This window comes from Silene latifolia, chromosome 10 (assembly GCF_048544455.1).
Source record: "Silene latifolia isolate original U9 population chromosome 10, ASM4854445v1, whole genome shotgun sequence".
NCBI classification, from domain to species: Eukaryota; Viridiplantae; Streptophyta; class Magnoliopsida; order Caryophyllales; family Caryophyllaceae; genus Silene; species Silene latifolia.
Window position 1 is genome coordinate 146,682,314 of NC_133535.1, and position 72,089 is coordinate 146,754,402.

Below are 72,089 nucleotides of genomic sequence, written 5' to 3' on the forward strand. Positions count from 1 at the left end.
CTCTAAATACAAAGTTTGTCTCCTCCTAGATCAATTCATATATAAATGTCGTGTCCAAACTAATAAGTTGGAAGCTATGCAAATCGAAATTGAGGACATAGCTGAGGAAAATGTAGTCTTAAAGGAAAGTCTAAATGAGAATGATCAACCTAGTTCAATGTTGAGTCTTGAGAAAGAAATCAAAAAACTTCGAAAACAAAATCTGTTTTTAGCCAACAAAATCGATGAAACCAATGCAACAGATCCTTGCACTGTTGCATCCAGTTCTAACAAAGGAAATGTGTCATCACTAACTCAAGAACGTGATCAACTTTTGATTGACTTAGCTACTCGTAACAACGAAAAGGATGATCTTGTTAAGATTGCTGAAATGTTAAATGATGAGTCTAGTCATGTCAAAAGTGCCTTAGAACGAGTTCAAAAATCAAATGACGACCTTCTTGCTCAAGTTGAGATGTTAAAAAGGGCTGAACAGACTCATGCCACAGAGGTCTCTACTGTGGCATCTGAGTCGAGAAAAGAAGTAGATACTCTCACAAAATTAGTGTCTTCTTTGACTAAGAAACGTGACACTCTTCTAGCTGACCTCAAATTATGTCAAAGGGATAATAAACAATTGGAACAAATTGGGATGTTACTTAGTGACGAAGCAAGACTTGCAAAACAAGCTTTCGACAATTTAGGTAAATTGAATCTTAATCATCTCGCTAAAATCGAAACATTGACTAAAGAGCTAGATGAGGCTAAGATGTTCTACTTAAAATGGGAAGGAAGTCAGAATGTTTTGGAGTTTCTCTTGAAACAATCACAAGAATATGAAAAATCTGCAAAGAATGCTGGACTTGGTTTCAAATGCAACAAAGAGCACACACTTTGTTGCACTCGAAACCAGGATCCAAGTCAAACCGACTTCAAGAAGAAAGTATCTTTGGTCTTCCTGAGTACATCATTTGTAACTATTGTGGCAAAACAGGTCATGAGTTTAATGGTTGTGACAAAAGAGTCTGTGACTTAGAAAGAAACACTAAAAATGCTAAACAGGTGTGGATCAAGAAAGAGGAAGTCAAAAAGGAGCCCAAACTTGTTTGGGTTCCTAAACTAAATGTTTGATTTCTTATAGGCATTAGCGAGGGGCAGCAGCAATTGGTACTTAGACAGTGGATGCTATCGTCACATGACGGGAGATGAAAACCAATTCCTCTCGCTAGAAGCCTACGATGGTGGCATGGTGACTTTTGGCTACAACAAGAAAGGTGAAATCATTGGTATTGGAAAAGTTGGTAAGTCAAAGTCATTATGCGTGGACAAAGTGTTGCTTGTCAAAGGTTTGAAACACAATCTCTTGAGCATTTCACAACTATGTGATCGAGGTAATATTGTTGAATTTCTTGCTAGTGAATGTAGAATCATCAATGGAAAAACTAGAGAACTCATACTTGAAGTTAAACGTGTCAAAGATGTCTACATGACTAACTTGTATGCATTGTCGGGTCAATCACTATCATGCATGAGTGTTCAAAAGAACGACCCTTGGCTTTGGCAAAAACGACTTGGTCATGTAAATGCTAAGACACTTAACACCCTCAAGAGACTTGATCTAGTTGACGGCATTCCTAACATTAAATTTGAATTTAAATCACTTTGCGACGATTGTGTTAAAGGAAAACAAGTTAAGTGCTCTTTTAAATCCAAAAAGGTTGTTAGCACTTCCTTACCTCTTGAACTCATTCATATTGATTTATGTGGTCCCATGCGAGTTGTGAGTAGAGGTGGAAGTCGTTTTATTTGTGTCATTGTAGATGACTTCACAAGAGTTGTTTGGCTTCTCTTTTTAAGTTCTAAGGATCAAACATTTGATGAGTTCTTAATTTGGGTAAAAAAGGTTCAAAACAAATTTGGTTATAAACTTGTCTCATTGAGATCCGACCATGGAACCGAGTTTGAGAACTCGTCATTTGAGTCCTATTGTAATGAGTATGGTGTTAGTCATAACTTTTCAAATAAGAAGAACCCCACAACAAAATGGGGTTGTGGAACGAATGAATCGAACTCTTGAAAATATGGCTAGGACCATGCTCATTAGCTCTAAAGTTCCTAAGAATTTTTGGGCCGAAGCCGTAAACACATCTTGTTATATTTACAACCGTGTCATGATTAGAAAAATCATTGAGAAAACTCCCTATGAACTACTACGAGGAAGAAAACCTAATCTTTCACATTTAAAATGCTTTGGTAGTAAATGCTTTGTGCACAATAATGGAAAAGACAACCTTGACAAATTTGATGCTCGTAGTGATGAAGGAGTTTTTGTTGGTTATTCCGATCATAGTAAAGCCTATAAGGTTTATAACAAAAGGACTATGAAAATGGAAGAAAGCGTTCATGTAATATTTGACGAATCTAGTCTTTTCATGTCAAACACACAGGTTGATGATTAGGATGATGAATATGATGATGATTTTGAGATTGGTATGATCCGACATGATATGGATCAAGTGGTGGAAGAGGCTGAGCAACAGTTGGAGCCACTGTTGCATGAGGAGGATGTCCAAAATTCAGGGGGAACTAATCGTCCTCCTACACAAGATGATGCTACCTCATCCAGGGGGAACAAGGATGGTGAAGACGAACAAACCGAATCCTCTGACCCACTTATCCCCAAAAAATGGAAACACCAAAGCTCACATCCTTTATCAAATCTAACCAGTGACTTAACCTCTGGAATAAAAACCAGATCATCGCTTCAAAATTTCTGTGCACACAATGCTTTCATCTCAAAAATCGAACCAAACCATGTCACAGTAGCCTTGACTGATGAATGCTGGGTGATTGCAATGCAAGAGGAATTGGAGCAATTCGAAAGGAACAAGGTATGGCATCTTATCCCTAGGCCCTCCCAACGTACTGTAATTGGTACACGGTGGGTCTTTTGCAATAAGTTAGATGATGTTGGAGAAATCGTAAGGAATAAAGCTAGACTAGTGGTGCAAGGTTTTAACCAACAAGAAGGAATTGATTACGATGAAACCTTTGCACCGGTAGCTAGGCTTGAAGCCATACGAATGCTTGTAGCTTTTGCGTCTTTTCAAGGTATAAAGCTTTTTCAAATGGATGTCAAAACCGCATTTTTAAATGGATACCTTGAAGAAGAAGTGTTTGTTGAACAACCTCCGGGCTTTATAAACAAAGAGTTTCCCAACCACGTTTTTAAACTTGATAAAGCACTTTATGGTTTAAAACAGGCTCCTAGGGCTTGGTATGATAGGCTTTCAAAGTTTCTATTGGAAAATGGTTTTATACGTGGGTCCGTGGATAAAACGTTGTTTATCAAGTCACAAGGAGATGAACTGTTGCTTCTGCAAGTATATGTCGATGACATTATTTTTGGAGCAACTAACAATGTTCTTTATAAGTACTTTTCTGATTTGATGACTTCGGAATTTGAAATGAGTATGATGGGAGAACTTGGATTCTTCCTTGGTCTTCAAATCAAACAATGTGAAAATGGAACGATGATTCACCAACAAAAGTACTTAAAAGAAATGCTAATTAAGTTTGGGTTGACTAACTCTAATCCTATGCCTACACCAATGGTGTCTAAAGTCAAGCTTGACAAAGACGAAAACGGTAAGAGCATTAGTGAAAAGGTATATCGAGGTATGATCGGTTCCTTACTTTACTTAACCGCTAGTCGACCCGACATACAATTTAGTGTGTGTGCTTGTGCCCGTTTTCAAGCAAATCCTAAAGAATCACATTTCAAAGCCGTCAAATGGATTTTTAGGTATTTGATTGGAACACAAGGGCTTTATCTTTGGTACCCAACTCACTACGAACTTGATCTTGTAGGTTTTTCGGATGCGGATTATGTCGGTGATACATTGGATATGAAAAGCACTTCGGGCATTGCTACCTTCCTAGGACCGTGTCTCATTTCATGAGCTTCTAAAAATCAAAACACCGTTGCATTGTCCACGACCGAAAGTGAATATGTGAGTGCCGCTCTATGTTGTGCACAAATTCTTTGGGTACGTCAACAATTGCATGATTATGGCCTTATTTTCGAGACTACCCCTATCTTTTGTGACAATACTAGTGCAATTAACATATCAAAGAATCCTATACAACACTCACGAACTAAACACATCGACATACGACATCATTTTCTACGTGATCAAGTTGAGAAAGGTAATATTTGTCTAAGCTTTTGTAAAACGGAAAATCAAATTGCGGACATTCTTACAAAACCGTTAGAAAGAGAACAATTCGAAAGATTTCGGTCGGAAATTGGTTTATTGGGTGACATATCGCTAAATTAAAATAATTCTTCCAATGATTGATTAGAGGGAGGATTTACATGTAATTAAAATTTAGTTAATGTGGTTAAATGCATGCAAATGTCGAACAAAATGAAATTAACAATTGTCTGTGTGCACTTGAGTTATTTTTGCATTGAGCTTCCCAAATCACTTTATGTCCCATCTTACCTAAAGCCTACACCCTAGCCTCACTCTCTCAACACTCAACCGTCCACTCACCTTGATTAACTACACCAACCCCTCATTTATTTCCATGTTTCCACTAACACTCCCTATTACCCACTAAACAAAAATCAACCCTCGCCTTTTTGGGATTCCCAAAACCGCTGCCAAAACTAATGAGATCAGCCCTGCCACTGCCAAGCCAACCGTTGCACGAAAAAAGACAACCGCCAAAAGAGGCGGTGGTCGTGGCAGAGGAGGTAGAAGTAGGAATCCTCCTATCTCTCTACAATTAGATGATGCGGTGGACTATGACACCGATGAAGAAGACTCTGGTTCTAAGGGAACCAAAAAGGATGAAGACATTCGAAAATCAAGTGATGTTGTCGAAACAAATGAAAAAGGAGATCACTTAAGTGAGATGAAAGAGGGGGAACTTGAAGGTGAGAAATCAAAAGAGGGAAAAGAAAGTAAGGAAAAATCAGAGGGAAACAAAGAAAAATCAAAAGAAAGTGAGGAAAAATCAGAAAAATCAAAAGAAAGTGAGGAAAAATCAGAGGGAGACAAAGAAAAATCAAAAGAAAGTGAGGAAAAATCAAAAGAGAATGAAGGGGATTCAAAAGAAAAGGAAAATAGTGATGATGAAAATGATGTTGTTGGAAAGAATGATGATGATGTGCTTTTAAAAGATTTGGTGTGTGAAAGTTTGGAGAAGGAAGAGATGAGTAAAATTGATGCAACTGTGGCATCCACTGTTGAAAGAGAAATCGGTCCCAATGCTGAAAAAATTAATGAAGATCCAAAAACTGATTCAACGGAGAAGGCGCATGTTGAAGTGGTAGTTGATGTTGAGGATTTTGGTGATGCCACCGTGGTGTTTGATGATGGGCTTGATCCATTATTTTCGAAACCGGCATCAAGAACCCGGTCCAAGCGAAAGTTGCTTCTTCGGTGATGATGATGATGATGTGACACCGGAGGCATCCCCCCCAAAACCCAAAATCACTCAAAAGAAAAGGGGATCCGGATCAAAAGCCAAAGCACCCAAACGGGCTCGTTATCATCGGGATTTGCCAAGCATAGATGAGAATGAGATCATTGAGGAGAAGGTTCCACTCAACACATGCATGGACCTTGTTATTACTCCCTATGCCGAATCATTCAAGAATGACATCCTCAACCATCTTAGTTCTCTCGATCTTCCGGGTGAGATCTTCAAGATATGCCACGGTATGCTGATTTGTTGCTTCCACAGTGGAAGGCGTTATAAGAAATCTTGGTATGACACCTCTCTTGCTTTTAAATACTTCAAAGAGGCTATGTATGCACAGGGTTGGGTGAATTTTTTGGACAAATATAGTCCCATGTACTTGTCTGAAATCATCCAATTCTATGCAACAGTCAAGGTAGATGTTGAATCTGGAACTCTCTCTGCCTTTATAAATCAGAAATCTTTTGTCCTTACAATCAACCAACTTGCTGCCCATCTGGACATATGTGATGTCGGGCTTACCTCCTTTCCCAAACGTGATTGGGGTGAAGTTGACGAGGTTACCTCTACCCAGGTCATGAAGGTTCTTCGACCTCATGATGACGATGGCCCTACCAACATATATGCCTTTGAATTAACCGCACCCATCAGATTCATCTTTAACCTTGTTTTTCGTAACCTAGTCCCTAGCAACAATAGCCGTGGGAGATGTTCTCTCCTTGATATGCTCCTTATTCGCCACATTGTCAAACACAAACCCAGTAACCTTCCTCGCCTTATGTTTCACCGAATTCTTGAGATGTCCACTGAGTTCCAAAGCGGCAACTTTGACAAAAATGCCGTGGTTCCTTATGGTATGTGGCTCTCGATCATCTTTATGAGGGAGGGGTTAGTGTTGAAAGGAAGCCCTGCAATTGAAAAATTGAGTGATGAAATGACACCGGGCCTTCTTTCTCGGATGAGCTTGGAGATTAAGAATGGGAAATTGGAAAGGAAAAATCAGTCAGGTTCTACAGCAGGTTAGTTCTACTGTTGAATTGGGTGTGGTGCTCGCAAACTTGGATGAACTCCTTGGAATTGTGAATCGGTTGGTCAAAGAACAGGGCAAGTTAAGGGATGAGGTGGGTGATCTTCGCACTATGAATGAAGATCTACTTGAACGTCTTCAGATCACCAAGCCGAATGCCTCCTAAGCTCATGCCTCCCTAACCCGTCTATCTCTTTATGAACTTTGGCTCTTTGCTGTTTTTAAGACACTCTCTTGCACTTTCGGATGTTTGTTTTTTATCTTGCTTGAACTATTTGTGTGTGTTTAAATCGTGTTGCTTAACTTTTGGACATGTTTTATTCTCCTTTGACGATGTCAAGAGGGGGAAGTAGTTTAATTATGCTATGTGTGATCTTCTAACTCTTAGGCTAACGTCCACCTTAATTATGTCTTAGCTTCCATGATTAGATGTTGTACTTTGGCCAAGCATGTTGCACCTTTCGACTACCTTGATCATGTTTATAATCATGTTTATGTTGAAATGACCAAAGACCGACTAACCATGGGCTAAGGGGAAATATCACACATGTTTGGACTTGTCATCATCAAAGGGGGAATTTGTTAGAACACATTGGATTGATGATGCCAAGTCCCTTTGTTATTTGATTGTTTGCTCTTAGTTGAAATAATTAGTGAATAAAACAATCAAATGGACTTTCAACAATGATTCAAGATGATCAAGCTAATCAAGGAAGTCAAGACAATGATATTTTCCAAGCCTTAGTCGACATATGTAAGAGTAAGTGTAACATTCTCATTTAAGTCAAGTAATGGCAAAACCATGCAACAGTACGCTGTACTGTGGTTTCTGGTACTATCATACGGAGGAGTAATTTCGACCAAATGTTTTTAAGTGTCAAAACTTTGCAAACTTTAAACCTTAAATGTAACGCCCCGTAAATTTCGGACCGTTAATATGTTTCGAAAATAATTAATTAATCAAGTAAAATTTGACAATAATGTATTTAAAGTAAAAATAATTCAAAGAAATATAATTTTATTATATTTTGAAGAAAAGTATTTATTTTGATAGTTTTGAAATGTTTAAAAATAGTTTGAACCGTGTAAAATCTTTTATTTCGAAATAAGGGCGTATCGGGGGGAAAATGACAATTCGTTTGAACGTTGGGTAAACGAATTTGGAAATGGGTCGTATGAATACTCAATTTTATTGTAATCTCGTGTTTAAAGACTTTGGACTTGACGGAATTTGCGTTTGACTTACGGATTTAATTATTATTGAAACGAGTCAAAACCGACTCGTAAATCCCGACTAAAAATCCCGACTCCCTCCTTCCTTTCTTCTCCCCAGCCGTGACACCCCTTCCCCTTTACTCTTTTTCTGATTTTTTTTCTCTTTCTTTGTTCTTCTTCCTTATCTTACCCAAACTCCATTTTTTACATAAAAACTCAAGCAAAATCGTCACAATTTCTTCGTTACTAGTCCGTTTTTCGCATAATTTACCTTTCCGGAATCCCCTCGCCGAGATCTACGACTTAGTATGTTCTAATTTCAGTTTTCATTAAGTTATTTTAAGACCAAATTTCGGAATTTTCGGTTTATATGCTTATTATTGTGTTTTAATTGTTTATTTAGGTGAAGGATTGGAAGACGAGTTCGGGGACTCGTATATTGTAGAGGATAGCGGCTAGTGTCGTTAGGGTTTGGGTTTTCAAGGTGTTAATTGCTCTTTTTCTAGCTTAAGGTAACATATTTCGAGTTACTCGACGAAAGATCGTCACATGTGTGTTGTTTTTGTATGTTTTATGATTTTTTTGTTTATGTAGTAATTTTCACATGTTTAAAATGGTTGCATGCATGTCAATTGTTAGCTTAAATTATGCCTTTTATAAGTTTAAATTAACAAAGTTGAATTGGGAACGATTAATTAATGTTCAGACGGTCTTATAATGTATAAAAATGAAAAAAAAAAAAAGGGGGAAATGGTGCGGCAGCGGGCCCGGCAGCAGCCGGCAGGCCCACGACAGCCACGGCCGGGCTTGGGGTTGGCCCGGGTTGGTCCGTGCTTGTTTCGCGGGTTTTCGTACAATCTTGGTCTTTTCGGGTTAATTAATATTAGAATAGAATAAATAACAAAAGGGTAGTAATTTGAATTGAAGCATGCTAGTAACTAAAAGTTAGGTTAATGGTAGAAAAATTATGTTATATTGATAGTTATCACATGTTAGGATAGTTTACAAAATGAATTTTATAGCGATAATTGTAATGTTTTGTTGTTTGTGCCGAAACCTGAGCCTTAGTCCCTTTGACTGATGCGATGTCAGTTAATTGAGTGATTGGTCAGCCGCAATTTGACCCGCACTGTCCGTGGTCAGGGTTGCGGGTAAAAATTCGGTTGAATGATTTAGATAATCGGCATTTTTCTTGTTTTAGGCCATTTATTATATCTCTATTTCACATGTGTAATTAGTTGAATTTAAATAGCTTCTTATTTAGTTAGTATTGAATTCTTATTGAGGAACTGTTGGATTGTATGCTGTAAATAGACATTTATATAGCCTTTCACATGATAGAATGCTAGAATTTATATTGATAAGTAGGACTTTTTGCCCTCTTAAGGTTAAATGGGTGTCTTACTTGACTTGTGTGGTGAGTCATGTGTGGTGTGGGCTAAAATATTCAAGCTGGGACTAGCTGGGACTAGGTCCTAGGTGAGTATTTCGGCCTCCATCATAGATAGGTCTTTATAGTCTTTGACGAGTATATGTTCACTGCTTGATAGCCTTTGTGTTCCTGACTAGTGGATGTTTATCCAAGTTGGGGCATGACCTCAGGTACTTATTTTGATAGTATGGGGTCAGCTTAAGTACTAGCCAACCCTTCGGTGGTGTCCTTAGGGTACTCACTTCACTTTGTTTTAAAAAAAAGTTGTGGGTCTTGGGTGCGGTGGTGTGTATCCGCATGTCTAGGTCTGCGCAGATTTTAGGCTAGGGTTGTGTTGTCTCTTGGTCATGTTTTCTTAATAGTAACCGCTGAGCCAAGATACCGGTTCGATTACCTTCCCTACCTCGTGGTATAGACTTGAGTTACAAAGTGACTATTGACCGTACTAAGAACTTATGCCTGTCTTTGATATATTGCCCTTTCTTGTATGGTGATTTTATGAACTGTAATAGGTGAGATGTAAGCCGGTTACAATTGATAAAGTTTGGATTACTATTTGTTATCTGATTCACATGATAGTTTAGTTTGGTCAGTTTAGGGGTCATTTGTTAGAATACATGACAAGTAAATGGTTTATCAAATTGTTTACATGTTACATTACATGTTACATTAATTTTGACGATTCGTGGCTGGGAGGACTCGAAGTTACTCCCCACTGAATTGTGGCTTTCGTGTTTGTATAAAATGCGATTGACAGGTTGTGGATGCTTAGTTGGGGTCACAGACGGGCTAGTGAGCAAGGAACCTTGGACCTAGTTTTGGCTATTCTATTAGTAAACTTTTTATACTTTTGGTTTGTATATAATTTGAAGGGACATATGTCTCCCTTTCTATTTTTGGTTTGTATCCTTATATTTCCGCGTCTTTAGTTATATATGTAAGTTAGTTTATCAGCTGTTGCAGGGTTATGACACTCTTCTTGAGTTGGAATTGGTTGTGAATGGTTTAGTTAGAATTTTTTTTGAAATTGCAGGTTTTTGGACTAGTTGAACCATTTACAAACATATCCTACCAGTTTTTCTGTAGAATTTACGTATATAATTAAGGCTAGATTTAAGGGTGTCACATTAAACATTTGAATTTTCAAAAGCTTGAAAATAATCTGAAATTTTGGAGTCACAAGCCCACTTGACTAAGCCTCTAGATTTGTGCAAACACCTTTTACCAAAATGGCAAAGAAGACTTGTCAAACTTCTAAAGTAAGAAAAGTTTTTTGCCATTTCGGTAAATTGTCACATGTTGAGTGTAGAAGCTTAAGTTTTCTGATTTCTTAAGCCCCAAGCCTATAAGTCTAACATTTACCATCACTCGAAGCTATCATTTTAATATTGGATTTAATTCTTCAAAGTGTACTTACCTAAGACTAAATCCACTATAAATAGAGTGTCTTAGTCACATTTATTTCTCAAGACTTCCAAAGCATTTATTGTAAAAACCTTACAAATCATTTGTGCATTTAAAGCTTTGTTCTTCAAGTATTTGCAAAACGTTTTTCTGATTTTAAGTCTTCAAAATTGTTTTCGAAAAAGTCAGAAAAACCTCCAAGTATCGATTCATTTGTCTTTGTGACATAATGAGTTTGTTCCATGATTCTCGTGTTAGATCTTCATTGTGATCTCCATGTTCATTTAGTGAACTTTTGAGATTCAAGATTCTGTAACACCTTGAGATAGAACCCATAAACTCTTGAAGCGGAGTAGCTTTAAGTTTGAGTGCAACCGGAGTAGGTTGGCGAGTTATTTTCATTGTAAGGGGTTTAGTAAGTTTGAGTAAATTTCTAAACAAGCAATAAAATAACGGTTGGACGTAGGCCTCGGAATAGAGGCTGAACCAATTTTTAAAATGTCGTTTGTTTGTTCATTTACTTTTACGTTCTTCCACTTTGCTATTTCTCGCATGTACCTAATCAAGTTATGTGTCACAGTCACCTATACCGTGACATAGAACTGCTGTACCTTCTTGTGAACTTACATTCAATTAAGTTTCTCAAGTCTTGTACTTCACTATTCTTAGCTTAAAGTATTTAATTAACTAAGTTAAGGATAAAATTTTAAAAGGTACACCTAATTCACCCCCTCCCCCTCTTAGGTGTTAATCGTTCTTAACTCTTCAGAATTCATGGGGAGGAGGTGGGTATAGGATTCCAAGGGGTTAGGGTGAAATTAGAATCTCGATGGATTTTAACTCTATTTCAAAATTTCTCAACCAAACACTAAGGGGACGTTTGGTTGGAGGTCTACAAGAAAGAGAAAGGGAAACAAAGTTATTGATTTCCTTTGTTGCTGTTTGTTTGACACAAACAAAGAGAATGAAATTCCCTTCCTTACCCCTCAATCCATCTAATTCCTTACCCTCACCCTCCCAAGGTATGAGATTTCATTACCCTTGTTACCCTTCAACCACCTTATTTATCTATCACCACACTTCCGACTTCCACCACACCAGTCACCATCAAGACGTCATCGCCGCCACCAAAACCACCACCAGTCCACCACAGCCACCCCAGATAAACCATCACTACAACACCACCGCCACAACCACTATGCCGCCGCCGCCACCACCACCCCACTACCGCCATGACGCCAGTGTCACCACCACGACGCCACCACCACCATCACCATCACCACCACTACCACCCCACCTAAACCACCGCCCGCACCCCAAAACAAACCACAACCCATCACACTTCATTCCAAACTTTCCAACCAAACACCTCCTTAATAGAGACTAGTTTGATAGAAATATACCAAAACTTGTTGAGAATCACAATGGGCGCACTTATTTCAAACGGGATACGAGCTATTTCCCATCTAAGTGGAGTTAAGATCCTCTCCATCTCCTAAAAAGAAATGGAGAGGCCATTTCCTATCAACGGACCGGATTGCATCTTGTTAATATCGAACGATTCACGATTTATGAAAAAAAATAAAGATTTAATAGGGTGTAGAGGGAAAAATATTATTAAATGAGTTTGTGAGAGGAAATGGAGAGAAAGAAATGGAGAGAATCTTAATTGATCTAAGTGTATCTTGTTTGAAGTAATACCCAACAATAAACTTGTTGAGTATTATTTTTGCTAATAAAATATTACCATCAGTTTCAGGGTAAAAAGTGACAACTTTAATTATTATTTTGTCATTAAATGATTACATTTTATTAAAAAAATTGTGACATTTGGTCCGTCTTATTTCAGACCGTCAACCATTGTTGTCAGAATCGCGATTCGATCCAACGATTCTACGATTTTACGATCCAAAAATGCATGACCGATCCTGGATCCTACGATTCTATCATAGTTTTAGAATCTTACGATCCTATTAATTTGAAAATTTCTAGAGGTGGGATCATAATACGATCCTACGATTTTACGATCCTCGATCCGATTCCATAATAAAAAAAATTAATATATATTTTTATATAATAAAACTGTAAAACCCAAAGTTCGTGTAAGTTGTTCATACAATGATACTAAAATCATTAGTTACCAATATTTTATGAATAAATAAGTGTTTTGATTTTCAATTATATGTTTTTACCAAATAAAAAATTATATTTAGTGAGTTTGTAGAATCTTGCGATTCTACGATCCGATTTTACCAATTCGATCCTACCCTCCCCATCGATCCAAAGTAGAATCCTGATCCTGACAACATTGCCGTCAACTTAAGCAAGACTTCTTGAAAAAAATAATGGGATGTGGGAACATTTCAGTTTGGTTCGGTTCAATTCGGCTCGGCTCATTTTTCGAAAAAATTTCCACAACCTAACCAGTCAGCAGAACCTCGAGTCTCGACGCACAACGACTTAAACTTGGTAACTCAGGGCGTGTCTGTGAATATCATCTTCCGGCAACTCTCAGGTTTCTCTCTTCACCCTAATTTTATGCTTAAATTTGCCCACTTCAAATTTATTAACTGTATACTTCACTTTTTTAATCTGCTTAAAGCTTCTTCGTATTGTTAATCACTGCAGAAATCATAGTAATTTTGCTGCAAATTTTATCATATTTCATTCAAAAGAAGATTATCTAGCCATATAATTTTACATGATTATCGTATCAAAATGGTTTATAATGTGAAATGAATGCTGATTAGTGTTTTGGGTCTTGACGATTATGGTGTCTATTTTAGTTTTTTAGGTGTTTGGGGTGTTGATTGAAGAATATATTCAATATTCAATTATTTAGCCATGTAATTTTATATGATTACCGTATCGAAATGGTTTATAATGAAATGAATGTTATTTAGTGTTGTGGGTTTTGACGATTAGTGTCATTTTTAGGTGTTGATTGAAGAATATATTCAGTGATACATAAATGGCAGCTGTTGAGCCTTCGCCGTCGCTGGAGATACTAGGTTTGTCGTTTAGTCAATCACTTCTTGTGCAAATTAATGACCTTTGCTAAGTGAATTTGATGTTATTGTGTAATTGAGGACTTATTATGAGTTGGGTTGTTATTATTTTGATGTTTAGTGAGAGAGCAAGAGGGGTTTTCAATATGGACTGGACCGCCCTTTGAGAAAGGTGAACCCGCGACAAAGTTGCTGAATGTTGCTTGCAAGAGTGCAGTGTTTAGTGAGGATGGGTCTAGGCTTATGGTGATTAAACCTGAGGGTGTTATTAGTGTTTTTGATTGCAAGACGTACAAGGAGATTAAATCGATTCATATTCCTGAACTTCTTGGTGCAAGCTTATCGCCCCGTGGGACTTACGTTCAGACATTTCAGAAAGCCTCGGTACCTCAGGAAAAGAATGTCAATTTGTGGAAGGTGGATACTGCTGTTTCTGTTTATACCCTTTCACTGAAGCACATGAGTAAAAGCACGTGGTATGTATTATGTATAATAAAGCGGAGTTACTTCACTATGTTGATGACTATGTGTTCTTTTGATTTGGAATCTGTATTTTGTCATCCTTGATATTAACTGAAAATCAGATGCGTCTTTAGTTTATGCAGTTTGGCGATTGTCAATGAGTTAACTCCTATGCTATATTTTGCTTCGGAAGGCTCTATATTCAACTTGCATTGTTTTCTTATTCATTGAGAATAATAGGTCTGGGTTTCTGCTGTTTATGTTATACCCTCCTATTTATCCCTTCTTGCCAAATATAATACTACCTCCGATAGTCCGCTTCTTTGGAAATGCTCCATTTGCTTGTTGCACAATGAGTAAGGCTGTGTGGAGTAACGGGTCTCACCAGTCAAGTAGGTTGATTTACTAACAAAGACATACTATAAAATCTAGGGTAATTTACCAACAAAAAAATACTCAAAACTCAAAATGGAAATGGGGCAATTATAGTGAATAGGCCAAAAATTACCGGGAATTTCCTGAGAATCAAAGAGAGTAGAATTAAAGGTCGTGTATCCTTTGTATATCATAATTTTTTTCTACAATAAAGAGTTGGTATCTAATGTAGTTATTTTTCCCTGTTATCATTTCTAATTTTTATGTTGATTGTTGTGTCATGTATAGGCCTGCAGTATCATTCAGCTCTGATGAAACTATTGCTTGTCGGCTTGCCACAAATGAAGTACAATATTTTGATCCTAGTGACTTCTCTAAAGGATTTGTATCTCGCCTCAGAGTTCCTGGTGTAGCAGCTGTTCAACTTTCCAGGCTACCTTGTTCACATATTGCAACCTATGTTCCTGAATCTAAGGTAATGTATTTGTCGTTGGGCCACATTACAGAATCAAAGATTCATGGCGAATATGAATCATTTATTGTCTGAACATTTCTGGGTTTCAGTGTTTATGCTTTAGTTCTATATCCCAATGTTCTTGCACCTTTATTGACCAAAGTCTGGAATTTAGGTCCTGCATCAGGATTGAACTATCCGCATATCTTGGAGCTAATTGTATCATTTACGGAGTACATGTTTTGTCTTCTGGAGCAATCTATTTCTGTTATATTGCTAATGCTACGTTGCGTACATAAAACCAATGAGATTAGAAAAGGCGGTTGTAATGGTCGTTAACCCCTTGTTTTGATGGAGGGGTGCATTTTCCCTTGTTTAAGTAGCAAAGTGGGGTGGAGAGAAATGAAGGGATTTTTGTTTTCTCAGCCAAATCAAAATCCTTCCAACTTAGTAAAGGTCTAATATGTGATGCAACCACGCAATGCAGATAATGCCTAAAGATCAACTCAGTGGTATGCTCGTGGTCTTTGAGTGTCATCAACACAGATGATTTAGAGTATGTATTACTTTGATAGCAGTTAGGTACTTATACTTCGTGTTTATTATTGTGACATGAGCTTCTTCACCCGTATGTGGTAGTGTCAGTAAAAAGCATCAAATCTCTGGAAATCAGTATAATATCTGCCGAGTGCCGTCTCCCATCGAAATTTCCTCATCCGGTCACATAGGTCCTCGCTCCTCGCTCCTCACTGTCAGTGACTAAATCTGCTTATTTTGTTTTGCAATTTCTTATTAGGGAGTCCCTGCAAGTATCCAGATATATGCATGTGGAAAGGATGCCTCTAATCAGCCTCTTGCTCGACGTAGCTTTTTCCGCTGTTCTACAGTACAATTTTATTGGAACCATGGTTCTACTGGAGTTCTTGCCGTGGCACAGTCAGAAGTTGATAAAACTAACCAGAGTTACTATGGAGAGTCAAAGCTAAACTACTTGACGACAGATGGCACTCACGAAGGCCTTGTTCCTCTCCGTACGTTACATTGATATTTCCCGTTTCAGTTATGAATTGAGAGTATTTATAAGAAACTAATTCCTTCTAATCGTGTGCAGGAAAGGATGGACCAATTCATGATGTTCAGTGGTCTAATTCTGGTTTAGAGTTTGCTGTTGTTTATGGCTGTATCCTTTTTTTATTTGAGGTCATGAGTTGATGAATAAATATTAGTGAAGTAGATTTTCTGGCACGAAACTGTCGTAATATGAATTGAAATGGGAGGCAACCAAAGCAGGTTATCAACTTATAGCTTAGAATTTGTTGCTATTGCGTTCGTGCTCTTACATGCTATATTACTCCGACACTTGAAGTGTCCGACACGACACGACACTTCGACACTTCATTTTAGACAAAAAATTGAAAACTTTGCGGAATGCAACCATATCCGACACTGCGACACCGTGTCGTGTCCGACACTCGCAGTTGAGTCAGAGTAACATAGCTAAGATGTAAATGCGCACATCTATTGATGGAAGTTGTTTTTTACTCTTTAAGACAATTAGAGTATTTATTTTGCGGAGTATATTAACTGAAACTGACATCGCTGGTTCACTTTTTCCATTGTTCTATTGATACTCCTTGATGTAATATTAGTTATGCCTGCAAAAGCCACAGTATTTGACAAGAAGTGCAAGCCAATTTTTGAGCTTGGAGAAGGCCCTTACAACACTGTCAAATGGAACCCTAAAGGAAGATGTATACTACACTGATTTTCTTCCCTTATATTCTCGTCTTTATTGTTGAACGTCTTATCTTTCTTTTCCTTTTCCAATTTTAAACTAACAAATGTTAAAAGTCTCTGTTAATATCCTTGATATACTCCTTTGCAGTTTTGTGCTTGGCTGGTTTTGGAAATTTACCTGGTGACATGGTACGTAGAACAATCTCTCTCAATATGATTGCTACCTTAGATGCGTCCATCTTAAGTCTCAGCACCTGCTATATGTTGGCATTATTGCTTGTCATTGTTATGCAGTTTCATTTAAAACCTGGGAGTGTAATACATGTGTTCATCTTGTTACTGCCTTTTGGTAAACCTGAGATTGTAATATATATACTCTCTGTTTCTGTGATTCTTTCCAACAAAGAATTTCAGAAACGTAATCTTGGAAAAAATAATATGAACTTCCACTTTTTCCTCACTCCCCTTCTAATCCTACTTGAAGGCATTTTCTTAAAAACATGTTGCCCAAATGATATATCCAAGTAACCTTTTGAAAGAGGTAAAAAAAGCAAAGGAAATGTTTATTTACCTTGCAAAATTCTTATTAGGTCTATGTCCTTTTCAATGTCTTGTATTAGCAGTTAATATTTTTTTAAAAAGCTCTCATTGCCGCATCTACTCTTTGTTTTCTAAAGCCGGTGTAAGATGGTCATTTAAATATAAATGTTTGAACCATTCTGGTAAATATGTCTTGTAATTCGTGGAGTTGCGACACTGCCTTATCATATGTGTAGATTAGTTTCGTAGGTTTACTTTCTCTTTGACCGGTCATCACAAATCAGGTGTGGGTAGGTGCTATCTATCTGTTGGATCTCCCTTAACCCTACTTCTACTGATGCGATATGAATACGTAACATCCAATTCTTTGTATACTCAAGTCTTAACAAAATGTCTGATATGTAGATTTTAGGGAAAGAGTCATGATAGAATACACTGGAATAAATTAGCAATTCACTTGGCTAGAGTGATTCCAATAGCCCAGGAGCATAGACCTTTTGTAGAAGAGGTAAGAAAAGAAACTTTTAAAATATGGGTAGGGGGCCGGGGGGCTGAATTCTGTAACTCTGATGGCTCTAATATGGCTCTCCTTTGGGTGAGTGTAGATGATATTTAGTGAAGGGATATCTAGCTATTGTGTTCCATACGGTCCAAAGCTTTGGATAGATCAATCAAGGAGAGATATCTACGACCAATTAGCCCGCTCTTCAGTACTTTTAAGTTTTAACGCACTCTACCTAGGTGATCCTTCATCGCCATACTAGTATACTACATGACACTAGTTTTTCACATACTCAGAAGAATATAGGATACAGTGGCAATATTGGTATTGTAGGTTAGAGTAGTTAGGGTGCATATTATAAATTCGTTGATGTTACCGTCTTGCTCCTCTTATCTTGCTCACATCACAATGACAGCTCAGAGACAAAAAATCTACAATGTTTGGGTGTATGATACTTACTATCCTGTTTTGTATCCGACTCCCCTTATCCTTTCATAGGCAGGAAGCTTTTTAAGATAGGAAAACTCAAACTCACATCCAGTATGTTTGCATGCACGATTCGTACAATCCTGTTTGCTATATGAAACTCCTCTTAGCTATATTCATACCCTTTTCTTTCATTTCTTGTGTTGCTATGTCAAAATAGTGGAATTGTTGCCTCACACATTTGCACCATTGAGTGTATCAGACCTTTTGGGACTGTAAAGAAAAGAAGCTGCTGGGAACTACTAAGGCTGAGTGGTCTGTTACATATGAGTGGTCTCCCAATGGTTGCTATTTTATGACTGCATCAACAGCACCTAGACGTCAAGTTGATAATGGGTATGCATTTGCTTCTCTTGTTTTTGTTCTTCTTCTATTCTGTAGTACCGTTCCTCGATAAAGTAGGGGGTCATTTACAGTGATTTTATGTCATGTGATTGGCTACCTTTTTTTATGTCATTCTTAACTAGGCAGCATAGAACACTATCTTTCTTTGCTGATCGCAACAAATTTTAATTTGACGGGCAAAGATATCAGAAAATGTTTCTGTAAATCTAACTTTGTATTTGATTAATGTCTATAAGTGACACTTGCAATCTACCAAATGAAATACACGATGTGTTGGCAATTCTCTTCTGCTATGTTTAGCCTGTGTCTGCCTGAGGTGATAGCTCTCTTAGAACATTGGCAGAAACTATTAGTAACCAAGTGTCTTATGTAGTCATACACTTTCCAGGCTAGTTTTAACAATTACCACTTATGGCCCATTACCATCTCAAAGACTCAAACTACCACCTTACCACCATATTTACCACTGTTTTTCCCATGATTACCACTGCTATAAATAAGAATCAACAAACAAGTTATTTGATGCTGGGAATAAGCATCGGTGATTGTGTCCTTGTGGGATCACGTGTATTTCTTAATCAATCGGGTAAGTACACAACTACTTACTACTGTAACTGTAATACTTATCTTTGACAACAATTCTCATATTTTATACACGTAAACGACTTGAAACATGAAATCCATTTTTTTATATCAAAGAAAATCGAGGTACGCTGGTTTCAAATTAACTATTTGGAAACCAACTATTTGAGGTGAAGGAACAATAGTTAGGTTCTTTCTTACTTAGAAAAATATAAGTGTAAGAATAAGTCTAAGTATAGGTTTATCTGTTAGATGTGATGTGGTACTATGCCTGTCAACTCCGCAGTCTCTGAAATTTCCGGATGCCTTCAGCGTAATTAGAAGTTGAATGGTCATTTTTTTACTTTAAATAACATTAAAAGTTGAATCTGATTGTTCAAGTGTTTTGAAAATGATTTTTTTTTGAAAGGGATCGGATTAATCATACATGCTATCTATAATGATAGGATGAAGATATTCCACCACAATGGGTCGTTGCTCTTCCAGAAGACGTTTGACAAACTGTTTCAGGTATGTAGTCCTCAAATATCTTCATGTTGACAGTTAATTCAGTATTCGCGTATTTATTGCAATTGCTATCTGCATCAGGCTGAATGGAAACCAGAATCAGCGGATAGGTTTGGTGACATTGCTGAACTTGGGGAGTCTGTTGCCTCTTTGAAAATCGAAGATGCCAAATCACAAGGTTCTTTATTTCTGCCATTGCTTAAGTGCTTATCTATGACTTTTCTTTCAATTGTCTTATCGAGGGCATTGTTCTGTTTAGGACAAGGGTCGAAGTCTTCCAAGGCTGCTCCCAAAGCCACTTCTGTAAACGTACCTCAAAAACCTGCTGCATATAGACCTCCCCATGCCAAGCAGGCTGCAGTAGCTAAAGTAGAGGTACATTCGTTTTTATTTATTATCTTACTAATTTGATCTATTGTTAATTTGTTATCTTTCAAATTGATTGTTTGGTCATCATAGGGAATCGCTCTTCCGGCTTGTTAGAAGACTTGTTGATGCTCCAAATACTTTTTGAATCAAAATATTTTTGAAAGAAAATTGGTCGTTTAATTGTTTGCATTTCTTATATTATGAAGTAGCACTTATTTGACACAATTCTCAGTGTAGTTTTCTTTACGGGTCATTTGGAAACAGAAACAATCTCTGTGCATTCAGTAAACGGAATAATTTGCATATATCAATTCCCCCAAGTTCCCAACTAATAGAGCCTTTGAGGCCGTGGGTTAATGTAGCTGTAATATCGCATTATCACGGCAAAGATGGACTGTCTTCCTTCTGAAGATAAGGATGTCATTTCGACCTGTGACGGTCCTGTGACTCCTGTCAATTTTGAAATCCAACTGCTTATTTTAAACCTTGTATTGCACAAATGTCCTCCAAAATTTCAAGTTTCTAACATTTTTTCTGGTTTCTATGTTGGCAGCTATTTGGTGGAATGCCTTCGCAGTAAGTTTGCTGAAATACATCTTTTGTGTTTGGGTTTTTACTCGCGCCCCTTTTCTTTCTTTTTCGATCTTTGATATGGTTTCCTTGAGGCTAATCTGGCATGTAATTCAGGGAATTGAGCAAGAATGCTTTGAAGAACAAGAAGAAGAGGGAGAAACAACGGGAGAAGAAAGCATCTGAGGGATCTTCTGCTGATTCATAATTGAGTATTATGTCAATGTGTGGCGCATAGATTAGAGAGAGAAAAACTAATGCACCGGCGACAACACAAATTTGAAGGTAACACTAAGGAGTTTCTTCTATGGAGTACTCACTTCAGGATTGGGCATGCCGTTGTTTTGGCTTTGCCGTAGGCTGCCAGCCATAGGAGATTTGCCATGGAATATTTGGTATTTTTACATATGCGGTTTGCCACAATTTGTTCACGGTGACAGTGTTATCGTGGCTTCAATTATCGTTAATTGAATGGACGATTGTCTCGCTGATGTCCATCAGGTGACATGAACTTTGTCAACGAGATCACTCTGATGTCTTGCATTTTTCCGTGTGTTGAATGTTGCTATTCTAAGTGTGTTCAATGTTGTTTGATCTGAGTCGTTCTAACTGCTGTTTTTACGGTACAGTAGCTATCTTGACATGTTTTATACATTCGCATTGTTCGTATATTGTTTGACAAGATCCTACAGGCTTAACACACTCTTCTTCGCATGATGTCCTTTCATCACTGAGAGGACGCATCTTAGAACATTCAATCTTTTGTATTCGAAACTGAGCATGTTCAATGATAAAAACAAGGTAATGTACTAATGTGTTTATATCTGAAAATTCCAAAGTTTCGACAAAAAAGTGACGATGAAGGCACCAAAGTCTAGCACTTGTCTAGTTGTCTATATATACGACAGATACCGTAATTTGGTGATATACAGGAGTGATGTTCAATCATAAAAATCATTGTTTTTACGGTAGGAATTATGAACGACAGTGATACATGGTCGACCAAACCCGAGTTTGATAATGACTTACAAATATCGTCATTAACGCCCGCCTTAATCACCATATACGAACGAGTAGCTTCTAAACCTGTTTTCATTTTATCCTGTTCCCATAATGTTTTTAAGAATTGCAAGAACACTACAAGCAGAACCACGCTTGTATAAGAAAGAGTTGAAACGTCATGCTAGCAACCAGAGATACATAATCAATCCTTTGGTACTTAAGTACTTAACCGACGATAACTTTTAGATTAATTAACACGAAACCTTTGATAAGTTATAGAAGATGACTTTAATGATGACATTGAAAAGAAAGTTCGAAGATGACAATGTAATAGACGTTGTATTTTTCATGCAAGTACGAAATGTTATTTTCCAAGACATTGCAGCCCTAACCGGCAATCTGATCCAGAGCTCTGTAATTGAGTTGTTCAATAGCAGCGTTGTCATGTTTTCCGCTTGGACATTGATAATATTGACAGTCGTCAGCAAGTTCTTCCAAACTTGCTTGCCCTTCTTCACATCATCTTCCCGAGAAGCCAAGATCCAACAAGCAACAGCAACAGCCGAATACCAATCCCAATCCTAATCCTAATCCTAATCCTAATCCTAATCCTAATCCTATCAACCGTTCAAATGACGACCTGATGAAAGACGTTGAGGAAATTTTAAACAAGGAATCCTTCAAGGAAACCCTCAGGTCGGCCGTGAATGTCTGGAATTGTGGGGTTACAAACGTGTTGAAGGAATTTTAAACAAGGAATCCTTTAATACCCCACGTCTGGAATTATAATCCCAGACGTGTTGCATTTTTCGCAAGGGATTGATTGGATACACAAGGATACCTCATCACAAGTTTACCACATTCTCCATAAACAAGCAAGGTAGATATCAGATCGGTGTGTTTCGCGTAACCATCTACGACACATTCTTGTGATACCTTCATGTTCAAAGGATGCATTTGTAGTAAATGTCTTTCTCAATTTGCTTTCCTCGTTGATTTTCTCTCCGTAGAGTTCCAACTGAGATGTTATTCGGCATAAGGCGCAATTATATTCGCTAACAGATCCATAATCCTGAAACCTCAGATTCCTCCAGTCATCAAAGGCCTTGGAAAACAAGAAACTTAGTTTGTGAGACTATCCCAAAGATCCTTTGGATCGTCGAGGAAAAGGAATTCGTATTTTAGACTTTCATGGATGTGACGACGAAGAAATATGATGCCTTTGCTTCCTCTTCAGGAGATGTGGTGTTACCTTCTACTAAGGTATCTTGAAGTCTCCAAGAAAATCGAGAATCGGTATATCACTCATCATTCAACTAAAACAGAAGAAAATTAAGAAAAGCCGAATCACATATCACTAACAAGCATATAATTAACCCTCCCTCCATCCCACTCATTTTTACCGTTGATTAAAATACCCGTCGCAAAGAATAAAAAAGGTAAGCAAATGATCGGAACGAAGGGACTAGTTGAATGCAAGTATCTGCATACCAAGATGAAGAGATGTTGAGTTTACCTCAGATGTGTAGTAGGAGGAGAATAATTCTTTGAAAGTGTTATTCCTGAATGTTGACTACAATAATATACAGACTTACTGCAATAATTATTTCTACTGTACCTGTAAATTATTGGAGACAAGATTTCAACTATCCTATACTTGTGAGATCTGCTACTGATACTTCCAATATGATCTCTCGGACGTGTATTGCACGCAGTAGATACTCCGTGTTTAACAGCTACTTTTATACGAGACCGAAGTCATGCCTATTTCAGTAAATTTGCACTTCGAGTCTACGATCTTTAGGTTTATAATTTATATCATCGTTTCAAGGGTATATGAAAGTAAAATGAGGAAAATAGTTTGTGGTGCGAAATTTATTGCAAAAACCGAAGGGACAACCAAGTTGAACATTCAATATTATGGTTCTGTTGAAGGCCATAAGTCATTCGTCTCCAAGATAGTACTGTAAAAAGTATGCAGACTACAAAATAGCAACATTACAACCCAGCCTAAATAAAAAAAACTGAAATCGGACAAACATATTTTATGAAATGAGGTCTAAAATAGAATTTCTGCTAATTGTCACACCATTGCAGGAATGATTATCAAGCTGATCATACTATTGAAACATTGTTCAAGATCCATATCGAGTCTCAAACAAGAGCGAGATCCACTTAAACCTCGTATCACGAGCATCCGATTAAGCCAAACTGCAATACTATCTGATTAGGGTAATATAGCCCTCTTTACAATTTGAGAGCTGTTGTCCATGTGCCTTGTACACTTGGGTTCTTCGTGACATGTCTAGTCTTCAATTTCACCACCTTCCTTCCCATGGCATTTCGTAGCCTGGTTGCGTGTTGGAGTACGTCTTCCGAGGTCATATTCTTCACACAAACCACGCGTTCATTCTTGTTACCTAGTAGTAAAACAGAAAGAATTGGACTCACAAAGTTAAAACATGTGCGTGACTTTCCAAACCTTAATAACTTGGTTGTGATGAGATGTTTCCAACCACGCCGACAATAGTGTGCTAGGAGAAGGCAATCTAGCAGCCATCTTCACTTATTAGATCAACCACACAACAATTACTATAGTCTTTCGGCTAATGGGAATTGAAAGTCATATAGAAGGAATTCAATATAAAATTATAAACTATTGAGGTAGGAATATTTTTTCAGAACCCAGATAGACCTCCAAAATGAATGAACAAATGACAAAGTATTTGCCCAAAATGGATAAATAACCCAGATCCACATTTACACGAAGTTGTCATTTTCTACAAAAGTACTTGCCCAAAAAAGGAAATGAGAAGAACAAACGAAACTTCCCAATAAAGGATATGGGAAGGAAGATATGGACGTGGAGAAAGTAGATGATTAGTATGCTAAGTCTGGAAAGCTTAATCTCAACTAATTATTTCATGAAACAGCACAGACGAGATAACCACCCAGCAAGTTTTCTCTCAACTTCTTTCTTTAAATGCATTTCTCAGTCAGACAGAATAAATGCATTTCTCAGTCAGCAGAAATAACATGAGGTAAAAGGTCAAAGCAATACACAGTCGGCTTAATTACCCACAAGTCCCCCAGTCAAGCACTCTCAGAAGGAATTCACCTTCCAATCCTCCACACCTCTGCTACAGTGCAGACGTGCAGTCCCTTCATTAGACAATGATTCTAGAATAGTCACATCACCCATCATAGCTATCAATCAAAACATAACGAACCAAGAGCCTTCGAGTGTTTTTATGTTGTCCCCTATATAGGTAGGAGTGAAAATCAGTGATTGGTAGGTACTATGCATAGAAATCAGTCTAACTTTTTGATAAGTAAATCAGTTTAACAACTAACGAGCACTATGAGTGAAAATCGGTGATTAACAAGCACACTTGAGTGAAAATCAGTGAATTAGAAGTTACAAGTACTACTTGGGAAAATCGGTGAGAAACAAGTACTAGGAGTGAAAGCCGGTGATTAACATGTACTCCCAAATTAAAATTAAGAAGCTCCATCATAAAAAATTGTATTCAACTTAAAGTTAAAGTTGTACAGATGGAAGCAACATTAACATATTTATTCCAATACTGGAAGCAAAGAACACTGTAAAGACTTAGAATTTGAGGGAAAAGTCGGAAAACACTCACGGTAAAAAGCCTTCAGATGTGGATGCTGTCCACGTATGAGCTCTGTAACAACCTCTAGCTGTGGATTAGTCTCCTTAAATGATGGTAACTGAGATTCCATGAATGCCCTGCCATATGCAACAAGATATGTTTTCAGAAACTTGCAAATCCGCATTATGCAACAGCTTCTGGTTTTTGTGATTACTTCTAAGTTATAATGCATTGAAGATAGATGATCAAAGAAACCAATTGTTGATTATTTGGATATCAAAGGGGAAGGAATTCAAGAGACGGAGCAGTGGTGACGCAGATGGAAGATTAGGAAAGATTAGCACTTTCCCTCTAATCTCTCTACTTCTTGAGAGATTAAAGTGGCTTCCATTATAATATTAGTAATTTGTTTCACTTGAACTAAAAGCATTTATGTTTCCAACCCTGACAAACCTAAAACAAAGCTTATAAGAAGCATAGTTTACATCCGAGGACAAACGTCATCGTAACTAGCTTAGTTCGGAGAATGTCCTACACAATCAGTATATATTTTCCTTCACGTGATACACGCAGATGTGCGGAGTTCCTATTCATGATGTCTAAACTGTCTAACAGAGAGAAAGGAGCCTCGATTACAGATATTATTCTGTCCAGAAAATTATTGAATAGTCTTCACAGTAGCTCAAAAACATCAGGACTACTGCACTTACACTAGACAAGCCCAACAAAATCACTAAGATAAGCTTATAGTTGATAAAATTGAAGGTCAATTTTGTAAGGTCAGCAATGTGAGCGACTCAGGCTACGAATTCAGGAACAATATAAAAGGGAAAACTTAGGATCTATTATGATATAAATGAAAGGCTTTTATCGTCATAAATACACCACAGAAAGCACACAAAACAATCACAAAGAACCATCAGGGGGGCACCTTTTTAGTTTCATGATTGCTACTAGCCTGCTACAATATCCCAGGTAAGGGTACCAAATACTCTTCCTACAAGGCACCAAATGCGCGGATAATCTATCAAAAAGAACTAGTTGGCCTCAGCTAGCATCGAACACATTATTTACAAACAAGCAAACACATGGACATGCGGTGCCCTTCTCAACGCTGTTTGTCCTATATCCCGCACAATCAAAGGATCGGGATAAGTGATCACTGAAATCTCTGCTGCTGAACCCGCAAGTTGACTAAAGAACGAATGTCACAAGCCACTATGAGGAGGGTAGGAAAAGGAAGGGATAGATATCTGTTGTTCAGAAAACACAAGGGTAGGGAAGAGAGGGAACTGGGAGGAAATAATTCCTATCCATTTTTTTACAGATCAAATTCTCCCCTAGTTGCAATTACATTTTGAAGTGAGCTACTTGAGTCATCTTATGAGTTTTGTATATAGTTTGGGGCCTTGCTTATAGTATTTCGTATGTGAAGAAAATAATAAGAAGGAGAAATCCCTACACAAATCCAGTAACACTATAGTCCTGGTCTCCTGGCACCAACCCACACACCATTCCACATATTCCTCCCAAATGGTGGAAATGTTCTCACTTTAAAGATAATGAAACGGGAAAGCAAGTTATAAAACCGCTCTTTACCATTCCTCTAGTCTAAATAGATAATTTGGCTGCATCAAACACTACAAACCTAGCTAAGCAAATAATCAAAAGTTACCAAGAAACACTTCAATGTCATTTACCTTTCTCAGATTGAGCCCATAAAGAGAAGCAATTTAAACCAGCTAACCATACTCTTCGACACTCAAGCAGAACAATAAGCATTATAACAGTGTGGCTACGCGAAAGTCTATCCGCGCTAATCTACTATGAGAAATATGATTAGCTTGCTCGACTTTTCAATAAATTTAGTATGAACATTAGTATATAAATAGATTACACTTCTCTCAAACTCTCTACTTACTTAGCAACTGAATACTTGATTACACATCCCAACTCTAAGGAAATACACAAGTATGTTGGTAAACGGGTTCTTTTGGTAACTACTTTTTAACATCCATAATGTCCCGATTTAGAACGAAGTAATTTTAGTTTTATCCATTTGTCTTTGACAGGGTTCGATAATGTATGAGCCCTAAATACTAATACACCAACTATGAAGGTTACTATGCAGCTTTAAGCTTTGGTTGGGTACCAACTTCCAGGAGGATGGGAGGTGAGGGAGAAAGAAGAAACAGAAAAGAAAATCACGGAGATGGACTCAAAGTAGAACAGGAAAAAATTTATTTCAAAATCCATTGCAACTAGCGGAGAATTTGATTTGTAAAATGGAGGAAGTATTTCCTCCCAGATCTCTCCCCTACCCCTCCATTTTCCGAACTGATATTTATATCCTTTCCTTTTTTTCTCCCCTCCCCTTCAATCGATCTCCAACCATCCAAACAAATGGTTAACGAGGAGAAACCCCCCACAAAAACCCAGTATGTCCTGGTCTCCTGGTACCAACCCACGCGCCATTCCAAAACGTGACTTGATCCCAAATGGTGCAAGTGTTCTTACTTTAGAGATTAATACTAAAGTCCAAAACATGAAAGCAAGCTATAAAATAATTATTCAGTGATTCACCATTTCTCTAGTCTAAGTAGATAATTTGGCAGCATCAATCACTCCCAAACCTAGCTAGGCAAAGAATCAAAAGTTACCAAGAATCGCTCCAATGTCAATTACCTTCTTTTCCCAATTTGAGCCACTAAACCGAAGTGACCTCAAACCACCTAACCATAAATATCGACTTCCAGGCAGAAAAACAAGCATTATAAAAGTGTGAGTACACACAAGACTATAATTTCTAGTCTACTACGAGAAATATGATTAACTTTCTCAACTTTGCCACAAGGTTAATAGCAACAGCAATCACTGAACATTTTTTAGCGAACAAATGATCTAAATTTAGCACGAAATGTTAGTACACCCATAAATTACCCTTTACCCAAACTCTCCACTTACTTCGCAATTGAATACCAAGTACTTGATTACACATCCGATCTCTACAGAAATATACACACTTGTACAACGCAGCCTTACAGGAGTATACTGTAAAACGGATCCTTTTAGTAACTACGAGTACTTGTTAACATCCATGGGCCATATTCTAGGTACTCAGTACTTGGGAACGGTTTACGCAATATTAGCATAAAACCGCCTAACAGAAGAACAATAGTAACGTAATGAAATCCATCAATTGAGTGAACTTTCACAACAGAAAGCACTACCAAATTGGGTATTTCAAATGAATGAACAACAGAAACATAAACACATAAATAAAATCGGGTTCGATACGTTTTTATTTCATTGCGAGGAGTATTTTAATCAAACGTAACGAATCTGATGAGTCGGAAGAAGCACCACCCAAATATGACAATTATAAGAGAAAAAGAGGGGATTTATAATTGCAAAAATGTAAGATGAAGAGAAAGGAAAATACCTAATTCCACGGCTACTGCCACCCCAATCGCAGTAGCTTACGATCAATTTTTGAAGCTGCCATACTCCTCTCAATGCCATTTTCTTCAATTGGGTTTCGATGGAATTGCGAGTTTTGGTACAATGCTGCTTATTAGGGTTTTGTTTTAGGGGTTTGGGTTCACAAATTCTTACTAGTGAGTTTTGAGGTGCGACGGTCACAGGATACGACTACACTCAGCGACCGATTTAAAATGATAAAATAGGAAACCGGTCGTGGTTTAGGTAGCACGGACACTCCTCTTAATTAGTCATCCAGTGTTCAATACTGTGTCGGACACAAACACTCGTTGGACACGCGTCTAAACGTATCTTCACATAAGATGGTTACGACTCACTTAAGAGTCACGAGTCACGACCGATTTAAAATGGTAAAAGAAAGTAAAAAGGCTTGTGAGATGTCTTCACATAAGATGGTTACAAAGAATCTTTTTTATTTTAGTATAAACGTGTAAGATTTAGTAAAACCGTGTTGGAATAGAAACTACTACTCTTATTTTATGTACCTTATTTTTGCGTCACAAAGTCTCTCTCAATAAATTATTAAGAAACTATTTATCCGTACCCCTTTTATTTTTCGTACCCTTTTTATTGTTAATTATTTGGTGCTACGTACTTGTTATCATAAAAACAAGACTAAATTAAAAATAACTCCCTTTTAAAATTCAGTTTTTTAAAATTATTTCCTTGCATAATTTTTTTCTAAAATTACTCCATTAAAATACACTTTTATTAAACATTGCTTCAAAACTCCAATTAAGATGACTTTTTTAGTATGTTTTCGAACTTATTCTCCATTGTTATACAATTGAAAGTATAAATTGTCTAAGTTACAAACGGAATACGTTCATAAACATACGGAATAAGTCACCAAAGTTGGAGTTTTGAAACAATCCCCTATCTATAAAAGCTGAAGCCTTTAAAAGCTTCCTATTGGCTGCAACATTTTAGGGATAAAAAATCCCACGTTTTAGCATAACTCTTTTGTTCCGGGTGTAAATCCAGAGCAGATGTTTGATACCACTCGTAGCTAGTAGAATGATGTCCTTGCTAGAATCCTTCCTGCGGTCTCCTGAAACGATGAACAAACTGAACGCTCGGCTTTGGCCGAGCGTACTCACTCCGACGCTCAAGTCAGTAAACTTAGAGAGGTAAGTTGTTGTTACTTGGCTAAGAGTGTATTGTAGAGAGATAAGGAAGGTATTACCAGATGAATAGTGGTTATTAGGTCAATTTGTGGATCCTTTCCTCAATGAAGGTTGAGGAGTATTTATAGGCATTCACCTTTTGTCACGTAGTGGCCAAGTGGCCAAGTGACTCATTAGGTGGAAAGACCGTTGTACCCTCGGCCGATGGACCTGTGGTAGGCTCGCCGAGGGTCTTGGATATGAGTACGCGGATCTGTGTCCCGGCTGGCTAGTTGTCTGGCCGAGACTCAGGTGACAGGCCGGTGGGCTCCATCGGCTAGGCTGTCTGAGTTGTTGACTTTGCTATGGATACCCTTGACCTTGCTCAATATGTTGACTTGGTCAGCGGTGCAGAATATGACCCATCAATTTGCCCCCAGCGTAGTCTATGCCGTGGCATGGGCTCCGATGTATGTTGAGCGTATATTCTGCGCAAGTATTTTGCAAAAATTTTCTGCGTCGGCTTCTTCTGATGCATCGGCTTGATCATTCGTAGGCCTACCATATCCCCCCTCCACATGGATGCGTAAAGGGTATCCGATGTGGGAAAGAATGATGATGCCGGCCGAGACCAGGGCCGTGAGTGCTTTATTTCGATTGCCCCGGCCGTGCTTCATGGCTTGGTCGATCATGTGGCCGGCGGAGAGCGGGTGCTTAGGAATTTGCTGAGGGAGATGAACAGGCGAATAGATGTGAACGGGCGTGTTGAATACGCTTGGTCACTGTAGTATTGATTGACATTCAACTGTTGCAACGATTGACCTTCCATGGTTGCATGTTCGACACGTGTTTGCTTGCTGATTGGTTGACGCTTCATGGGCTGTGCCCTGATTGGTCCTTCTTCATGGGCTTTTTCCTATAAATAGGGCAGTTATTCCGTGATTTTGGCCATTATTTTCATTTCCTCAAATTTTCGAAAATTTTCTCCCAAAATCTTCATCTCTCTAAACTCTCAAGGGCTTTCTATTCTTCAAATCTTCGGTCTTCGATCCGGCGAGTGTATTTCTTCAAGGTAATCAAACAACTTTTCTTTTATTTCGTTGGTAATTCGTTGTGAACATGTCTTCACGATCTTTGGACCTAGCATACCTGCGTCGGGGGGCCCTAGGTCTCCTTCTCCTGAAGTTGATCCTCAAATTCTTGAGGAATGGGAGGACTCTGACTCCTATGGTGATTTTGGTGATGATTTTGGTGATGAAGTGGAAAGGCCTCGTCGTAATGAAGGGAGGCAGTACGTTATGGATCACGGCGACGCCTGTAAGGCTCGTCTTGACCGTGCTTGGACTCATAAGCTCGCCAGTTGTTCAGGCGACAAATTTTTCGAGGGCCATTTTTTCTTCGGTAGGGGATACGAAATAGTTATCCCCGAGGAGGGTCAGGCCGTCTGTTGCCCTCCACCGGGCCACACCGGCGTATATATGCACCATCTGGAGTATGGGCTCCGGTTTCATGAATGGGTATGTTATGGCCATTGTTAGAGCCATGAACGTTGCCGTTGCACAACTGCACCCGTTGGCTATGAGGACCATAATCGGCTTTGTCTGGCTCTGTCTCTTCAAAGGGGAGGCTCCAACGGTAAATTTATTCCGCCGGCTTCACCATCTCAAACCATTTTCTGGCCGCGTCGGATGGTACAGTGTGGAGATGGAGCCGGGTTATGTCTCTCACAACAAACTTCCTTCTTGTAAGGATCGGCGGGGCGGTGGGTGTACGTTAAGGTGCCGGATGACTATCCGCCGCCCGCTTCTTCCAAAGACCGAGTTAACTTGCGGTGTGAGACTCGGGCGAGCACGATAGATGGGTTTCCGGAAGAAGCTCAAAATGGATGCTAGCAAAGTGTCTACCTCCAATTGAATGAGAGGTCGGCAATGAGGCTCTTTGAGACGGACAAGAGTGGGGTACCGAAAAAATGGATTCCCCCGACGCAGATCATCCTTCGGGATGAGCCGCTCACCACGTGGGCCTCATACCGGCCCTAGCACAGGGTGAGTGGGGTCGGTGTGAGGCCCATCGCCGCTCTTAATGCTCTTGCTCCTTGGATTTTGGTTTATTTCCTCCACCTAACTCTTGCTTTGTTTCTTTTGCAGACCACTTTGGAAAAGACTTGTCTGAGGATCTTCTTCGGAGAATGGGGCTGCACAAAGATGGGACCGTTGCTAACTTGCATCCGAAAGCCGTAGCCCACGACCGTAGGAAGTCGGTGAATGACCTCATGGAACAACGGCTGAAGAGCTTGAGCGTGGAGGAGGCTCAGGCGAGGGTCGTTAGCGGTGTAGTGCGTCGGACGCGAAAAACACCATTGACCCCGGCTCCATCTCCTATCCCTCCCCCCAAGAAAGTGGAGATTGTTGATATTCCTTCTGAGGGGGACTCTGATGGGGAGGGATCTCCTCTCATCCGTAAGAGGAAGAAGACAGCCCCTACTGCTGGCGAGGAGTTGCCTCCTCCGGTCAAGAAGGCCAAGCATGGTAACTATCTATCCCGTGACTCAAATTCAGCCGGGCTTTCTGATATGTCGATACAGTTGACACCGATGTCTTTATTAAATTTTTGCGACCAACCGCATCGGCTCTTGGTCTCGTTGGGCGCGGGTGGGGGTCCTCTGCGCAGGTCGGTGATCAAGGCGTCACCGTCAACCCTTCATCCCAAAAGGCTTCCTCCTCTCGGCCGCGGGCCGTGGTCAAATGTCACCACCGTCCCTTCATCCCGCAGGGCTTCGTCTCCCGCTTATAGAGGAAGGCACGAAGTTGATTAGGGAGCTGGCAAGGTGGAACGTGATTACCGGTGCTCGTCTCATGGAGCAAGAGAAGGCCGTGGCTCGAGCTGTTCATGAGCGTAATGCCACTAAGCGGGTGGCTGCGTCGGCGAAGCTGGATCTCCTCAATGAGCGGAAGCTTCGGGAAGATGCTGAGAAGGCGCTCTTGGGCGAGAGAAAACTCGGGGAGGACGCCGAAAAGGACGTCCCGGCCGAGAGAGCCAAGGCCGAGGCTGCGGCACCTTGGAAGGCGCGAAGTTGTTGGAGAAGTGTAACTTTGTACGGGGCGTGCGACCTCTATCTCCAGCGGAGGAACGAATCCGAGGGCCTGTTTAAGGCCCGGCGGGGGTGATTCGGGGCAAAGAGGCCGTCATCAAGCGAAGGAGGAGGACATTGAGATGCTTGACACCGTCATGCTCCCCAATCTGTGCGCCGAATTCCGAGATCTGGCTGAAGGAGCCGCCAGGGAAGTGATCGAGGAGCTTTTTCCTCTTGAGGATTCCTTTCCGTGGGACAGATATAACGAGCTGCTTGATGATAAGCTTGCGGCTAAGGAGAAAGCCATGGCGGAGAAGGCCCAGGAGGCGGTGAGGGCGAAAATTGAGGAGGAGGCGGCCGCGGAGAGAGCTGCTCTTGCTGAGAAGGCTAAGGCGGCCAAGGAGGAAGCTGACAGAATGAGGGCGGCTGATGACGCCGAGGCCAGAGCCGAGGCCGCTAAGAAAGCTCTTTGGGTTGCCCATTGAAGAAGATGTGGCTACCGCTGCTGATGGTAAGCAGCAACAGGCATAGGGCTGCTTGATGAGAACAAGTTTACAGCAGATCTGCCTCAGCTCCTCACATACTACCAAGTGCTGCTTGATGAGAACAAGTTTACTGACAGATCCGCTTTAGCCGCTGGGAGTCAATTGCTAAACCCTTCTTCCCTGTCATCCTTTGGCGCTTCAAATGATGCTTGTAATTTTTGTTTTTCTTTCCTTGTATTTTGTACAACCTTGGTAGGTTATGTTTCGGCTTACCCCAATGGGGACGGCCGTTGTCTGCATTCTTTCCACCTGTAAGCTGTTATTATTAATAAGAGTTTGCTTCCTTTGCCTTCGGCATGCCGAGGTCTTTTCTCGTTTTTGCCTGAGTTGCCTTCTGACGTCTTAAATTGAGCGTCTCTTTTTGTTTTCGACTTAGCTTGGCCGAGGCGGTTTAGAGTGTTTATCTCAACTTAACGTTTTCAAGGTATTTTGATTTGTTTATCAAATGCGCTGGCCGCGTCTGTCGCGGTGTCTGCTTTCTGATGGAGACTGCCGCTCTTGTCGGTACGACAGTAAGAGTCGGCGTCCGGATAGCGTATTACGCGGCGTCTACCACTTTACGTGACTGCCGGAGTGTCTACTATTTGGGGTGACTGCCCCAGCACTACATTTCTTCATGGTGTCCACCGCTCTTGTCCAATCGACAGTAAGAGTCGGCGTCGGCCTCATTCTTTATAACGACTGCCGCTCTTGTCCAATCGACAGTGTGAGCAGGCGTCGTCGTTTTCACAACGAACGCCGCTCTTATCCAATCGACAGTATGAGACGGCGTCGGCTTCATTCTTTATAACGATCGCCGCTCTTGTCCAATCGACGATGTGAGCGGCGTCGTCGTTTTCAACGAACGCCGCTCTTATCCAATCGACAGATGAGACGGCGTCGGCTTCATTCTTTATAACGATCGCCGCTCTTGTCCAATCGACAAGTGTGAAAGGTCGTCGTTTTCTACAACGAACGCCGCTCTTATCCAATCGACAGATGAGACGGCGTCGGCTTCATTCTTTTTATAACGATCGCCGCTCTTGTCCAATCGACAAGGTGAGCGGCGTCGTCGTTTTCTCAACGAACGCCGCTCTTATCCAATCGACAGTATGAGACGGCGTCGGCTTCATTCTTTATAACGACTGCCGCTCTTGTCCAATCGACAGTGTGAGCAGGCGTCGTCGTTTTCACAACGAACGCCGCTCTTATCCAATCGACAGTATGAGACGGCGTCGGCTTCATTCTTTATAACGACTGCCGCTCTTGTCCAATCGACAGTGTGAGCAGGCGTCGTCGTTTTCACAACGAACGCCGCTCTTATCCAATCGACAAGATGAGAGACGGCGTCGGCTTCATGATGGCGCCTAGCTCGAAAAAATCGAACATTTTGATGAAACACTTGGTCCCTTTTTACATTCGATATTAACATGCGTCGGGGTGCCCACAGCTGTTTTGGGCACCTCCGGCGCTAAACAAAGTCTATTAGTTTCCTAATGCCTTATTAGAGGGATTGCATGCTCTTATTTCGTCAGCCGTCGGTTGCATCCATAAGGTCGCCCTTTGGTTGTGAGGATGAGCCTTTCCCTTTCTCCGACTGCTTCGCCACTTTGAGGGATTGCATGTTGCATCCTCCGGCGCGATATCCGGATGTTGACCACCTCGTCCTTCTCGTCTTTGGAGACGAGCTTATGTGCTTCCCCCGGTCCGAGACATACATTAGTGTCGTGGCCGGATGGACATCACTGCGTCGGCATCGCTCAGAGTAACACGGCCTATCAGGGCGTTGTAGGCGGATGAGCCGTTGATGACGACGAACTCGGCTAAGACATTCTTGGCCGCATTCCCCTCGCCGAACATCACCGGGAGTCTGATTGAACCCAGGGGTACCAGGCCAGCCCCGGAGAAGCTGTACAGTGGATGGGTGCAGGGGCTCAAATCCTTGAGTCTAAGGCCGAGGCTGTTAAAGCACTCCCTAAACATGATGTTCGTGTAGGCGCCGTGTCAATCGACACCTCTTTACCAGGTGGTTGGAAATGTCCAAGTTGACTACGAGCGGGTCGCTGTGAGGGGCGATGACTCCCTCGTAGTCCTTCCCTCCAATTGTCATATCGGGAATGCTGGAGGCGGGGGTCGCTGTGTTGGGCACAAAGTTGATGGCCCGATACATGCTCGTTCGTGTGCCTTTTGTGCCCATGAGCCGACCCACCGTTCTCGTTACCTCCGATGACTACGTGGATAACTCCTATCCGTTGAAAAACGGATTTCTTATCCGAGCCGCCGGCGTCGCCTTGGCCTTTGGCCACATACTTGTCGAGGCACCCCTTTCGGATTAGCTCTTCAATGGCATTCTTCAGTGCCGGCCGTTGTCCATGAGGTGGCCGGCGCAACCGTGGTACTCGCAGGTCGGTTCGCGTCACCGTCTCTCCTTTTGGCTTGGGAGGCCGTTCCACTTCCGGCCCTCGCTTCGCTCGGGCGAAACCCAGGCGGCCGATGCGACCAGAGGGGTTTTGTCATGGTAATGCCTTTGGTAAAACATCCCCGAACTCCCCCCGGCGCCCGTCGAATCCTGCTTCTTGGTAGATCTATCGGACCGTGACCTGTTCTTGTCACGGCGTTTCTCATCAGATCGCGACCTGTTAGTGTCGCGGCGTCTCTCATCCGGACTGTCATCCCGGCGGCTTTTCTTCTCTGAGGGCTTGACCTCGCTGGGGCCTACCCAGGTCTTGTGGTAATCTTCCACCTTGATGGCCTGATCGGCCATCTTCCTTGCGGCGTCCAGGCCCAGGCCCCCGTGCTTGATGAGCTCGTCCTTTAAGCTTCCCTTTGGGAGGCCCTTCATTAGTGCGAACGCCGCCAGTTTGGGGTTGATCTCCCGAATCTGCTGGACTTTGCCGTCGAACCTCTTCACATAGGCACGTAGAGACTCGCCCTCCTCCTGTTTGATAGTCAGGAGGTCCGATGTTTCCACGGCCCTCCTTTTGTTACAAGAGTACTGGGCCAAGAAAGCGTCCTTTAGGTCGGCGAAACAATATATCGAGCCGTCAGGAAGCCCCTTGTACCAACTCTGAGCCATCCCATGCAGAGTCGTTGGGAAGACCCGGCACCAGACTTCATCGGGCTGCTCCCATACCGACATGTGAGACTCAAAGGCCTCGGAGTGGTCGGTTGGGTCGCTATCTCCTTTGTATGTGAGCGCCGGCAACTTCAGCTTGGGTGGCACGGCGGTGTCTAGGACATAGTCGCTTAGGGGCTGCTTGACCACGTGTCGGATGACACGCGGCGATCGACTCCTTGCATTTCTGGTCCGGCTCCTCTCCTCGTAGCGAGAAGGACTCCTTCTTTGATTTGGACTTCTTCTCCGACTCTCCTGAGTCGGACTTCGCTGTTCCCCCGGGTGTACCTCGTCGGTGTTGCGGCGACGCTGTCCTCTCCCGAGTGCGAGATGGACTTATGTTTACCACGACCACCTTGGGCTCCTCCGGCGTCTTGATATGGTCTGCTTCTCCCGGTGCTCCGTTCAAGTTTCTTGGAGTCACGTTAAGGCCCCGTTCTCTGGGACGGCCGCCGCTTGTGTTAGCGTACCGTGTGAGCTGGTGTACTCCCAATCGAGTCTAGGAGTGTCTTCGGTTTCGCTATGTCAACCACCCGTCCCATGATGGTGACCTGGTTGACGGCGGCGGTGTGTCCCGTAATGTTGGCATTCGAATTCCGGTTGGATTACTCCGCCGGTGGAGGGTTGCACTACTCCAGAATGGTGAAATGTATCATCTTGGTGTAGCTCGGTTTCGTCGGTCACGACTACTTGTTGCTTTGACATCTTAGCTTTTGGGGTGGGTTTTTCTTGTGTTTTTGTTTTTGTTGTTTGGGAATGAATGTGACTAGCTTTTAGTGACTACTCCCCACGAGACGGCGCCAATTGTTCCGGTGTAAATCCGAGAGCGTTTGTTTGATACCACTCGTAGCTAGTAGAATGATGTCCTTGCTAGAATCCTTCCTGCGGTCTCCTGAAACGATGAACAAACTGAGGGCTCGGCTTTGGCCGAGCGTACTCACTCCGACGCTCAAGTCAGTAAACTTAGAGAGGTAAGTTGTTGTTACTTGGCTAAGAGTGTATTGTAGAGAGATAAGGAAGGTATTACCAGATGAATAGTGGTTATTAGGTCAATTTGTGGATCCTTTCCTCAATGAAGGTTGAGGAGTATTTATAGGCATTCACCTTTTGTCACGTAGTGGCCAAGTGGCCAAGTGACTCATTAGGTGGAAAGACCGTTGTACCCTCGGCCGATGGACCTGTGGTAGGCTCGCCGAGGGTCTTGGATATGAGTACGCGGATCTGTGTCCCGGCTGGCTAGTTGTCTGGCCGAGACTCAGGTGACAGGCCGGTGGGCTCCATCGGCTAGGCTGTCTGAGTTGTTGACTTTGCTATGGATACCCTTGACCTTGCTCAATATGTTGACTTGGTCAGCGGTGCAGAATATGACCCATCATCTTTATTTACCCTCTCTCCTCATTTGGTAATTAATTCCCCTCTCTCCTCTATTAACATGTTTTCAGATTTATTTTAAGAGACTATATAGTATATGATGGTGATATATGATATGAAATGGATATATGATTATATGTCGCCTAAAAATAAAATTAAATACATCCTACATACAAAAAATTACATACCCAGAAAACCGAGTTAATATTGAAATTAATTACAGTCCAAATATCAATAAATTACATATCCAAAAAATATAAATTACAGTCCACTATTAAATACCCAAAATTGAAATTTTAGCAACCAAATAACCAAACTAAATAAAATATAAACGAAAAATAACATAAAAAACGAAAAAAAAAAATAACAAAAATATTTTCTTAAAAAAAAAATTCATGGATGCCAATTTCAATAAACCGATCATTAGATCTACAAAGTTCAATAGTTAATTATTAAACATTCACATAAATAATTTTTCAAAGAAGGTTTATAATAATTTTTTTTTAATCTCAAAAAAATCATTAATTTTTTTTTAAAAAAAAAGCAAAAAAACTAATTTTCTCCTATAACAATAAAAATAATTGAAGAAACGTGTTGGCGAAAAAATGTAAAAGCTAGAAATCATTTGCAAAAAGATCCATACATATTTTTTTTCTTGAAATCCTTATAATCTACCCAATATATAAATTTGATTGAAGCTGATCTCGAATAAAGGAGGAAGGGGCGTTTAGCATTTTCACATATTTCGACCGAGTGAGAAAGACGGCGGAGGAGGGTAAGTAAGAAAGAGTGATATTAGTGATGAAACAAGAATTAAAATTGAGGAATACATTATGCGTATTATGGGCAAATTTGGTAAATGTTGGGTGGATTAGATGTTTCATTAAAGTGGGAGGACTGAGCTGCGCATTTGTTGAGGAGTGAAGGGCGAGGGTAGGGTTTTTTAATGGTAGTTGTGTTATATTTATATGGTTCAAATTTGTAAACTAATATATATAATAATATTTATATTTATATCTCTATTTTAGATGACTTATTAATTACTTCCTCTCCAATGTATCAATCTCCTAAGTATAAAAGCTAAGTCTTTTAAAAATTTCTGATAGGTTCCCTATTTTAAGGGAAAATAAATTATATTATGTAAAAGGATGGAATTTGGAGAAAATCAATTTCAATATAAAAGTCTGATGGTATAATAGTGGTAGGAGCTAGAACACAATTGAAGAAACAATTAATTTCTATTTCTACAATTTCTCCCATTTCTACCATTACAACTTACATTACATTAATTATACAACACATGCTATATATACAAAAAAAACTGAACATATGGATATTGTATAAATTATCCAAAAATCATGAAAAATAATCAAATAAAGAGTTTTTAGAAATAAATTGAACATTTGCTATATATAATTATGAAAAGAAAAAAATACGATCCCGAATTCTTGCAAAACAGAATAATTCAAACCCCAATTTACCCGTTTTCAAAATCTTAATTATTTGTAGATATAATCAAATTGTTGGATATTTAATCCCGTGCAATATTTTGCACGAGTATAAAACTAGTTTTTGATAAAAGTCCATCTTAAGGGAGTAATTTTAGAAAAAAATTATATAAGAGAGTAATTTTAAAAACTGAATTTTAAAAGGAGGTTATTTTTAATTTACTCTAAAAACAATTACTCATTTTAGGGTAGATAATAAACCTTTATATTAGTACCACCGTTTTATGTTATATGTACCCATTTTATGAAATTAGGGCCTTCCGCAGTTCCGTGACCGCTATGTACCACTCTTATTGGATTTAACGAAATCAATAAAATAAAATAAAATAAGAAATCGATCAATTTAAGAAAAATATTTTACATAATTAAATATATAAGTTTAATGCAATTAGGTTATCAATTGATGTAAAATATAGATTTGACAAAATTAAGTGAAGTTGGGAATTTGGGATACCAAGAGATGTCATGCCTTGAATCGGAATTCAATGCGAAGTTTTGGTTAAACACAAATGGTGGCGGCCTGGTAGGTGAAGTTGGGGAATGTTTATACCGAGACTGAGGCTAATAGAGCCAGTTTCGACTTGCTAATCAAGGAGTGTCCGAGTAGCAGTTGTTTCAGTACTGCAATGCTTTAGGAGTATACGCCTGAAAAACGCAAGGAGATCAAATACTCCGTTGTATCAACACTTAACGAACCAATTCTTGGTGACTAGCAAGGACAACAATCGCCTCCTGAAAATTTTGAATTTCTAGTTCAATTTTCCAACAAAATTCCATGACCTACCTTGTTTCATTTTGTACCAGTTGCAGCCTGCAGGTGTTGCAATAACGAAGAACTTCGTACTAATGAAGTCGTAAGCCAATATTAGGACACATTTCCTATTCATCATTGTGTACTTGCAACACTTAGAAGTTACACCCATAGTAAACCAGAGAAGAACCGAAAAGAGAGTTGTAGCGGAAAAAAAAACACAGTACAGATGAGTTTAAGATGAAGGTAGTAGTAATACATACTCTCAACCATCACAAGGGAGAGAACACACACACTAAATGTAAATTAACCGGGCAAACATGTTAAACCCCACAGTTGCGTTGCTCGATGCAAGCTTGCACACATTTCCTATGTAGAGAGATCATACTACTAAATCTATATAATCTAGAGGCTGCATAATGCAGACCAGTCTAGATAGCCATGCCGCTTGGACTGCAAAAAAACCATCCCAAGAGCCGCTCACACTAATGAACTTCTAAACAAAGCGAAGAATAAACCGCTGTACAAGTATTTAGCTTCATTTCGCTGTGAAAACCCTAAAGCATCATCTCTCGGCTGTGACCAATGTTCTCTCCTCGCTGTCTCGAGGAGACATCACAGTGGTTGACGGAGAAGGAAGGGTCGTCTTGGAAGGAGTTGGTTCTGCCTCAGCTAGGACTTCTTGATGCATGGGTGTGGGTTCGGGTTGGACGGGTTTGGGGGTGTATGTGAATGAAAGATCTTTGTTGGCAGCCAGAGCAAGAAGCTCCTTCTCCTCCAGCCCCTTTGGTGGCCCCAAGCTGCACCGTGGTGGGCTATACTTGGCTAGAGCATCCTTGAACTTTTTAATCTGCGATAATAAGAAACATCAGAATTGTTGATCGAAATGACAAATCCCAATAATTAACGAGTCATTTGCATGAGTTTCCATTTTTAATTCAATGATGAAGCTTAAAATCAAATTTTGGAAACATAACGAGGTGGACAGGTTCGAGTGATAGAACTCACTGTTGCATTAGTACAGCTGAAGCTACAGACGCGACCTTCCGACCCTCTATAAAATCGAAAGAAGGGAAGGACATGAACATTCAGGCTATAGCACATTGACTTATGCTCCTCATAATTGACCTGAAGAAACTGGACATCAGGATTCATCTCTGCCAGCTGACATATCTGCGAAACACGACAAAAATCAATATACATACAAATTTAAGTACTCCTGTCCAGGTCATTTATTGTCCTTTAGTTTTGACACAAAGATCAAGAAAAAAGGAGAGAGCCAATTACTAAATGACTTGTGTACCAAATTGAGTGTGAAAGACCAAATTGTTCATCAAATGCATTCCTAAAATAGAAAGGACAACAAATGACTCAGCCATCAAAATGGAAAAAGACAACAAATGACCGGGACAGAGGGAGTATTAAGTACGGAGTATTAAGGATTCAACTCATATATCTGAGAAAACAGAAGGTATCATAAGGAATATGATACCTTAGGATGAAGAGCTTTGCAACCTCCACAACCAGGAGAGAAAAAGTCGACCACGACTAACTGATCTCCTGCTTTTTGCAATGAATTCACTAAATCTTCTGCAGAAGCTATCTCTTTCATGTTTGGTTGAAGTCCTTTATCCCACCATCTCATTGCTTTAGCAATGCTAAGACCCATCTGTATCACACAGAAATAGTTTTAATACAGCTGCCAAAAGAGATAGTAATTGAAATGCCTAAATTTCATCCATTAGACAAACAAACTTCAGGATATCTATACACCAAAGTCCCAAACCCTACTTCAAAGCAGAAAGCTAGCATATTCTACTAAGGATAAACAAAAAGTCTCATGCAAGACGGTTTTACAATAAGTTAGCCTTCTGTAAGACGGTTTTACAACAAGTTAGTGACTTAGGGTGTGTTTGGATTGAGGGATTTGGAGGGAAAAGAAAGGGAGGAAGAGTAGGGGATTAAATCCCTTGTTTGGATAGCAAATGAGGGTGGAGGGAAAAGGAGGGGAGAGATTTGGAGGGATTCAATTTCCCTCCTCCAAGACAAATCAAAATCTCTCCACAGTAGGTAAGATTTGGAGGGAAATTATATCCAAACACCCATGCTCCATTCCCCCTCCCTTCCCTTACCTCCCTTTCTCTTCTCTCATTCCCCCTCCCCTCCTTTTCCCTCCACTTTTGCGATCCAAACACACCCTTAGTGTAAGATTATTCTACAACTGACCACAAAAATAGACCAATATCCAAAAAAGCAATCATCATCAATAATTGAAGTTACCAAAAGTGGCTAGTGACTAAAAATTGCTGGCTTTTTTCGAGTTTATCTTATAATCCGTATATTAACGGCAAATCCTGATTCCGCCACTGACTAGATGATAAAAAAATATAATTTACAAAAAAATATGAAGAACAAAAATATGATGAAGAAAATTTCACAAACCTTGGCTTCGATTGATTGAGATTTCCCCTTTTTAGAAGACCACAAACGATTATCATCTTGATTAACAGCTAATCTCAATCCACCAAAATCACTCTTCAAAGAACACCCCACAAATTTCCCTTCATTTTTAACAGAAACAGAACACGTAACAGGAAAGATCCCACCTTTATTATGATCACAACTATGAGAAATCGGAGAAAAAACAGCTGATTTACTTAGAATTCCAGCCATATTATGAACAAAATCAAAATCCCCAAATTATTTGCAGAAATCAAGAAAGGGACTAATTGAGTAAACTAAGAAAAGGGCTTTGAATTGCTTTAGAGAGAAGAAATGGGTAGAAATTAGATTTGAAAATAATCAACAAAGTTATGAGCTTTTTTTAATTGAATTGGGAAATTATGCGATTTTTCAATGATTTTTATTTATTTATAGAAATTAAATAAGAATTGTTCACTTTGCTTCTGTAATGTGTCAACGATGAGGGGCCGTTAGTTTAGTGGATAAGGGACACCTGTCCAGCTGTCTAGGTTTTTGTGATTCAGATTTTACTTTTTTTTTTTTGTTTAAATTATGGATGAGATTTTTTATCTTTTACGATAATTATTTTAGGATGGATAAGGTTTTTGTTAGTATTATTCCTTGTCTCGGTTATTTGTTGTCCTATTTTTTTTTTTTTTGTCTCAGTCATTTGTTGTCCTTTCTATTTTAATAATGAACTTAATGAGCAATTTATCATTCACACTTAATTTGTTCCACTTCTCATTTATTAATTAATTCACCCCCTTTTTCGTAGTATTTGTGGGAAAATTAAAAGACAATAATTGACCATGGAGTATTTTTCATGGAAAATTTCTGACATGAAATTGGTAAAAATCGTGAATGGATGAAGTTTGTTGGTGTATAAATCGAAAAATTTATCAGTTAGTTTTGCTGAACACGGGTCGGAATAAGTGATGGATAATGTTACTCACAAAACGGATAGGGAGGACAAGGTGGGGGCACCCCCATGTGCTTCTCTTTCTCCTCTGTTTGGGTCATTTATAAGAGAAAATTAATAGTATTCGTCACTCCAAAGTAACGAATATGTGCCGTTTTCCCTGAGATTTTGTGAAAATCCATATACGAGAAATGTGAGGTGACCGGATGGTGTACGTGTATGAGCTCCATCACCATTTTGCATGATTGCACTTTCAGGATAATGTACTTTTTTCTTTTTTATTAAAGTTTTCAATCAAATTGTGGCCGACTTCATCAACAATTTACTGCAAAAGAGATAGCTGGTCCAGTGGTCCTAGATCGCGCAGCCTCACATAATCTAATAACAAAATCACAAAATCTCTCTCCGTAAATATTAAGAGATTATTTTTATCGTACCTTTTTATATATTTCTTCCGTTTAGAATTCTTTACGTTTATTTTAAACACATACTCCCTTCTAGTTTGAGTATTGGTTCCCTTTTCCATTTTCATGTTAGTCGAGTGATGGTTCCTCTTTCCTTTTTTGGTTAGTTTTTTTTTGTCCAAATTCAATTCCAAGTGGTGTATGATATTTTGTGTGGTCCAAATTCATTTCGTTAATTTTAGTGCCCAAAAGAAAGGGAACCATCACTCAGGGTAGGAGGGAGTATATTATTAAATGCACGTTTTCTTTTGTTTATATACTTTTTTCGATCCATAAATGGTAACACTTACCTAAAACGGACAATCCACACCAATGGTAACATGTCTTATTTGACCTAAAAAAATGACTAAGTTATCATTATACCCCACTATCTATTTACATGTTTGCCATCAAATGATCCATTCACCCACCTAGTCAATGTTTAACTACACAATACATTACTCTTGTGGTCTCATTCAAAGCTTCCAACTTTACTCCTCACTTTTTCAACTTTTCTTAAATAACTCATTTTTCCTTATGTATCATTTGTCTAGATCGGAGGGAGTATTTAGTTAAATACACTGGTGGAGCTAAGGGGCTAGCAAAGGCAGTCCCCCCCGGGCTGATGAAATTTTCGAAGTTTTTAGTTAAATTATTCGAAAAAATTTCGAGTATACCTTATGAAATTAGTCGTTCGCCTCCTAAATTAACATTTTAATTGAATGTTTTGTAATAAAACATGTTAATGAATTGATTAAAGTGTTTCAAAAAAAAAAAATTATTTTCATATGATGAAATATTGATTGAAAATGTTGTATATTTTTTTTTGGTAAAAAGTTAAACTTAACTTTCCTGAATTGTACCACTTAAAATTTACACCTACATCTACTTATTTAAGATCGTTATACAAACTCTTTTAATTAAAAATAAAATAATTGTGAAGTTTAATAATATTCTTAAAAGTAAAGGTATGACATTTTATTTCAACCACTATTTAAGATCAATAATAATAATAATAATAATAATTTTCATTAACATTTTTTCCTATTTTGTTTTACCTCTTGAGCTCCTCACTAATGAATTATCTTAATTAATAATACTCATAACTCAAAAATAAATGAAAAGACAAATTAAAAGATGGGAATCAATAGTTTATAATTGTTATTAAAGCTACAATAGTTTCCATTCACTAATCCTCCATTTAATAATTATCCCCACTAAACTAAAAGAATAAGAAAACTCAATATTTTTCCCGCCTAAATGCATTCTCCTATAAGTGGGCGTGTTTTTTTTTTTTTTTTTGTCATCTTAATTCACTATCATTCAATACATTAGTGGGCCAACGAAAAATTCAATGTATAAGTATAGTTTTTTCTGCAAAACAAGAAACCCGGTGGGCCCCAAACATTGATATTTTATATTGGTATCACCTTATTTAATACTAATAGAATTTCCATAACTATATGCGCAATCTTTGCCACAAATAGAATATTCAGTATCTTATATTTCTATACATAGAAAATTTCTAGTTTCAAACATTATAGTGTATGTATAAAGTATAATATAGATTATAGAGTATAATTAATACAAATAAAATCCAAAATCTTATGATGTATAAATAAATTTTGATGTATAAATAAATTTTGCCTTTTTAAATAACGTACATACTATTATAACTACAACCCATTTATGTAAAAATTAAAGCTCAATTAATTTAACCCTCACAAATATCGTGCTTTAGCACGAGATCTCAACTAGTTACTCATGAACTTCCAAATTACAAACTATATTTCATGGTTGAATTAAAAAAATTGCAAAAAAAAAAAAAAAAAAAAAAAGATGTAACTTACCAAAATTCACATCAAAATTTCTTAATTTATAATTAAAACTCCCATTTTACGATAAATATTTTTTTATTGAATCGATTAACATTTTTCATAGTAATATAGCTCATAAAAGTTATACATTTATTTATTTATTTAAAACTACACAAACTTGAAAAGAAAAATGAATGAGTAGCTTAATAATATTCTTACACGTAAAATTATGGCATTTTATATTCAATCATTATTTAAGTTCAACCCACGATAATTTTCACATAAGTCCAATGATTTTCTTAAAGACATCGTCGAATTTTCTCACAAGTCTCTTCTAAATCCCTACCCTAGCCTAACCGTTACTCCATTTAACTCTCATACTAATTTTACAATAATTCCTACCATCATAAAGATTATATAAATCAACCCATTATATACAACCCTTTGAATGCTTTTGTTTTTTTTCTAATTAATATTTATGTCATTTAAAATTTGTGAACACTAATTTTAGTGTACATCATTTAACTTCCAAATTAGCATTATTTAGCCTCTCCTATTTAAGATCATCTCATTTGTTTTCCTCCAAAACATCATTTGGGGGTGGTAAAAATTTGCAGTATTTTCTTTAACTTGAATTTGAAATGACGAATTACTAATGGGTTTTTCTAACATGTGCCCTTATGGCACATGATAATAAGTTAAGTAGGAAAAAAATTTCAAGATTATTACACTAATTATGGTAAATATGAGTTTTAACTCTAATTTATCATGAAATATTTTCAACAAAATTTCCCTAATTAGATTATTATCATGTGCCCTTAGGGCACATGTTAGAAAATCCGATTACTAATTTGTGTATTGTTTTTTGTTGTACTTTTGTTTTGTAGGCGGTACGAAAGGAAGACCTTGTGGTGAACTCGTATGGTTAGCGGCTAACTCTTGATATTATGCACACTCCACAGGTAAATTCACTTTTTATACAACTAACAACTTCAATATTTCAATTTGGTTTCAAAGTTTTCTAATTCGTACATAATCAAATTCTAAAATTTATGATTTTTTATTAGATGATGATCAAAATTAAAGAATAGGAATATGTATCAATGATGAAATAAATTCCGATTTCATTTGATATTCACACAAAAAAAGTATCTATAAATTTTTAATTTTCCTAGAGATAACCCGTGATTTTCACGTGTAACAAAACTAGTTGATATTGATAATGCACTCGGTGAGGCGATTTGAAGAATATCTCACATGACTAATTTTTATGTTATAGTATAATACTAGAAGTTGTATTGAAAATTTTCCTTACTAATTAATAGTGCCGAAAAAGGAAACGTAAAATAATCATAAGAACGGAGGAACTATCCCATGTGCTTCCCACTCACCTCTCAATGGGTATTTTGTGAGAGGAAACGGTATCCGTCACAAGCTTGTGACAGATATCGTCCGTCTTCAATGAGATTTTGTGTTATTTTATACCCCTTTTTATAATTGATTATGACTTAAAATGTCTATTTTATTTGATACATATTTTCATAGCAATCGTACCTAATTTATTATGTATAATAACAATTTTTATTACTACGTCATTATGTAGTATACGTAGACCTCAAAAACGGACAATCAGATCTGGTTCGGGTCGGACCAGTTCGAGTCGAGTAAGTTCGAATTAGAGGTGGCAATTGGGTCAGACATGTCGGGTTTGGGTCGGATCGGGTCATATCGGGTCAATATACCCTTTCAGGTCGAGTCAGGTTCGGGTCGGGTCAAATGATGTATCAGGTCGGGTCTATCTATTGTATCGCACTACATCAATTTTTGACTATTAAAAATAGTTTTTCAGCCATTATTTCGTTTAATTACTTTATTATTAAGTCAAAGGTATCAAACTATACACTAAATCGCTTTCATACACTAAATCGCTTTCAGTTTGATCATTATTAAGCTTAACAATTGTCGGGTCAATATCGAGTCGGGTCAGTTTCGGGTCACAAAATTCTCAGATTCTATTGGGCCGGGTTTGCTCGGATTCGGGTCGGGTCAAACTTGTCATGTCTAGTTCGAGTCTCTCATTGTTTTCGGGTTAATTCTGGTGGGGTCGGGTCATTTCGGTGTTTTGGATTTGTTTTCATAAGTTGGTCGGGTCATTTCCGGGTTAAGCGGAGCGGGTTATTTCGGGTCGGGTTATTTTCAGGCCAATGAATAAGAGAGAAAATGTTATTTCAATCCTTTTCGGTTCAATTAGAGTTATGTTTGATCGGGTCATTTTCGGGTTGCTTGGTATCGGATCGGGTCATTTTCGGATCGGAATAGTTACAGGTCGAGAAAGTTTGGGTCATGTTCGGGAAATTTCGCTGTTTAGAGTACCATTTTATTACTTTTTATCAACAATATTATTAATACACACTGGATTACGAATAATCAGGTCAGGTCAATCACAAATAATTTCACCGTTTTATCAACAGTTTTATTAATAAGCATCTTTTAATCAATGGCATGAATGTTTTTTTTATTTAAAAAAGGACATTTCCATGATTTAGCACATCCCTTAAAAGTATTTCGTTAACCAATTTGATGCTTAGGCTTCGTTTGGTAAGACACTTCAAGTAGCTTATTTGACCAAAATTTTAACTACCTGATTTTTTTGCAAGTGTTTGGTAAGTAGCTTATTTGATCAAATAAGCTATCTAGCATTTGAGAAATAAGGTACCTGAAATGAGATATTTTTAATATTTTACCCCTTTAATTTATAATTAAATAATTATCATATTTGTTTACATTATTTTACCAAAATCAGTTACATTTTCAGCTAATTTGCCAAACACATTTTTATATAATCAATTACCTTACTAGTTACTTTTTAGATTTCAGTTATCTTTTCAGTTAGTTTACCAAATAGAGCTTTATATCAATTTCATGAATTTAAAGTCTTAAAACAAAATATTGTGGTTGTTAGGTGGTATTTCCCTCTAACTACATTTACAATTTATGGATGAGATTTTACGTTTTATTTATGGTATGGATGAGATTTTACTTTTTATTTTATGGATGAGATTTTAAATTTTAGGTTGGAAAAGGTGATAATTCCTTTTATTTTCACGGGTTTGTGTTTGGAAATTTTCGATACGAAATTGGTAAATCATGCATGAATGGATGAAGTCGTTGGTGAACAAACCGAAAATCCAAAAACTACTCCCTCTCATCCAAATCAAAGGTTATATTTGACTTTTTGACACTATTTATGATTGTGGAAAATCTTTGGTAATATTAGTAATGCATAAGAGAAAACATAGTAATGCGAGATCTTGTTTGATTCATCGTCATGAATGCTATAAGAATATCAATTTTTTATAATTTTTAATAGTGTGTAACTAAAGATATTCATGTTACAAAACACGTCTCGACAAGCGTAATAAAGTCAAATGTAACCTTTGGTTTGGATGGGAGGGAGTATTATCCACAAGATGTGGTGACCGGATGGTGTACGTGTATGAGCTCCAATGCTCCATACCACCATTTGTACTATGGCAAATGCATGATAATTTTGTTTGGGTTGATGAAGAGTATTTCCTATCGATAGTTGAGATAATTTTTATTTAAGTATTGAAAGTAATTTAATGGGTTGATCGGTCTTTTTTAAGTTTGATTTTTTCATTCATAAGAATCAAGAATCGAACCTTTAACTATTTATTTAAGACATTAAAGTCATTACCACTCACAACAACCAACTTTGGTAGCAAATACATGATGATGGGGTAGGATTTTCTCCATTTTTAGAAAAAAAGGGTATGAGAAATGGAGGTCTATTACCATTTTAATGGTCCGAATTAAATCAAATCCGATCGAATGGTTGTAAATTTACTTGAGAAAGAAAAAGTTAACGAGTGAAATTGAAATCCGATATATAATATACTCTTTCCAATCAAACTCCAAATACAACATTTTTTTACACTATTCATAAATAAAGAGAATCTTTACAATTCCTTGCGATCTATAAGAAAAAATATGGTAATTTGGGATCTTGTTTGATTCATCTTTAAGAGTATAATAAGAACACAAAATTTTTATATTTTATCATAATGTAAAACTAAAGATATTTACGTTACAAATCGTGCATTGACAAACGTGTAAAGAAAAAATATTGTGTTTCAAATTGAATTGAAGGAGTAATTTACTTCTTTGTGATAGATGACAGCTCCTAAAAATGTTACAAATCCCATTTGCCATCTCACAAGGCTCTGCCTCTTCCACTTATCTCTTTTGTCTCATGTCACAAGCTTATTACTTCCTCCATTCAACTCCACTCTACCACTTTGCTTTTTCACGTTCGTCAACGCGTGTTTTACGCGGTAAATATCGTTAGCTACGTATTTACAAAAATTATAAAAGTTAGATATTTTTAATGTACTCGTAAAGACGAATCAAACAAGATCCCACATGAATATATTTTCGCTTATGTATTAAGAGAAAATCGAGATTGAATGTGCATTTGTGAATAGTGTAAAAAATAGAAATAGGTAGAGTGGAGTTGAATGGAGGAATTACTTATTTTGTCCGTCATAAATGAAATTTGGGAAGAAAATAAAGATATTTTCCCATGTTGCTCTCTTCTTTTTTATTGAATTTTTCAATCAAATTGTGGCCGACCCATCTCATCGCCCAAGTTCTACAAAAAGACCACATATGTGGTCCATAGATCATTAGGTCCTACTCCCTCTGTGGCTCTTGGGCTGTGGCCGACCTGATGGTCAATTTTATTTTTTAAAATTTGATTAAAATTCTTTCATAAAAAAAAAGTAAATAAATAAATGAGACGTGTAAAGTAGTGTGATTATTTAAATTTTTGAGATTAAAACTCGATAATCAGAGACATCGAAAATTAAAATTTATACTTTCTACATTCAACTTCACTCTACCATACTCTTACACTATTCATTAAAACTCGCTAATTAGAGACTTCGTAATTGATTCTTTAGGGAGAAAAATTAACTTTCTCGAAGTTTTTATCTCATTCAAAAGTTGATAGAATTGAGCAAAATGTTTATCTAATCCAAGCTCATGCTCATTAATCTTCAATAGTCATGGTTATGTTAGAAGATTACGGTATATTGTGATATACCGTGATCGGAATAATATCGATATTATTATATTTACCATTATTATTGATGGGGCATATTCTGCACCGCTGACCAAGTCAACATATTGAGCAAGGTCAAAGATATCCACAACAAGTCAACGACTTAGACAGTCCAGCCGATGCATCTCATCGGCCTGTCTCCTGGGGTCTCGGCCTGACAACCAGCCAGCCGGGACACATATCCGCGTACTCATATCCAAGACCCCTCGGTCGGCCTGCCATAGGTCCATCGGCCGAGGGTAGAACGGTCTTTCTACCTGCTAACCACTTGGCCACTTGGCCACTACGTGACAAAAGGTGAAAGTCTATAAATACTCCTCAACCCTCATCGAGGAAAGGATCCACAAATTAACCTAAGAATCACTATTCATCTGGTAATATCTTCCTTATCTCTCTACAATATATCCCTAGTCAGGTAATAGCAACTTATCCTACTAAGTTCACTGACTTGAGCGTCGGAGTGAGTACGCTTGGCACAAAGCCAAGCCCTCAGTTCGTTCATTGTTGCAGGAGAGGCCGAGAGGAACGATAGAGACGTGAGGAATCCAACTCAAGATATCATTCTACAAGCCACGGGTGGTAACAATACTTGCTCTGGAATTACACCCGGAATAATTGGCGCCGTCTGTGGGGAAAGACACTAGAAGCTAGTCACATTCATTCCCAAACAAAAATACACACAAAAAACCCACCCCAAAAGCCAAGAAGATGTCGAAAGAACAAGAGGCATTCGTGACCGACGAAACCGAATTCTACCAAGATGATACCGTCCACAAATCTGGAGTTGTGCAACCCTCCGCCGGTCAAGTGATTCAACCGGAGTACGGGATGCCAATAATACCAGACACTCCGCTGCCTGCCGACCAGGTCACCATCATGGGACATGTGGTTGACGTAGCAAAACTGAAGATGCTCCTGGACCTAATTGAGAGTACGCCGGCTCACACTGTCACGCCGACAAGAGCGACGGAAACCGTCCAGGAGACCAGGGCCCAAAATGTGACCCCCAGAAACTTAAACGGAGCATTAGGAGAAGCTGACCCTGTCAAGACACCGGGGGAGCCCAAAGTGGTCGTGGTAGACCTAAGTCCTTCTCGCACTCGTGAGAAGACTGCGTCGCCGCGGCACGAACGAGGCACGCCCCGGAGGAGCGAGAGAAGCCCAACTCGTCAGAGTTGGAGAAGAAGCCCGACTCGCCAGAGTCGGCGGAGAAGTCCTTCTCGCTACGAGGAGAGAAGCCGGACTAGGAATATGAGGAGCCGATCGCCGCGTGTCGTCCGACATGTGGTCAGGCAACCCCTCAGCGCCTACGTCCTAGATACCCCGGTGCCGACTAAGCTGAAGTTACCACCTATAGCATACAAAGGGGAAGGTGACCCGACTGACCACGTCGAGGCTTACGAGTCTCACATGTCAGTATGGGAGCAACTTTGATGAGGTCTCAGTGCCGAATCTTCCCAACGACACCGCATGGGATGGCACGGGGTTGGTACAAGGGGTGCCCGACGGGTCGGTATCTTTTCGCCGACCTAAAGGACGCATTCCTAGCCCGTATTCCCGCAACAAGAGGAGGGCCGTGGAGACATCGGACCTCCCGACTATCGACGGGAGGGAGGCGAGTCTCTCCGGTTATGTGAAGAGGTTCGACGCCAAGGTCCAAAAATTCGTGAGCCGAACAATGAACCGGCGACCTTCGCGCTAATGAAAGGCCTCCCAAGGGGGACCTAAAAACGAGCTTATCAAATGCGGCGGCCGACCTTCGACGCCGCCGGACGGTTGGGCGATCAAGCCATTAAAGTGGAGGACTATCACAAAACCTGGGTAGGCCCTAGCGAGGTCAAACCCTCGAAAAGAGGAGCCGCCGGGAGGACAACCCGGATGAAGGACGCCGTGACAATGATCGGTCACGGTCTGGTGAAAGACGCCGTGACAATAACAGGTCACGGTCTGATAAATATGCCAGGAAACAGGACTCGACGGGCGCCGGATGGAGTTCGGGATCGCACCGCCAGAGGCGGTATAGCGATAAGACCCCCCTCGTTGTATCGGCCGCCGAGGTCTTCACCCTGAGCAAAAGCGAGGGCCAGAAGTGGGAAAGGCCCCCCAAGCCGAAGGGAGACGGTGACACGAGCCAAGATCTTTGAGTACCACGGCCACACCGGTCACCTTATCGACAACCGCCGCATCGAAGAATGCCATTGAAGAGCTGATCCGGAAGGGGAGCCTCGGCAAGTACGTTGCCAAAAGCCAAAAGGCTGAGGCCGGCAGTTCAGATAAGAAATCCGTCTTCGAACGGATAGGAGTGATTCACGTTGTCATCGGGGGCAACGAGAACGGAGGGTCCGCTCATGGGCACAAACGGCACCTGAACGAGCTATATCAGGCCATCAACTTTGTGCCCAACGCAGCGATCCCCGTTTCCAACATCCCCGATATGACTATCGGAAGGAAGGACTACGAAGGAGTCATCGCTCCTCACAGCGACCCACTCGTAGTCAATTTGGACATATCCAACCACCTGGTCAAGAGGTGTCGATTGACACGGCGCCTACACGAACATCATGTTCGGGAGTGCTTCCTCGGCCTCGGTCGAAAGTCAAGGATTTAAGCCCCGCACCAATCCACTATACAAGCTTTTCCGGGGCCGGCGGTACCACCGGGTCGGTCGGGACCGCCTATGATGTTCGGCGAAGGGAATGCGGCCAAGAATGTCCTAGCCGAGTTCGTGGTCATTGACGGCTCGTCCGCCTACAACGTTCTCATAGGCCGCGTCACTCTGAGCGAGGCTGATGCGGTAATGTCAATCCGGGCCCTGACACTGATGTATGTCTCGGACCGGGGGGAAGCGCATAAGCTCATCTCCAAGGACGATAAGGACGAGGTGGTCAACGTCCAGATAGCTGCCAGAGGATGCAACATGCAATCCCTCAAAGTGGCAAAGAAGTCAGAGAAAGGAAAAAGTCCGTCCTTACAACAGGAAGGTGACCTCATGGATGCAACTAGCGGCTGACTGGGAAGGTGTGCCTGTGATGAGCCATTAGGACGTTGGTAATCTCGGGAAAAATTTATGTAGCGGCGGAGGTGTCCAAAATAACTGTGGGCACCCCAACGCATGTTTATACCTAATGAAAAATCGTCCAAGTCTTCCATCAAAGTGTCCATTTTTTCCCATCAGTTATTAAGAGGAAGAAGACACCAGCTCACACTGTCACACCGACAAGAGCGGCAGTCTCCATGAAGAAGCAGGCGCCGTCGCAGTCACCCCAAGTAGTAGACGCCACAACAGTCACCCCAAGAGGTTTGACGCCGTCGCAGTCACTCCAAGTGGTAGACGCCACGACCGTCATCAAGAAATAGACGCCGGCTCACACTGTCACACCGACAAGAGCGGTAGTCTCCATAAAGAAGCAGGCACCGTCGCAGTCACCCCAAGTAGTAGACGCCACGGCAGTCACCCCAAGAGGTAGACGCCGTCGCAGTCACTCCAAGTGGTAGACGCCACGGCCGTCATCAAGAGATACGACGCCAGCTCACACTGTCACACCGACAAGAGCGGCCGTCTCCATGAAGACGCTGGCGCCGTCGCAGTCACCCCAAGTAGTAGACGCCACGGTAGTCACCCCAAGAGGTAGACGCCGTCGCAGTCACTCCAAGTGGTAGACGTCACGGCCGTCATCAAGAGATAAGACGCCAGCTCACACTGTCACACCGACAAGAGCAGCAGTCTCCATGAAGAAGCAGGTGCCGTCGCAGTCACCCCAAGTAGTAGACGCCACGGCAGTCACCCCAAGAGATTTGACGCCGTCGCAGTCACTCCAAGTGGTAGAGGCCACGGCCGTCATCAAGAGATAAGACGCCAGCTCACACTGTCACACCGACAAGAGCGACAGTCTCCATGAAGAAGCAGACGCCAGCTCACACTGTCACACCGACAAGAGCGACAGTCTCCATGAAGAAGCAGACGCCAGCTCACACTGTCACACCGACAAGAGCGGCCGCCATTACCAATAAGCAGACGCTGGCTCACACTGTCACACCGACAAGAGCGGCCGTCATTACCAATAAGCAGACGCCAGCTCACACTGTCACACCGACAAGAGCGGCAGTCTCCGTGAAGAAGCAGACGCCAGCTCACACTGTCACACCGACAAGAGCGGCCGTCATTACCAATAAGCGACGCTCTCACACTTTGTCACACCGACAAGAGCGGCCGTCATTACCAATAAGCGACGCCGCTCACACCGTCACACCGACAAGAGCGGTAATCACCCTCGGGAAGCGACGCTGCGCGATTCTGACCCATAAACAGCGTTGGGTACTCGCAGAAACGATCAAAACGCCTTAAAAGCATTTAAACACAGTTGGGATGCGCACTCTAGACTGCCTCGGCCAAGCCGGAGGCAAAATGAAGACGCTAAGTACAGTTGATACGCTCAACTATTAGCGCAAGGAGACTCAAAGTGAAGTAAAGACCTCGGCCAAGCCAGAGGCAAAGTGAAGACGCTAAGTACAGTTGATACGCTCAACTATTAGCGCAAGGAAACTCAAAGTGAGGTAAAGACCTCGGCCAAGCCGAAGACAAAGAAACCCTCGAAAGTTTAGAGAAGAAAATTTTGGGAGAATGAAATTGGTGGCCAATTTCGCGGAACAACTGCCCTATTTATAGGAAAAAGCCCATAATAAAGGACCAATCAGGGAACAGCCCATGAAGCGTCAGCCAATCAGCGAGCAGACACGTGTCGGACATGCAACCACGGAATGTCAATCGTCGCAACAGTTAAACGTCAATCAACGCAACAGTGATCAAGCGTCTTCAACACGCCCCTTCATATCTCTGCCTATTCATTTTCCTCAACAAATTCCTAGGTATCTGTTCTCCGCCGGCCACAAGATCAACCATGCTAGGGAGCACCGGCCTGGGGGCAATCAAAAACAACCGGCACTCTCAACCCTGGTCTCGGCCAGCGTCACTTTCTCTTCCACATCGGATGCCCTTTACGCATACATGCGGAGGGGGGATAATATATGGTACGGCCTAATAAGAACCAGGCCGAGATAGAAGAAGCCGATACAGAAAAATTTCAGAAATCACTTTCGCAGAATATACGCTCAGCATACATCGGAGCCCATACCACGGCATAGACTACGCTGGGGGCAAATTGATGGGGCATATTCTGCACCGCTGACCAAGTCAACATATTGAGCAAGGTCAAAGATATCCACAACAAGTCAACGACTTAGACAGTCCAGCCGATGCATCCCATCGGCCTGTCTCCTGGGGTCTCGGCCTGACAACCAGCCAGCCGGGACACATATCCGCGTACTCATATCCAAGACCCCTCGGTCGGCCTGCCATAGGTCCATCGGCCGAGGGTAGAACGGTCTTTCCACCTGCTAACCACTTGGCCACTTGGCCACTACGTGACAAAAGGTGAAAGTCTATAAATACTCCTCAACCCTCATCGAGGAAAGGATCCACAAATTAACCTAAGAATCACTATTCATCTGGTAATATCTTCCTTATCTCTCTACAATATATCCCTAGTCAGGTAATAGCAACTTATCCTACTAAGTTCACTGACTTGAGCGTCGGAGTGAGTACGCTTGGCACAAAGCCAAGCCCTCAGTTCGTTCATTGTTGCAGGAGAGGCCTGGTACCACTGGGGTCGGTCAGACTGCCTATGATGTTCGGCGAAGGGAATGCGGCCAAGAATGTCCTAGCCGAGTTCGTGGTCATTGACGGCTCGTCCGCCTACAACGTTCTCATAGGCCGCGTCACTCTGAGCGAGGCTGATGCGGTAATGTCAATCCGGGCCCTGACACTGATGTATGTCTCGGACCGGGGGGAAGCGCATAAGCTCATCTCCAAGGACGAGAAGGACGAGGTGGTCAACGTCCGGATAGGCGCCGAGGGATGCAACATGCAATCCCTCAAAGTGGCAAAGAAGTCAGAGAAAGGAAAAAGTCCGTCCTTACAACAGGAAGGTGACCTCATGGATGCAACTAGCGGCTGACTAGGAAGGTGTGCCTGTGATGAGCCATTAGGACGTTGGTAATTTCGGGAAAAATTTATGTAGCGGCGGAGGTGTCCAAAATAACTGTGGGCACCCCAACGCATGTTTATACCTAATGAAAAATCGTCCAAGTCTTCCATCAAAGTGTCCATTTTTTCCCATCAGTTATTAAGAGGAAGAAGACGCCAGCTCACACTGTCACACCGACAAGAGCGGCGATCTCCATGAAGAAGCGGCGCCGTCGCGATCACCCCAGTAGTAGACGCCACGGCGATCAGCACCCCAAGAGGTTTGACGCCGTCGCAGTCACTCCAAGTGGTAGACGCCACGACCGTCATCAAGAAATAGACGCCGGCTCACACTGTCACACCGACAAGAGCGGTAGTCTCCATAAAGAAGCAGGCACCGTCGCAGTCACCCCAAGTAGTAGACGCCACGGCAGTCACCCCAAGAGGTAGACGCCGTCGCAGTCACTCCAAGTGGTAGACGCCACGGCCGTCATTAAGAGATAAGACGCCAGCTCACAATGTCACACCGACAAGAGCGGTAGTCTCCATAAAGAAGCAGGCACCGTCACAGTCACCCCAAGTAGTAGACGCCACGGCAGTCACCCCAAGAGGTAGACGCCGTCGCAGTCACTCCAAGTGGTAGACGCCACGGCCGTCATCAAGAGATAAGACGCCAGCTCACACTGTCACACCGACAAGAGCGGCAGTCTCCATGAAGACGCTGGCGCCGTCGCAGTCACCCCAAGTAGTAGACGCCACGACAGTCACCCCAAGAGGTAGACGCCGTCGCAGTCACTCCAAGTGGTAGACGTCACGGCCGTCATCAAGAGATAAGACGCCAGCTCACACTGTCACACCGACAAGAGCAAATAGCCTCCATGAAGAAGCAAAAGCCGTCGCAGCACCCCAAGTAGTAGACGCCACTAGCAGCACCCCAAGAGGTTTGACGCCGTCGCAGCCACTCCAAGTGGTAGACGCCACGGCCGTCATCAAGAGATAAGACGCCACTCACACCGTCACACCGACAAGAGCGACAGTCTCCATGAAGAAGCGTACGCTCACCACATCACACCGACAAGAGCGGCAGTCTCCATGAAGAAGCAGACGCCAGCTCACACTGTCACACCGACAAGAGCGGCCGTCATTACCAATAAGCAGATGCTGGCTCACACTGTCACACCGACAAGAGCGGCCGTCATTACCAATAAGCAGACGCCAGCTCACACTGTCACACCGACAAGAGCGGCAGTCTCCATGAAGAAGCAGACGCCAGCTCACACTGTCACACCGACAAGAGCGGCCGTCATTACCAATAAGCAGACGCTGGCTCACACTGTCACACCGACAAGAGCGGCCGTCATTACCAATAAGCAGACGCTGACTCACACCGTCACACCGACAAGAGCGGCAATCACCCTCAGGAAGCAGACGCCGCGGCAGTTACAGCCAGCGCAATTGGTACTCGCAGAAACGATCAAAACGCCTTAAAAGCGTTTAAACACAGTTGGGATGCGCACTCTAGACTGCCTCGGCCAAGCCGGAGGCAAAATGAAGACGCTAAGTACAGTTGATACGCTCAACTATTAGCGCAAGGAGACTCAAAGTGAAGTAAAGACCTCGGCCAAGCCAGAGGCAAAGTGAAGACGCTAAGTACAGTTGATACGCTCAACTATTAGCGCAAGGAAACTCAAAGTGAGGTAAAGACCTCGGCCAAGCCGAAGACAAAGAAACCCTCGAAAGTTTAGAGAAGAAAATTTTGGGAGACTGAAATTGGTGGCCAATTTCGCGGAACAACTGCCCTATTTATAGGAAAAAGCCCATAATAAAGGACCAATCAGGGAACAGCCCATGAAGCGTCAGCCAATCAGCGAGCAGACACGTGTCGGACATGCAACCACGGAATGTCAATCGTCGCAACAGTTAAACGTCAATCAACGCAACAGTGATCAAGCGTCTTCAACACGCCCCTTCATATCTCTGCCTATTCATTTTCCTCAACAAATTCCTAGGTATCCGTTCTCCGCCGCCACAAGATCAACCATGCTAGGGAGCACCGGCACGGGGCAATCAAAAACAACCGGCACTCTCAACCCTGGTCTCGGCCAGCGTCACTTTCTCTTCCACATCGGATGCCCTTTACGCATCCATGCGGAGGGGGGATATATATGGTACGGCCTAATAAGAACCAGGCCGAGATAGAAGAAGCCGATACAGAAAAATTTCAGAAATCACTTTCGCAGAATATACGCTCAGCATACATCGGAGCCCATACCACGGCATAGACTACGCTGGGGGCAAATTGATGGGGCATATTCTGCACCGCTGACCAAGTCAACATATTGAGCAAGGTCAAAGATATCCACAACAAGTCAACGACTTAGACAGTCCAGCCGATGCATCCCATCGGCCTGTCTCCTGGGGTCTCGGCCTGACAACCAGCCAGCCGGGACACATATCCGCGTACTCATATCCAAGACCCCTCGGTCGGCCTGCCATAGGTCCATCGGCCGAGGGTAGAACGGTCTTTCCACCTGCTAACCACTTGGCCACTTGGCCACTACGTGACAAAAGGTGAAAGTCTATAAATACTCCTCAACCCTCATCGAGGAAAGGATCCACAAATTAACCTAAGAATCACTATTCATCTGGTAATATCTTCCTTATCTCTCTACAATATATCCCTAGTCAGGTAATAGCAACTTATCCTACTAAGTTCACTGACTTGAGCGTCGGAGTGAGTACGCTTGGCACAAAGCCAAGCCCTCAGTTCGTTCATTGTTGCAGGAGAGGCCGAGAGGAACGATAGAGACGTGAGGAATCCAACTCAAGACATCATTCTACAAGCCACGGGTGGTAACAATACTTGCTCTGGAATTACACCCGGAACAATTATGTCTAAACATAATACTAATATCTCATAATAATGGTAAATATAATAATATCGATATTATTCCGATCACGGTATATCACAATATACCGTAATCTTCTAACAGGTTATGAATTGGGGGTAGTTGTATAAATTGGTTATTTGATTAGTGTTATTGACGATAAAGTTTTATTTAAATTTTGAAGGAATCTCCATCGTAAGGCCCTGTTCTTTTGGACTTAAAGTCACTTAATTTAAGTTAACTTCAGATCTTATAAGTTCGATTCGATTCGATTCGAGATCCTATAAGTTCGATTCGATCATATAAGTTCGATTCGATTCGAATCCTATAATTTCGATTCGATTCGATCCTATAAGTTCGATTCGAGATCCTATAAGTTCGATTCGATTCGATTCGAGATCCTATAAGTTCGATTCGAGATCCTATACTCACTTAATTTAAGTTCGATTCAAATCCTATAAGTTCGATTCGATTCGATTCGATTCTATAAGTTTAGTTCAGATCCTATAAGTTCAGTTAAGTTCAGATCCTATAAGTTCAGTTAAGTTCAGATCCTATAAGTTCAGTTCAGATCTTATAAGTTCAGTTCAGTTCAGTTCAGATCTTATAAGTTCAGTTCAGTTCAGATCCTATAAGTTTCAGTCCAAAAGAACAGGGCCTAAGTCCAACATATAAATTGGTTATTTGAAATTGCAGTTGCAGGGTGGTTGTGTTGTTTTGTTTGGTTATGTCAGCGGTGTTTTTGGCAAGGGGAATGAGGACTATTTTAATTTTTTTTTTTGACAAAGGTGTACTATTTTATATAGACTATAAAAGGAGTATACATAGAGTTCGAAACAACGAAACACAAAGCAAATTACAAAACAAACATAGGGGAATTAGATACCCCTAAGCAAGTAGAAATCGAACTAACTGAACGAAAATTACAAGCGACACTAACTGAAACTGAACTACGATACTTCTTAAACGGTGTATGATAATAGTCCTCGAACGGAAGCAAGTCGGCTTCCTTACGCTTAGTCCTCCTTTTACCTGCAACAACCAAATCTGTGTACCTGCAAAAAAAAGGTAAGCGATTGACAGAAACTGATGATCTCTTCTCCAAATTAGCAGTAGACCTAACCATTCGACCCTTACGAATGTAATGCTCCACCTTGCGACAACACTTCATGCTCGAGTTCATGCTCGAATTCTCTTTGACTTTGACGGCCACAAATTGAAACTGAACCGTGGATACCTTGCTAACCAAAGAGGAATCAGATGAAAGCCGCTTCTTTTTGGCAATATGTGAAACAACCTCCTCATGACCCAACTCAACACTCTCAGATCCCAAATGCGAAAGCTGATGGTTCTCTTCATGAAAAGGATAAGGAATGGGAACTGCTGCTTCCCTTGAAAAATCTTCATGGGGAGTTCCCGTCGAAATAACATTTGTAGAGATGAGGGGACGAACCCTCAAGGACGACAATGATCTTGGATGGAAAAAAAGAACATCCCTCCCGAGTAACAAATTCTCATTGATGGGGCATATTCTGCACCCGCTGACCAAGTCAACATATTGACCAAGGTCAAAGCTAAAAGACAACAAGTCAAAAGAAAAACGGCCTAACCGACAAAGCCAAGCCATCGGCTGTCACTGGGTCTCGGCTAGGCAACTAGCCGGCCGAGAGGCATATCCGTGTACTCACATCCAGTCCCCTCGGCATGGAGTCAACCAGGCCTGCCGGCCTGTCATGGGTCCCTCGGCCGAGGGTAAGACAGTCTTTCCACCTGCTACGCCACTTGGCCACTACGTGACAAAAGGTGAAAGTCTATAAATACTCCACATCTCTCATTAAGAAACTGGCTGGAAAATCTGATATAAAACTCCCTTATCTCTCTACAATATACTTTGCCAAGTTAAACATACAACTTATCTCTCTAAGTTTACTGACTTGAGCGTCGGAGTGAGTACGCTCGGCCCCAAGCCGAGCCCTCAGTTTGTTCATCTTTACAGGAAAGAGTGAAAGGAAGAGACGAGCAACGACATCGTTCTACAAGCTCAAGTGGTCATAATCCTGCTCCGGAATTACACCCGGAACAATTGGCGCCGTCTGTGGGGACACGTACTAAAAGCTAGTCACCTACATTACCAAAAAAAAAAAAAAAAAAAACCATTCAGCGAGCTAAGAAGATGTCAAAGCAACAAGAAACTGTGAGTGAAGGAGCTGCATTCTTCTAGGATGACACGTTCCGTAATTCTGAGATCGGGCAGTCCCCCACCGGCCGAATCACTGACACCGCGTTCGGGATGCCGAAAGAGCCAGAAACACCGCTGCCTACCGACCAAGTCACTGTCATGGGACATGTGGTCGATGCGGCCAAATTAAAGCTATTCCTGGACCTGATGGGTAGTACGCCGATTACCCCTGTCACGACGACGGGGACGGCAGCACATCCACATGTGACCAGGGCCCATAGAGTGATCCCGAACAACTTGTCCGGAGCGATACAAGGAGCTGGGCGTGCTAGAACACCAGCAGAGCCCGTGGTGCCAGTGGCAGACCTGAGTCCTTCCCCCACTCGCGGGAGGACAGCGTCACCGTGGCAACAACGAGGCCAGCCCCGAAGGAATGAAAGAGGTCCGACTCACCAAAGTCGGACAAGAAGCCCTTCCCGCCAGAGGGAGATAAGCCGGACTAAGGTTGCGAGGAGCCGATCGTCGCGTGTCATTCGACACGTGGTCAGACAACCCCTCAGTACTTATGTCCTCGAGATCCCTGTGCCGACTAAGCTGAAGCTGCCGCCCTTATCATACAAAGGGGATAACGACCCGACCGACCATGCCGAGACTTTCGAGGCGTACATGTCGGTATGAGAGCAGCCTGATGAGGTGTGGTGCCGAGTCTTCCCAACGACCCTGCATGGGATGGCTCAGAGTTGGTACAAGGGGCTACCTAATGGCTCGGTATCTTTGTTATGCGGCTACGAGAGACAATTTCATAGCCCAATATGCTTGCAACAAGAGAAGGGCCGTGGAAACATCGGATCTCCTAACTATCCGACGGGGGAGGACGAGTCCCTCCGGCTACGTGAAAAGATTCGACGCTAAGGTTCAGCAGATCCGTGAGCTGAACACCGAACTGGCGGCCTTCGCACTGATGAAAGGCCTCCCGAAAGGCGAGTTCAAAAACGAGTTGATCAAGTGCGAAGACCTCAACTTAGACTCCGCCAGAAAGATGGCCGACCGAGCCGTAAAGGTGGAGGATTACCACAAGACCTGGGTAGGCCACAGTGAAGCTGGGCACCCAGAGAGGAAGAGCCGCCGGGACAATATAGATGAAGGTCGCCGTGACGGGAATAGGTCACGGCCTGAGAGATCTAATAGGAAACAGTACTTGGCGGGCGCCGGGAGGAGTTCAAGACCATACTACCAGAAGCGGTATAGTAGTCTCACCCCTCTGGTCGCATCTCCAGCCGAGGTCTTTACCCTAAGCAAGAATGATGGACAGAAGTGGGCAAGACCCTCAAGGCGAGGGGGGACGGTGACACAAGCCAGTTTTGCGAGTACCACGGCCACACCGACCATAAAGCTGACAACTGTCGACATCTAAGGAACGCCATCGAAGAGCTAATCCGAAAGGGGGGCCTCAGCAAGTATGTAGCTGGAGGCCCAGGAACAAGCGCCGACGGGGCGAATAGAAAATCAGTTTTCCAACGGATGGGAGTAATCCAGGTTGTCATCGGGGGAAACGAGAACGGTGGGTCAGCTAATGGGCACAAACGGCACCTAAATGAGTTATACCAAGCCATCAACTTTGTGCCTAAAACAGCGATCCCCGCTTCCGCCATCCCCGATATAACCATTGGAAAGAAGGACTACGAGGGAGTCGTCGCCCCGACAAATGACGACCGCTTGTAGTCCACCTGGATATAGCCAACCACTTGGTCAAAAGGTGCCTGATTGACACAGGCGCCTACACGAACATCATGTTCAGGGAGTGTTTTCTTAATCTCGGTCTGAAGATTGGAGACCTGAGCCCCTGCATTAACCCGCTATATAGCTTCTCTGGGGCCGGCCTGGTACCCCAGGGTCAATCGATCTGGGTGATGTTCGGCCAAGCGGATGCGGTTAAAAATGTTTTATCTGAGTTCGTGGTTATCGATGGTTTGTCTGCCTACAATGTTCTCATAGGCCGGGTCACTTTGAGCGAGGCCGATGCAGTGATGTCCATCCGGGCCCTGACATTGATGTACGTCTCGGACCGGGGGGAAGCACAAAAGCTCGTCTCAAAGGACGAGAAAGATGAAATAGTCAATATCCAAGTGTCTACCAGGGGGTGCAACATGCAATCCCTCAAAGTGGCGAAGAGATCGGAGAAAGGGAAGAGCCCATCCTTGCAGTAGGAGGGCGAACCGATGAATACTAATGTCGGCATGGTCGAAGGAGCCGAGACCGAGGAAGTGGAAATTGACCCAGGGCGCACCGTAACTGTCGGTGTCAACCTGGAGCCAAAATTCAGGGCTGATCTCCTAGACCTGCGAGGAAGAACAAAGATGTCTTCGCATACTCACCGCCGAGATGCCGGGCGTGAGCGGGAGATGATCGTTCACAAGCTGAACGTACTCTCCACCGCTCGGCCGGTCAAGCAGAAGATGAGGAACACCTCGGCCGAGAAGGATGAGGCCATCAAAGCTGAAATAGACAAATTATTAGCGGCGGGCTTTATCATGCCTTGTACTTACCCTGAGTGGCTAGCAAATGTTGTAATGGTGAGGAAATCGTCAGGGGCGTGGAGGATGTGTGTTGATTTTACCAATCTTAATAAAGCGTGCCCTAAAGATTGCTATCCCTTGCCTCGAATAGATGGTTTAATTGACGCCACGGCAGGCTACACTATGCTAAGCCTGCTAGACGCCTTCTCAGGGTATCATCAGGTATTTATGGCCGAGGAAGATATGCCTAAATGCGCATTCATCACCAGTCACGGCACATTCATGTATAAAATGATGCCGTTCGGTTTGAAGAACGCTGGCGCAACTTACACTAGGTTGGTGGACAGAGTGTTCCAAAATAAAAAAGGGCGAAACATCGAGGCTTACGTCGATGATGCTATTGTAAAAAGCAAGTCTGACAGCGAGCACTTAGCCGATTTGAGCGAGGCCTTTTGTTCAGTAAGGAAATATAAAATGAAGCTTAACCCAAAGAAATGTAACTTCGGTGTCCGGGCCGGCAAGTTCCTCGGCGTGCTTGTCAGCGCCAGGGGAATTGATGCCAATCCGGACAAAGTCAAAGCAATACTAGACCTACCGGAGCCGAGAAATCGAAAAGAGGTTATGACGCTGACCGGAAGGATGGCGGTTCTCGCCCGCTTCATCTCTCGGTCGGCCGACAAGAGCACTCCGTTCTTTAAAGTGCTGAAGGGGAATAAAAACTTTAGCTGGGGGGAGGAACAGAGCACGGCTTTCAAGCAACTGAAAGCCCACCTTCTGACACTGCCGACCCTGTCCAGGCCAACGCTGGGGGAGATGCTATATCTATACTTAGCGATTACCTCGGCCACGGTCGATCTTGTAATCGTCAGGGAAAAAAATAAGCAGCAATACCCAATTTACTTTATCAGCCATACATTGCTGGCCGCCGAAAGAAATTACCCACTAATCGAAAAGGCAGCCCTCGCCGTCGTCGTTGCCGCAAGGAAGCTGAAACCCTTCTTCGACACACATCCCGTGACGGTCTTAACCGACCAGCCATTGGAGAAAGCATTAGAAAAATTCGAAAAATCCGGCAGACTTATCAAATGGGCAGTGGAGCTCTCCGGCTTTGGCATTCAGTACAAGCCGAGGCCTTCGATAAAGGGGCAAGCGCTTGCAGACTTCCTGGCCGAGTGCACGTATCAAGAAGAATCACATCCCGGCGTGTGGGAAGTGTATACCGACGGGTCCTCCACGGCGAACAGCTCAGGAGCCGGCATCCTTATCAACAGCCCTAACGGAAACGAGTTTGAGTACGCCTTGAAGTTTACCTTCTCGGCCTCAAATAACGAATCCGAATATGAGGCGGTGATAACTGGAGTCGAGTTAGCTAGAGCTGCCGAGGCGGAGCATATTGTGTTGAAAACAGACTCGCTCTTAGTGACTAATCAAATCCGAGGAGAGTATGAGACTCGAGACGATGTGATGGTAAGGTACCTGGAGAGGGTAAAAGCTGACACCTCAAAATTGAAATCTTTCCAAATATAGTGCATCCCCAGGTCTGACAACAACCGAGCCGACGCTCTCTCAAACCTTGCCAGTTCAAGCATAAAAAATGTCAGTCGAACCGTGCTGGTGGATATCAGAAATGCTAAAAGCATCACTGAGACCGTCGGCATGGTGGGCGACATCGAAGCCGAGACGACGTGGATGACTCCGATAATGAAATACAAGCCGACAAAAGAGTTGCCGGAGGACCGCATGCATCTGTCTCGAGAAGATAAGAAGGATCGCTGCAAGGTACTTAGTGTTCGAAGGAGAATTGTACAGAAGGTCCGTAATAAGACCACTCTTGAAATGTGTCGGCCGGCCGACGCGGAGCTTATACTTGTGACGAGATTCACGAAGGCATCTGCGGACACCACATGGGGCGAGAACGCTAGCCCACAAAGCTCTCCGAGCCGGCTACTTCGGCCTACCATGCTTTGAAAGATTCCGGGCAAAAACCAAGAAGTGCAAGAATTGTCAGATGCATGCTCCGGTAATACATGCACCTTCCCGAGACCTGCAACCCGTACTTAATCCCCTACCATTTGCACAGTGGGGGATGGATTTATTAGGACCATTTCCGACGGCCTCCGGAGGAAGGAAGTACCTGATTGTCGCCGTTGACTACTTCACCAAATGGGTCGGCTGTCGCGGTACCTGCCAAAACCACGACGGCCGTAAGAAAGGTGATTTGGGAGAACATCATAACTCGTTTTGGGTTACCCCAAGTCATTGTATTTGACCACGGCCGAGAGTTTTGGAGCGACACGGTGATGAATTGGTTGGAAGAGCTCGGTATCAAATTTGCATACTCCTCCGTCTGCCACCCTCAGAGCAACGGGCAGGCGGAGACCGCTAATAAAACAATACTGAACGGGTTGAAGAAGAAGGTTGAAGATCTAAAGGGAAGATGGGCTGATGAACTACCCGGCGTCCTGTGGTCCCTTCGAACCACGGAGAAAGAAGCAACAGGGTACAGTCCATTCCACCTAGTCTATGGGTCTGAGGCCGTCCTGCCAATTGAAGCAGCGGTGCCGACATTCAGAACGCAAACCTTTAACCCAGTCGAAAATGAGGAAAGCCTGAGAGCCTCCCTAGACATGGTCGAAGAAAGTCGAGATACGGCACGACTCAACTTGGTAGTATATCAAAACCGAATGAGAAGAGCCTACAACCGTAGGGTCCACAAAAGGGACTTGAGAGTAGGAGATCTAGTCCTGAGAAAGTCGGCCGCAACCAACAAAGGAAACATCCATGGTAAGATGACGGCCAACTGGGAGGGACCCTACAGGGTGGTTGAAGAAATGAGGTCGGGAACATACCGGCTGACAGACATGGAGGGTGTGCCTCTAATGAGGCATTGGAACAAAGACAACCTTAGGAAATATTTCGTATAGCGGCGGAGGTGTCCGAGACTGTTGTGGGCACCCCAACACGTGATTATATCTTATGAAGAGTGATCCAAATTTTCCATCGAAATGCTTGTCCCTTCCGTAGTCGTACCAAAGTAGACGCCACGGCCAAAGCCGGGCAGCCACTACAAATGCAGTTGAAACTCGCGAAAGCGACTAACATGCTTAAGAACGTATAAGTACAGTTGAGAAACGCAAATCTGACTGCCTCGGCCAATCCGGGAGTGGCAGAGGAAGCGATCAATATGTCTATAGATACGAATGCAGTCGAGCCGTAACCTCGATTGCCTCGGCCAAAGCCGGGAGTGACGGGGGAAACGACCGATATGCTAACATGTTTACAACAGCGGTTGGGAAGCGGAAATCTGACCGCCTCGGCCAGACCGAGAGCGGAGGAGGAAGCGACCGACATGCCAACATGTTGCTGAGCAAATTGGGAAACGTGAACCTTGCTACCCCGGCCTGTTCAGGTGCAGCAGAGGGCACGACCAGTATGCTAAAAACGTTTAAGTACAGTTGAGATACGCAATCTAATTGCCTCGGCTAAGCTGAAGGTAAAACGAAAAAAGCGCTCAATATGTTTGAAAACGTAAGAAGACAACTGAAAGGATGAGATCAAAGCCTCGGCCAAGCCGAAGGTAAATAAACAAACTTCATTGAAAATGTTTACAAGTGAGACAAAATAAAGTCGACGGCCGTCCCCATAGGGATAGCCTAAGCTCAACCTACCAAAGTTTAACAAAAAAAGAAGGAACAACAAAAATTACAACATTAAGACATGAAGCGCCAAAAGGATGGCAGGGAGGAAAGGCTCAAAAGTTGGCCCCGAACAGTGAAGGCTGTCCGAAGGACCAGTGAGTCTGTGACGACCGCCCTCTCCCTATGCTTGTTGCCGCTCGCCACCGGCGCAGAAGAAGAAAGATCACCGTCGGTGGACGGCCCAGAGGACGACTTGGCAGCTTCACGTGCCCTTGCCTTCTCAGCCTCCTCTCTAGCCTCCTTCACCTTTGCATCATGGGCCGCCTTGGCCGCAGCCTCCTGAGCAGCCTTCGCCGCCTTCGCCTCGGCCGCGGCCTCCTCAGCAGCCGCCTTCTCATCCAGAAGTTTGTCAAAATCTTGCCACGGAAAAGTGCCTTCAGGAAGGAGCTCCTTAATCGCATCCCTTGTAGCATCTTCAGCTTGGTCCCGGTACCGGTCGCACATTTCAGAGATGATGACGGTTTTCAGCAGCTCAATATCCTTCTCCCTCTAAGCAAGGATAGCCTTTGTGCCCTTATGTTCCTTCGCCTCGGCTAAATGCAGTGTCTTCCATCTTTCCCTCTGCTCAACCATGGCCTTATAACCGCCCTCAAGTTTGTTTCTCTCCTCCCGCAACTTAGCGGCATCAGCCAACGCGGACTCAACCTTAGCTCTCTCGGCCAGGACCACCTTTTCAGCGTCCTCCTTAAGCTTTCGCTCGGCGAGAAGTCCTGCGCCTTCTCGGCCTCCTCCCTAGAAGCGGCAAGCTCAAGCCTAAGCCGTTTGAGCGTAGGGGCAGTTTGAGCCACGAGCTTTTCTTGCTCGATAAGATGAGTGCCGACAACTTCAGCCCACTTCACCAGCCTTTTGGCCAACCTCATGTCGTCCGCCCTGAGCTGAACGAAGAAAGCCTTATTGGACGAGGTGTCGACGACGACATTTTTGTCGCCCATCTGCACATGCTGCTTCTCCAATTGTCGTTCGCTGAAAGCAACAGCTGTCGTCGGCTGATCTAGAAAAAACCCAGACAAAGCGTCCATGTCAACATTCATCGACATATCAGAAAGCCTGTCATCAGGAATGTATAAGGAACCTGCTAAATCCGAGCCATGGGTTAGATCCGTACCAGTCCTAGCCTTCTTGGATAGAGGGCCGGCTGACCCCTCTTCTTTCCCTGCCTCGGTAACAGCAGCAGCAGGCGTTGTTTCTTTCCTCTTATGTGAGGGAGGAGGACCCTCCAGAACGGTGAGGTCCTCGTCAACATTGACGACCTCCTTATCTTTTTGGACTATGGGGATTGGAGATCGAGTTGGAGTTGACGTCGTAGCCGCCGAAGACGTTGTTTTTGGTCTCCGGCGCGGCACGTTACCGCCAATCTCTGCTTGAGTCGCCCCCACGTCCATTGCTTTCAACGCCTGCTCCATGAGTTCGTGCGGGGCCTACTTGCGATCACGCGGCGCGACCTTATGGTGCAGTTCAACAACTCTCCTATCCTGGTCAAGTCCCAACTTGCTTAGGATGGAGACAGAGAGATCCCGGCCAAATCGATCTGCAAGAAACAAAGCAGGAGTTAAGCGAAAGAAGTAAACCAAAGCTCAAATATCGAAGCATAAAAGCATAGGGGGGCCTCATACCGACCCCACTCACCCTGGCTGAGGGCCGGTATGAGGCCGACGTGACAAAGCGGCTCGTCTTGAAGGACGATCTGCGTCGGAGGCATCCATCCCTTCGGCGTGCCATCCTTCTCAGCCTCGAACATGCTCATCGCCCGCACTTCGTCGTCATTAAGATAAACCTTCTTGGCGTCCATCTTAATCTTATTACGGGAGACATATCTTTCATGCTCCCCCTAACTCTCACAAATAAAATTGACGTGTGCGCTGGAAGGACCGGCGATGGATAGTCCTCCGGAACCTCGATATATACCCACCGCCCCTTCCAGTCTTTGCAGGATGTCAGCTTGGAGACGGTCACGTAACCCGGCTCGGTCTGCACGCTGTACCACCCCATGACGCCTTGGGTAGACAGCCGAAAATGGTGGAGCCGGCGGAAAAGGTTCACGGTTGGGACCTCCCCCTTAAAGAGACAAAACCATACGAAGCCAATAATCGTCCTAATGGCCAACGGGTGCAGTTGTGCCACGGCGACATTCATGGCTTTGATTATGGCCGAGACGTGTTCATTAAGAGGAAAACGGAGCCCATACTCCAGATGTCTAATATACACGCCTATACAACCTTCGGGAGGGCAACAGACTGCCTGATCACCCACAGGGACAATAATTCTATACCCCCTGCTGAAGTTGTAGTGGTCTTCGAAAAGTTCAGGCCCGGAGGCAGAAGCGAACTTGTTCGTCCAAACGCGATCAGGTTTAATCGAGCAGGCTTCGCCATGCCACAAGTAATGCGGCCTCTCTGAATCAGATTGGGTCTCTTCCTCCTCCTCATCATCAAAATCCTCGAGATATTTCTCGTCGATTTCAGGAGAAGACGACTTGCGACCCCCGAACCCTACCGGGCAGACAACCAGTGGCTCCTGTTCATCAGGATGCGGCGGTTCGTCCCCCGGGGTTGAGGTACTAGGCGGAGCGTCAGCAGCAGACATGGTGGCAACGAATACTTAACAAATAAAAGTTGGGGAAGAATTTGTTTTTACCTTGAAAGAATGTGTATGCCGAGTAACGCTTCGAAAATTAGAGAGAGAAAACTCTTCGAAAACTAGAGAGAGGAAATTTTTCTAGAAAATGAAATTTGCACAGCAAAATGAGGGGCACACTGCTCTATTTATAGAGCAAAGCCCATTCAGTGGACCAATCAGAGCAAAGCCCATGAAGCGTCCACCAATCAATACCAGGCCACGTGTCAAGCATGCAGCCGCAGAATGTCAATCGACATACAGTGACCCATCTTCTTCGACACGCTCCTTGGTATCTACTTGCCAACGGCCAGCTGATCAACCAAGCTTGGCAGCACCTACCGGGGGCAATCAAAAGCACACGGCACTCCCAACCTTGGCCTCGGCCAGCGCCATTTTCTTTTCCACATTCGATGTCCATTACCCAACAATGTGGAGGGGGGATATGGTACGGCCTGAACAGGACCAAACCGAGGAAGAAGTTCGACATGCGCAGAATACGCTCAACACGCATCGAAGGTCCATACCACGGCATAGACTACGCTGGTGGCAAATTGATGGGGCATATTCTGCACCCGCTGACCAAGTCAACATATTGACCAAGGTCAAAGTTAAAAGACAACAAGTCAAAAGAAAAACGGCCCTAAACCGAAAAAAGCCCAGCGGCTTTGTCACTGGGTCTCGGCTCGGCAGACTAGCGGCGAGAGAGGCATATCCGTGTACTCACATCCAGTTCCCTCGGCATGGAGTCAACCAGGCCTGCCGGCCTGTCATGGGTCCCTCGGCCGAGGGTAAGACAGTCTTTCCACCTGCTACGCCACTTGGCCACTACGTGACAAAAGGTGAAAGTCTATAAATACTCCACATCTCTCATTAAGAAACTGGCTGGAAAATCTGATATAAAACTCCCTTATCTCTCTACAATATACTTTGCCAAGTTAAACATACAACTTATCTCTCTAAGTTTACTGACTTGAGCGTCGGAGTGAGTACGCTCGGCCTCAAGCCGAGCCCTCAGTTTGTTCATCTTTACAGGAAAGAGTGAAAGGAAGAGACGAGCAACGACATCGTTCTACAAGCTCAAGTGGTCACAATCCTGCTCCGGAATTACACCCGGAACACTCATAATCTTGGGTTGACAAACGCAAATTTTTATTAGGATGCTTTTTGTTTGAGAAGGAGAAATTTGCAGGCCTTGAGGTAAAAGAAGTAGAGGGATTACAATCATCCTTAGCAGGCGAAGCTGGACAAGCCTCATTAAGGTTTTCAGATTCCATAATAATATCAATATCAGAACCAGGAGCAGTAATCAGTTTATCAGAGTCCATAATAA

The 72,089-nt window shown here is 42.2% G+C and overlaps 3 protein-coding genes and 2 long non-coding RNA genes across 5 annotated transcripts; 3 read left to right on the forward strand and 2 right to left on the reverse strand.

The window, feature by feature from the left end:
• The first annotated feature begins 7,883 nt into the window (after positions 1–7,883).
• LOC141606239 (uncharacterized) lies at positions 7,884–10,210 on the forward strand. The gene is made up of 3 exons (XR_012526612.1): positions 7,884–8,020; positions 8,118–8,226; positions 9,904–10,210. It is a non-coding gene; the product is annotated as an uncharacterized LOC141606239 (long non-coding RNA).
• A 2,767-nt stretch (positions 10,211–12,977) lies between these two features.
• On the forward strand, positions 12,978–21,083 carry LOC141606242 (uncharacterized). The gene is made up of 14 exons (XM_074425296.1): positions 12,978–13,065; positions 13,488–13,561; positions 13,680–14,034; positions 14,684–14,870; positions 15,646–15,880; positions 15,961–16,029; positions 16,499–16,600; positions 16,735–16,775; positions 18,317–18,450; positions 19,488–19,551; positions 19,630–19,726; positions 19,808–19,923; positions 20,471–20,493; positions 20,605–21,083. The coding sequence occupies exons 2-14, from the start codon at positions 13,522–13,524 to the stop codon at positions 20,693–20,695; spliced, it is 1,554 nt and encodes a 517-aa protein (XP_074281397.1). The 5' UTR covers positions 12,978–13,065; positions 13,488–13,521; the 3' UTR covers positions 20,696–21,083.
• Positions 21,084–23,382: 2,299 nt separating this feature from the next.
• LOC141606243 (large ribosomal subunit protein mL43) lies at positions 23,383–28,755 on the reverse strand. Its single transcript, XM_074425297.1, has 3 exons — positions 28,549–28,755; positions 25,137–25,243; positions 23,383–23,909 (listed from the first exon to the last, which is right to left on the reverse strand). Exons 1-3 carry the CDS (start codon positions 28,626–28,628, stop codon positions 23,737–23,739), a joined length of 360 nt encoding a protein of 119 aa, XP_074281398.1. The 5' UTR covers positions 28,629–28,755; the 3' UTR covers positions 23,383–23,736.
• An 11,474-nt stretch (positions 28,756–40,229) lies between these two features.
• Positions 40,230–42,769, forward strand: LOC141606241 (uncharacterized). The gene is made up of 2 exons (XR_012526613.1): positions 40,230–41,962; positions 42,259–42,769. It is a non-coding gene; the product is annotated as an uncharacterized LOC141606241 (long non-coding RNA).
• On the reverse strand, positions 40,230–42,973 carry LOC141606240 (thioredoxin-like 1-1, chloroplastic). The gene is made up of 4 exons (XM_074425295.1): positions 42,498–42,973; positions 41,548–41,724; positions 41,064–41,228; positions 40,230–40,905 (listed from the first exon to the last, which is right to left on the reverse strand). The coding sequence occupies exons 1-4, from the start codon at positions 42,726–42,728 to the stop codon at positions 40,621–40,623; spliced, it is 858 nt and encodes a 285-aa protein (XP_074281396.1). The 5' UTR covers positions 42,729–42,973; the 3' UTR covers positions 40,230–40,620.
• Between the last annotated feature and the right edge of the window lie 29,116 nt (positions 42,974–72,089).

Coding starts and splice junctions, on each gene's coding strand:
- LOC141606242 (XM_074425296.1), top strand. CDS start 13,522: ATGGCAGCTGTTGAGCCTTCGCCGTCGCTGGAGATACTAG. Junction 14,035..14,683: donor CACATGAGTAAAAGCACGTG/GTATGTATTATG, acceptor TGTCATGTATAG/GCCTGCAGTATCATTCAGCT. Junction 18,451..19,487: donor AGACGTCAAGTTGATAATGG/GTATGCATTTGC, acceptor CTATAATGATAG/GATGAAGATATTCCACCACA.
- LOC141606243 (XM_074425297.1), bottom strand. CDS start 28,628: ATGGCATTGAGAGGAGTATGGCAGCTTCAAAAATTGATCGTAAGCTAC. Junction 25,244..28,548: donor GGCAGTAGCCGTGGAATTAG/GTATTTTCCTTT, acceptor TGCATATGGCAG/GGCATTCATGGAATCTCAGT. Junction 23,910..25,136: donor ACATCTGAAGGCTTTTTACC/GTGAGTGTTTTC, acceptor TTTTACTACTAG/GTAACAAGAATGAACGCGTG.
- LOC141606240 (XM_074425295.1), bottom strand. CDS start 42,728: ATGGCTGGAATTCTAAGTAAATCAGCTGTTTTTTCTCCGATTTCTCAT. Junction 41,725..42,497: donor CTCAATCAATCGAAGCCAAG/GTTTGTGAAATT, acceptor TGTGTGATACAG/ATGGGTCTTAGCATTGCTAA. Junction 41,229..41,547: donor GCAAAGCTCTTCATCCTAAG/GTATCATATTCC, acceptor CGTGTTTCGCAG/ATATGTCAGCTGGCAGAGAT.